Below are 59,079 nucleotides of genomic sequence, written 5' to 3' on the forward strand. Positions count from 1 at the left end.
ACATGCTAAGTCAATTTAGTCGGGAAGGCCAAAAAAGGTGCCCAAAACTCTTATATCTTTGTGTCCATGGGCAAGTCATACAACCTTTCTGGTCTCAGCTCCCTTTTCTATAAAATAGCAACTATAATGTAGACCTCACAGGACTATTGAGGAGTTTAAATGTGATCAGGTCATCAAGTTTCTGTACATTGCGATACAAACGGCAGCTGTTGTTGCTGCTAGGAAGATAGATGATGATCTGATGGAGACTGAGGGGGCAGCAAGGAAGGAAGTCAGGATGCTGACATTCCATTACGGTATCAGTTTGGACAGGAAACAGGTAGCCCTGCTGGTTTACAACTTCCAGAACTACTGTGTCTTCATTCATTCATTTTTTTTTTAAAAGGGAGAGTATGTTCTGGGCATGGAAGCCAGTGCCTCGTCATGTTAGGCAAATGTTCTACCACCTATCCTTCTGTCCCATCATTCATTCTTCTTTTTCTTTTGTTGGCAGTGCCAGGGAAGGAACCCAGGGCCTCATACATGCTAGGCAAGTGCTCCACCACTGAGCTATGCCATGCCCACTCATCCCCTACATGTCATTCTTTGCTGATGAAACACCTACTATGTACTACGTTATCTGTTCTATTCAAAACTCTGCCAAGCACATACTCAAATTATCATCATTTTACACATGTGAAAAATGAGGTTAAAGACCTAGGTAGAAAAACAGAGCCAGGTGTGATGGCGCACACCTGTGATCTGAGCACTTGGGCGGCTGAAGCAGGGGATTGCTAACAAGTTCAGGGCCAGCCTGGGCTACATAGTGAGTTCGAGGCCTACTTGAACCTCATGGGGAGACCCTTTCTCACCAAAAAAAAAAAAGAAAAAGAAAGCATAATCAGAATTTGAACTGAATGGGAGCAGTTCCAAAATCCATTTTCTTTCTGCTCTCTGCAACTTCTTCAGGCTTCCCTCCCTTCACCAGAACGTTTACTAAGAATCAGCTAAGCAGCAGGGGACAGGGAAAACACGGTCTAGTGTCTAAGATGTTTCTCATGTAGTCAGGGAGGCAGACGGCTCAATGGACCGTGACATTTCAGCACCACAAGCTCCCTGCGGGTAGACATGCAGATGAAGAAGGGGGAGCTATTGGTTGTTTTCATTTCATGTTGGTGCTGCTGGTGATGGACCCTAGGGCCTTTTATGTGCTAAGCACACACTCTCCCACAGAGCACGCTACAGCCCAGGGCCGTTGCTTTGGACTTGCCTTTCCTCCTGATTCACAGGTCCCTTTAAGTCCCAGTCTCATAAAGTGAGGAAGGAGGCTGGGGATATAGCTCAGCGGCACAAATATCTGCCTGGCAAGTGCAAGGTCCTGAGTTCCATTCCCGGTACAAAAAAAGAGAAACTAACAAAAGTGAGGAAGGCAACATACCTCACTCCTCTTGTCTGGCAGTGAAAGAGGTGTTGATGTGGGAGCCACAGAACAGCCAATAATTCTGTTCAAAAGAAATCTGTCTTCCCCGGCCCTTCTCAAGCTCAAGCCTCCCTCTTAACACACGCACAGAGTGGGAGATGGGTTAATGAGTGAAGGCTGGTAGAACCAGTTCCTCCTTGCTCCAGCAGCCCTGGGTGGGTTAACAACCTGATTTGGGGTGTAGTGGCCCCTGGCACTCATTGCCTGGGCCCCAAAGTCAAAAGATCAGGACATTTGCAACTGACATCCTGTTACATATTTAAAAGAAATCTGGAGCAAGGCAAGGTGGCGCTTGTCTGTAATCTCAGTGCTCTGAGAAGCTGAGGCAGGAGGATCGACAGTTCAAGCCCAACTTGAGCAATTTAGTGACTTAATGAGATCTTGTTTCAAAAGACAGAAAAAAGGGTTGGGGATGTAGCTCAATGTGAGAGATCTTGGGTTCAATCTCCAATTAAAAAAAACCTGGAAAGGCAGTCACCCCAACAGTTAAGAGTGATTCTCTCTAGGTGGTGAAGTTATATGTAATCTCTCTTTTATTGTTTTTATTTATTTAGTTGAAAACAGTTTTTTGGGCTGGGCCTGGTGGTGCAGGCCCATGATCCCAGCGCTCTGAACATAGCCTGCACAATTAATGACTGATCAAAACTTCTCTCAGAATAGAAGGGGTGGGAATGTAACTCAGTGTGAAGGCCCTGGGTTCACTCTCTAGTACTGAAAAATATAAATAAATAAAAGGTCATTTTTCCCTACCATGAATTTACTACTTTTATATCAGTAAAGAACAAATAAAGCAGACCTGACAAATAGACCAGCCGAATAAAGCAAGCTTATAGTCCCAGTACTCTGGGAGGCGGAGGCAGGAGGACTCTAGACTACAGCCCATTGAGGGCTATTTAGGGATTTAGTGATACTGTATTTCAAAAAAAATATTTAAAAGGGCTGGGATTGTAGCTTAGTGTACAGGCCCTGGGTTCAATTCCTGGTAATAAGGGGGAAAAAAACCCCTATTTTAACAATTATTTGTGGCCTGAGAGATGTTGGAGTAGGCCTACTAGAAGTGGCTTCAGAGCAGGGCCGGGAGAGAACAAAGCAGCACACAGGAAGGAGAGGAGGATGTGGAAGTGAAAGGTTATCCCAGACTGAAAACAGACCACCATTCCTGAGGAATCACAGAGCTCAGCTTCTTCCTATTTTTTTTTTTTTCCTGTTTTGTTTAAAACGAAGTCTTACTATGTAGTCCAGACTGGCCTTGAATTTGATACAGTCTTCCTGTCTCAGCCTTCAGAAAGCTGGGATTATAGGCCTGAGACACGCAGCTTCTTTCCTAACTCCTAATAATCATATCTCATTAATCCTGAAAAACAGATAAACTTATTATTTCACATCTGAGGAATTCAAAGTTCTACTTCACAGGAGAAGAAATCGAGAATCAAGAGCCTCTATCAGTTGACTAGGGAGAGACATACAAAGAGAAGGCGGTAAGACAAAATTGGAGCTCAGATCTGAGTGACTTCATAGCATACACACAGAGCCCACCAAAAACATGTAATCACATTCAGGAAAAGAACAACTGGTATACATATTTTAATACTAAATTTATTGAGAGCATGAAATTGATACAAGTTACCTTCGGCCTCTGCAACTGTAAGAGATGCTCAAAGAGTTGGTCATTGGCTTTCAGACACTTATTAGTACAGCGAACTGCTGCTTGGTTAACCTTGGTCATTGAGATTGCTGCACATACATTTTCAATTTCTTCTTTAAGGGCTAGTGTAGTGGGTTTTCTGCAATATGTATGACATCCTCTAAGGTCCCTTGTATGAGGGCAATACCATCTGTTGGAAAAACAGGGCTAGGGTTTATCTATATCTATATATATGTTCTACTCCAGTACTTGCTACGTAGCCCAGGACCTTTACACTGAGCTACATCTCCAAACCTTTTTTATTCTGAGACAAAGTCTCACTAAGCTGCCCAGGCTGGGCTCCAGGCTGTGATCGTCTTGCCTCAGCCTCCCAGAGTACTGAGATTACTGACTCATACTACCATGCCTGGTTTAGTCTGTATACTTTTAACCCTTGGATTTGGTTGCCATCCCAAGCCCCCTCCGTATTGCCAGTCAGTCACACTCAGGCACCCATCAGTATTAGCAGAGCTATGGAGAGAAGAAGCCGGTGAGGTGAAGATCACTGGCCCATTTTCTTCTTGAGAAAATTAAGGCCCGAGAGGTGACTCGCCCATGTTAGCGGATGTAGCAGCAGTCCTGAACTCCAAGTCTCCTTTCTCTCACCAGATAGCTCTCCTTCAGCTATATTCTGCCAACTGCTAGGGGGTTCCTTCACCAAACAAATGACTCATGATAAATTGCTAGCTGGACTTCCCCTTTCTCAAAACACAGGAAGTCTGTGTGTTTGCAATCCAGTGGGTGAACAATTTCAGGTCAGTTGCAAAGTGGGCGGGCCGTGTGGGGGATGGGGACACCTGTATTTTTCCTCCGTGTGGTCCCCGTGTCTGCCAAGTCAAGCTTCAAGTCCCACCCCACAGAGCTGAATGCACTTTTATTGAATGATTTTGTTGTGCTGGGTACTGAACCTAGGGCCTTCACACTGAGCTAGATCCCCATGCCTTTCAAAACCTTTTTATTCTGAGAAACAAGGTTTTACTAAATTGCTAGGTAGCCCAGGCTAAGCTGGAACTTGCAATCTTCCTGCCTCAGCCCCCTAGAGCTGGGATTATAGGCCTGTGGCACCCAGGAGGAAAAACTCCCCTCTCCTGTATTAATAACAACTCAATGTTATTTTATTTTTATAGCACAGTAACCTTTCTACCAGGTACTGTTATAAGTGGTTAACATGTGAACCCATTTCAGCTATATAAGAGCTGTAGGAAGATGACACTGTAGCTTTGGAACCAAGTAACACTGGATTCAAGTCACACCCATGCCACTGCCTAGCTGTGTGACCCCAGGAAAGTTACTGACATTCATTTTACAAATATTTGTGGACACCTACTATGTGCCAGACACTGTTCAGTGAAAGGAACCAGGATCCCCGTTCTCACTTGGTGCTTACAATCTACAAAGTAAAGCGGACAGGTTGTAAATGTATTGAATACACAAATAATGATAGAAAGTGATAAGGGCTATTGGAAAAATACACAGAAGAGCATGAGGAGATGATAAGGCATGCCGGCAGGGGTGGGGGAGGGTGAGATTTAGTGGTACCAAGGGCTGGGGTGTGCCTCAGTGGCAGAGCCCTTGCCTAGCACGTGCAGGGCCCGGGGTCCAATCCCAAGCATCACAAAACAAAACAAAATCAAATAGTGGCATCGGGGCAGGTCTTCCTAAGAAGCTGATGTTTATTAATGGAGGGGCAGAGTGCTGGGGAGTGTACCGAGGGCCTCATACAAGTGCTCTACCACTGACATATGTCCCAGCCTGAAAAAAACAGTATTTATACCAAATCTTAAGGAGGGAACGAAGTTAGCCATGCAGGTAACTGGGGGAACATTTTACTTATTTATGACAGGGTCTCGCTATGCAGCCTGGTCTGGCCATTTGAAGGAACCCCTTTCTAAGCAGGAGAAGCAGCCTGTGAAAAGCTCTTAGTGTGCTTGGTTATTTCAAAGGGCGCCAAGGCCAGTGTGACTGAGCTTAAAGAGCCAAGGAGAGTCCTTCCCGCCTGCAAGGCTGCCGCAGTCCTCCTTTCTCATTCCCTGTAATTGGTAAATATTTTATTTGTTTATTTTCTGCTTGTTTTCACCACTAGGCCTATGCTCCTTGAGGTCAGAGGTCACATCAGTCAGTCTTGCTTGGTGCTGATCACAAAACTTGGGCCAGAGAAGGCATTTAAACTTGAATTAATGGATTAAACCCATTCTCCCATTTACCTAGTCATATTAATGTAGAACAATGCCTCTCAAGGTCACTCATTCTGAGTTCTAGTCTAGCACATTAGGAACAAGTGTTTAAGGACGCAGACTTTCAGTCCTGGTTGTACTACTTAGTAGCTGTGTGACCTTAGGCAAATTAGGGCTGATGGTCTGCAGTTTCCAAATCTATACATTGTCATAATGATAATATCCTTCTAGTCTCGTAAGTGTAGGGAAAGCTGGGGGACCGGCAGGAAAAGTTAAAGGGCCTCAGTGAGGTTACTGTTAAAAGCAAAAACAAAACAAAGCAAAACCTCAGCTAGAGAGAGTTAAACCCCAGCTAGTGAGAGTTAAACCTCTGCCAGAGAGAGGAGCTGAGAAAAACAAACGGAGAGAGCTCCGATGAGCCTGGCTGGCCTGGCTCACTTCATGCCAAGGCACAATCCCCTCCTCCCTCCACCTCCAACTGAGCGCCAAAGAAACAAAGGGAAAGAAAACTCATTCAATATATAAAATATACACTAACACCTAAACACTCGCACACCCACATGTGTAAGTACGTATATATTTTATTATCCTCACCATATTAATGCACTCAAATGCACGTGTGTCCTTTTCACTAACAGCCTTGAATGTACCTCTGCTGTAAATCTCACAAGATAAGCACCTGGACAGCACAAACAGACCAAAGAAGTGCTTCTCCAGAAATGTACATGTAGGCAGTGGAAGGGGCAATGGCCAAATCGGGGGTCTCAGATCCCAGTTATGACGGCTCTCAGGCCAGAGAGTCCCGTCCACATAATAAAAGAGACTTACAGCAAAGACTCCCAAGTTCTGGCTTTGGACTCCCTGCCTTACTTCGTCTGTTAAAGTAGCTGTCTATCTCCTTCTCTCCCTGTTCCACTAAGATGATTTTGTTCCCCATTTTTCTCCCCTTTAAATGAAGTGATTTTGTTTCTTCTTCTAAAGTTATATCTAAGTCTTTTAGTGCTGTAGGTTTTTTCACAAACCTTAGATTAAAAATCTACCCTCATGAGACATAACATCTCTTGCTTCCCTGACCGGGAACAGTAAGACTTTGTCTCTCTAATTCTGCACTGGGACTGATTTTCCATCCCGGTGGACTGCTCGGACAACAGAGCAGCGGTGCTCGTCTGCCAGATACAACCTAAGCACTCTAAGAAGCTCTAGGTAGACAGCGCTTATGTGTATGTTTTCCGATGCAGCCCAGGTACAGGAGCCAGGGCTCTCCTTCCTTCTTCCCGTACCAGATCCCCAAAGAGAAGAGAAGGATAAGGGGTCTCATGGTAGAAGTGAGCGTGCAGAACATCCCTGGTGTGGGCTGCCTATCTGTGCCGTGTGCTGGCAGCTGGGGGCTCTACAGCCTGCCTTTCTGGGGAGACTGTTCCTGGCTGTGGCCTTCCAGCCTGCTCCCCTGGCCTTTTCGTGAGGGCACCTAGAGTAAGGTCTTTTGTTTGTAATGGAGAAAACTAACTGATGCAGATATTAACACTGAGTGCTTACTTCTTCACCTAGTACCTTACATTCTTTATCAACTCTTGTGGACTTGAGACATAGATGTTAACCGCACTGTACAGACGGGCAAACCAGCTTAGAGTGGCAGAGTGACGTGACCAAGTTCACATAGCCAGTGAGTGACAGAGGCAGGGTTCAGGCCCAGGTGTGACTTCAAATTTCTCTCCGAAAGTGCCTCCAAATGGTGACTAAAAGTCCTTTGTAGGATTTTCTCTTGCAACACTTGCTGCTGTGTGCAATGACACACCGTAGCTCAGCTCTACCTAGAGAAGGAATCATGTGATTCTGGCCTGTAAACTAGAAAGACAGATGGCTCCAAGCTGCCTGGGAGAGCACTCAAGAGCACTGACTGTACCTTGCTTGGGTCAGTACTTCAAGTCAAGAAGCCCTCCTCCTTGCTCCCCCTTAGAGTACAGACATTTTCTCGCTGAGGTCTGAGCTCAGCTGCCGCTGGGTGGCCTGATTCCTATGAAAACACAGAGATACAAAACATCTGGGTGACTGTCATTACTAGACAACAACTAACCATTCACTCATTTGACAGGATCAAAGTGGCTATCTGAGGCACACAAGGCCTGGAGACCTAGATTCTGGCTCTGACTCGCTGTGTGATCTCGGGATCTTGGGGAAGTCTCTGCCACTCTTTGAGCCTCAGTTTCCCATCTCTTCTATAAAGAGCACACTGGGCTGGGTGTGTAGCTCGGTGGTAGAGCGCTTGCCTAGCAAGCTCAGTGCTTTAGGTTTGATCCCCAGCTCTGAAAGGGACAGAGAGACAGAGACAGAGAGACAGAAAGAGAGACAGAGAGAGACAGAGAGAGAGTCAGAGAGAAAGAGAGAGAGACAGATAGAGACAGAGAAAGAGTCAGAAAGAGAGAGACAGAGAGACAGAGAGACAGAGAGAGAGAGAGAGGGAGACAGAGAGACAGAGAGAGAGAGAGAGGGAGACAGAGAGACAGAGAGACAGAGACAGAGAGAGAGACAGAGAGAGAGACAGATAGAGACACAGAGAGAGAGACAGAGAGAAAGAGAGAGACAGAGAGACAGAGAGACAGAGAGAGACAGAGAGACAGAGAGGCAGAGAGAGACAGAGAGACAGAGAGACAGAGAGACAGAGAGACAGAGAGCTGCAAATGTGTAAACACCAGGCAGTCAGCACTAGAATAAGGGCAGGGCAGGTCCCTGGTTAGGAAGACTCAGTTCTGTCCATCACATCCAGGCTGTCCTGGCCAGCTACGGGCAAGGGGCATTTCCTTTCCCATCCTGAGCTAATCTGGGCTGCCCAGACTACCCAGGCTCACTCTCAGAGTCTCGGAATTGTCCTCATACCCACAAGTTAGCGCAGCCACCGCCTACCCAACAGATGTTTCCCCATGGGGAGTTTCTCCAGTTTCTGCCAAAGAGAAGCCACCCAGCTCTGGGTGTTTCCCTGGACACCCATTAGAGGATCTTCTGGCGCTGTCTGCAGAGGTTGGTAAACCCTACGGGCGTTCTGTGTCACTGTGATCGGCAGAGCTGACACGTTTCATTTAAAAACTATTACAAAATATAACGACAGCAGCTGCCATTTGCTGGGCCTGGCACAGCACTGAATGATTTATGTGCATGATCTCATGTAATCCGTATACAGGCCAGAGGGATGGAAATGGTGGTCACTGTCATACAGATAAGGAGATAGGGCCCCAGAGAGGAAAAGGATTTGCCCAGGAGCTCATAAATGGTGGAGATAAGATTTGAACTCAGGGCCAGGGGCTTAATTATAGGGTGCTGCTTCCCCAACGATCCCATCAGAGCACGTCAAAGCTGCCAAGGATCAACCTGCTCCCAACCTCCACTTTACAGACAGACAGGTCAAGTCCCAGAGAGCAGTAACTCAGAGAAGGTTCTAGGATCACTCTTCCCAAAGCCTCCCCACAGCATTCCAGAAAACAGAGAGTGCCCTAGATAGAAGCGGTAGATAAACAAGAAATCTCAAGTCTTTAGAAATCCCCAGTGTTTCTGAGGAAGTCAAACATACATGGGGTTTACTGAAAAAGATCTCCCAGAAGTCCTCAGGGTTAAAGAGGAGAGTCCTAGCACTGCTTTGGGGATGCATCGGGGCTCTAGTTGTCACTCTTTTGGGCCTCCAAAGGAGGCCTCAACTCCAGCCACTTGCTGAGGTGACATGCAAACCCAGAATAATCTCCCTCATAATTGTCTCGCCTGGCTTGTGCCCCTCTGTCCTCATTGAAATGTCATATCACCTCCTCTGGGAAGGCCTTGATGAGCTCCCCAACTCCCCAGCTTTTCTCACAGTTCCAGGTCTCTTCCATAATAGGAATGACCCAGTTTGCCCTGCGGACTCACATCAGGGACACGTTCAACTAGTGCCAACTTTACAGCCTGTTCTCCACCCACTGACCTCCAAAGGAGCTGCTCCAGAATGTGGCATTATCCTCATAAAGGCAAGCTCATCTGGTAACATGTGCTGACACGATGGACGCTTAATACAAAAACCAACTCGAGTCCGCCCTCCAGCCTCCAGGAGCGCCAATTCCCTGTCCAACCTCAGCTCAGCCTTGGGGGTGGGGTCATTTCCTTAAAGGCAGAGCCGCTTTGGTTCTAGACTGCTCGAGGTAGCCTTTCTTTGAGTTATTTCTGGATCATTCACTGCTCTCAGACCTGAGCGTGCAAAAGAATCATTGTGCTAGATGTATCTTTCCTTTTTTCTTTTTTTTTTGTGTGCCAAAGAGCCTTGTGCATGCTAAGCACTTGCTCCACCACTGAGCTGCACGCTCAGCCCCAGTCTACCTAATTTAAGGTTTTTAAGTATAATTTTAAATGATAATGTTCTTTTCCCTTGACTGCTCCTTTAAAACTGAACCTCCTTCGGAGACATCCTTACTATAATTATGAACTTGAAAAAGTACTGAATTTCCGCAAGCCGCTCCCTCTTCCCCCTGCCACACTGGAAGCCCCATCCCCATGAGAATCTGTCGGGCTCATCTCTCTGTACCGGCACCCAGCACAAAGCCAGGGACAGAGAAAGTGCTTAGTAAATGTTTATCGAAGGAATGGATCACACGTTGTTTAGTTGTGAAAATAACAGCAAAGTGGTCTCTGCAGGTCTAGGTGGCTGCAGGTGCTCATTCCCCGAGGCCAGAAGCCACATGCTTACCTCTGTGCATCTGTTCCCTGCATAATCAAGGGCAGCAGCAGTGAGGATGGGAATGTGGATGTGCACGTACTTGCTCACACCAGAGGCAGTTTATTATCTTCCAGTTCTGGAGACCACAAGTTCAACGTGGGTCTCTTGGGGGCTAAAATCAAGGTATGCAGCTGATGATGTAGCTCAGTGTTAGAGTCCTTGCTTAGCATATTCAAGGATGTAGTGCTACTAACTAACTAAATAAGTAAACACATAAACATCACGGCATGGGTAGTAGTGAGAGAATTTCTTTCTTTGACTTTTCTTCCTCCTCCTCCTTTTTTTTGAAGGTACTGAGGGTTGAACCCAGGTCCTTTGCACTGAGCTACCTCCCTAGCCTTTTTATTTTTTAAAATTTTGAGACAGGGTCTCACTAAGTTGCTAAATTGTGATCCTTCTGCCTCAGCCTCCCAGAGTGCTGGGATCACAGGCATGCACTACCACACCTTGCTCTTTTCTACATTCTAGACATACTTGCCTTGGCTCATAATCCCCCATCTTCAAAGCCAGAGGAGTATCTTTAAAGCTCTCTTAGAAGGACCCTTGTGATTACATCAGGCTCACTTGGATAATAATCTAAGGTGATTTTCTCACTTTGAGATCCTTGGTCTGGGGGTAGAACTCAGTGATAAGGCACTTGCCTAGCATGCACAAGCTCCAGAGATCACACTCCAGTACTGCAAAAAAACCCTGAAAAAACAAACAAACAAAAAAAAACCAAACACATCTAAGATCCTTAATTTAAAGTTAGGCATATGGTATAGGCCTGTGATCCCAGCACTTGGGAAGCTGAGGCAGAAGGATCACAAGTTCAAGGCCAGCCTGGACTATATAGAGATTCTCTGTCTCAAAACACCAAAACCAAACCAAACAAATCAAATCCTAACTGTCTTGCCATCTAAGGCAAACTTTACAAGCGCTGGGGATTAGGACCATCAGGACTTCTTGAAGGGGGGCATTATTTAGCCAGCTGCATGTTACCATACCTTGCTCTGTGGAGTGAGATGCTCAATAAATGTTTGGTGAATTGCATCATAGCAAAGGGAAAAAACGAGTGCCCCAGAAGAGAGCGCATAGCTTGAGGGCCTGAGAGCTGTAAGAGTGTTGAAATCCTGGGCTTCATGTGGTATAACCCAGAGCCCTCCCGGTGTGGGGGAGGGGCTGGCTCATCCTCTTCCCCTGCTCCCTATCCCAGGACATTGCTGTTTCCCTGCCCCTGGGACACTGGTAACTCTTTGCTTTAACCTCTATCTGGGATCAAAAAATGTGTTCTTATTTCACATCTTGAAGAAACAATTTGCAAGGTTTATTGTTATCAAACAATTAGAATCTTGATTTCTAGTCATCAGCTAATTGAGAAAACTCATTGTTTTGGTTAAACTTAAACTTTGGAGTCAGAAAAGACCCGGATCCAAACTTTGGCTCTGCCACTTAGTAGCCGTAAACAGTAATTTTACCTCTCAGGAGCCTCAGATGATGGCTGTGTTGTGAAATGGGAGTGATTACAGAACCTCTGTCATAAAGCGGTTGTGACAAATAAATAAGATAATATATACTGTGGTTTTCAAAGTGTGGTCTCCAGATCAGCAGCATTAAAGTCACCTGTGGATTAGCCTCACCCCTGACACACTGAGTCAGAGACCCTGGACATGGGGCTCAGCTGTCGGTTGCAGCCTACCTTCCAGGGAATTCTGGTATAGCTCAAGTTTGAGAACCAGACATCAATGTGATGTGCTGAGCGTAAAGAGCTTGATACATAACAAGTGCTCAATAAACTGTTATCATTACCACAGCTGTTCACTGTGATAGTTTTAGCATGTTCCCTAGGATGTGGAGCGGACTATATATCTCTCTGCCTTCGTGTCCTGCAAACTCTATGATCAGGGTGGCCTGCTAATGCAATTGACTATCGGCACGGCTGCCCTGTAGAGGTAGTCTTCAGCCTGTCTCTGCATTTCCAGTAACAGGAAGCTCACTATGTGGCCAGGGAAAGCCCCCTGTGCAAGCCCTGCCTGTACTCGCTTGCCAACTGTGTGTGCTATGGAACCTTTCCCCAGGGCCTCTTCTCCAAGGTCCCTTGGCAGTGCTGAGGTCTGCATGTCGAAGTAGCTTTCCTGCATGCTGAGCCTCAAAGGAGGCTTGACTGGTTGTGAGGTGCAGGAGAAATGTTCTTCTCTAATCCAAGACTGTGTTTCTGTTTGCTGGTGTTTTGGCAGCCACTTCACCCTGCTGACTCATTCTGGTCTGAGGGCAACCAAAACCCCAGGCCTCTTTCTCAGGAACTGCTGAGGCTCCGGCTGATCAGGTAGGACAGCCCAGTCCTTGACGTGTACAGTTCACTTCTGAAAAATAATAATACTTTCCTCTTATGGAAGTCATACATACTTGATGCAGTAAGTTAGGAAAACACAAAGGAAATAAAACCATCACTGGTGATGGGCACTTTAAAATCGACTTTTTTGGTCGGCTGCAGTGGCACACGCCTGTAATCCCAGCACTTGAGAGGCTGAGCAGGAGGATCGTTGCGAGTTTGAGACCAGCCTAGGTCACTTAAGTGAGCTTGAGGCCGGCCTGCACTGCATAGCAAGACCCTGTCTCAAAAAGACAAAAATAAAAAAAGACTTTCTTTGCATGTGTGGTACTGGGGACTAAACCCAGGGCCTTCCCTCTGAGCTATATTGCCCCTTTTTATTTTTTATTTTGAGACAAAATCTCTCTAATTCACTAAATTGTCTGGGTTGGGCTCAAACTTGTGATCTTCCTGCCTCAACCTTCTAGAATGCTGAGATTACTGGTGTGTGCCACCATGTTGAATTTTAATACTTTTTAAAATAGTTAATTTTTTTTTTTGAGACAGGGTCTTTCTTTGTAACTCAGGCTGGCCTTGAACTCACTATGTAGTCCAGGTTGGCCTTGAACTCTTGGTGGCCCTCGTGCCTCAGCTTCCCGAGTGCTGGGATTATAGGCATGCATCATCATGCCTGGCTAATTTTTTATCAGTACATAATAATTACATTTCTTGAGGGGAGTTGGTCACTCAATACTTTTAGTTCACTGAGACAGAAAAGTGGGTTTACCCTGGGATCTTCTGTTTTCTTGTCTGCTTCCTTGTTCCATTTCCTTGTCAGTATAGTAGCCACTGATGACAACTCTTTCTACCCCAGGGGTAGCTGTGAGGATCAAGGGAGCTATCGCACTGGACTGCTTTGCAGGGGTTGGGAGCATGTTACTTTTACTCTCAGAGAGTTGTAACTTGGGCCAGCTTCCCACATGCCCTCAGCCAGGCGGGAGGGCCTCTTGTGACATTTCTGGGCCTGGTGTGGCCACAGCTAACAAGCCAGTCTTGGTTTACTCTATGCTGAGAGCCTGCATGGTCTCACGGCCTGTTGGGAGGGGTTTTAGAGAAGGAAATGGTTGTGGTGAGACAGAATGATGGAGCAACTTTGCAGGGATCTGGGTGGAAAACCCCTGCTCCTGGTGTGTTCTCAAATACTGCAGCCCTGCCCCACCCTGCAACGTCATTAGAAAGTTCCCGGTGGAGTGTGAGACAGAGCAATAAAATGTCCTAACTTGTGAAGCCTCAGACCTGCCATCTCTGGCCTCAGAACCTCTCTGTCACAGGGCAGTGACTGGGGTCATCCAGATTCTGGTCCTACCAGCCAAGCCTCAACTCTGCTGCTCCAAGAGACTGGCCAGGAAAACAGCCTTTGGAGTCAGTTCCTGATTTGTTGGCTGGGTGACCAGGGCAGTCCTTTTTCCTCTTCAGGAAGTGACTGACATTGCTTCTGGGTCTTCAGTGGCATGATCTTCAGACCAAGATACCACGGCCAAGCTAAGTTATTTTATAAACTCTGGGCTGTTGGATAGTAGGCCCAGTCTTATAGAGAGATGAAGAAACACCCAGAATAGTAGGAGGGATTGGTGACTGGTCATTGAGTGGCTTAGAGAACTCATCATTCTGTATTTCTACTTCCTCATTGACACCCCCCCATTTGAGTCTGGCTTCCTTCTCTGTAAAATGGGGTGGGGGTAAGCTTCAATGGTCTTGGGCCTTGTAATCTGCTTCCCAGCTGTTATTCTGGGCAAGTTACTGCATCTTAGTTTTTCCATCTGTCTAATGGGTGTTTTTATCCCTCCCTAGTCTTAAGGGTGCTGAGCTCCAAGGGGTGATGGCCACAGAAGTATTCTGAACAGGAAGGAAAGTGGAGATTCATGTTAGTACAGCACAGTACATCTTCCCTGCTCCCTGAGGAATCTGGAGTGTACTGTCCCCAGTGCCTCCTGGAAATAAACTTGGAACCATCATGCCGAGGGCCTGTGTAAACAAAGTCACTGGCTCTTTACTGCCCCAAAGGGATCAAGGCTTTCCACTTGGCTTCCACCTGAAACCTTTCACCTCTTATGCCTACTGCCTCCTGTTCTCTGAGACACAGCAAAAACCTTCCTCAAACAAGCTTGTACTTTTCCACCTCCAGACTTTTACTTGTGGGTGCAAGGTTCCAACTCTACTCGTCATCTTCCTCTCACATCCGCTCCTCCTCGTTCACCTCACAATGAGAGGATATCCCCATGGACTCAGGGGCTGAGACCTGGAGCCTGGGGTGTAGTAACCTTGGCTCCTTTTTTTCCTCACTCATTCATATGAACCCTGGGCCATGAAGATTCTGTTTTCTAAGAATCTATCCTTTGTTTCCCAGGCCTTGAGGCACATACAGGGCCACTGTAGAATGGTTACACACCTTCTCTATGCTGCGGTCGGTGTGGAAACTAGAGGCCCACAGGTAGGTAAATCTTTTCCTTACAGGTCCAGGCTGGTGGGGAGAGGATCACGTAACCATCATCCTGGATTTAACTCGTCATCCCCATGACATGTTAAATCCTCACACACAAAACCTATAGGTTTTTTGCAGTAAGATCTATAAATACAGCTGGAGGAGGACTGGACCAGCTGAGTGACCACGAGGAGGCTCTCTCTCCTTCTCTGGACCTGTTTTTCCTCTGGCATAATGGTGTTGAATTAAAGAAGGGAAGGCTGAGGGCTTTTCAGTTCCAACAGTCTTGGAAGCAATGGCTCTCCAGGGTAAGGAGCAGATGGTAAAGGAACAGAGGCACAGTTGTCCAGATGCCTGACTGAGAAGGTCCTGCTCCTGCCAAGGCCCCTGCTGGGGGAGTTCCTTTGAAGCTCTTTATCTTCATTTCTCCTCCAAGAGGGTATAACACTTAGGTGGAGTCTTGCCTAAAACAGAGAGGCTGGTGGTTAGCTCCTTGCCTAAGATAAGCCCTGCTGGGTCCATAGTCTAATCTGGCCAGTGACTGGCTGCTTCTCCCCAGCTGACTCAGCTCTGGAGTCCAGGATGGGAAAGGGTGTCCTGGCTCTCTGTCCCCACTGCAGCAGGGAAGGGCTCTTGACTACAACTTCAGCCTTGCCATTTGTAGATGTGAGGCTGTGAGAGCTAAGTTTAGCTATGTGACAGTCTGATGGTGCCAACTTGATGGGGCCTGGGGTGCACTGGAACGAAACTATTGGCTGTCCTGGGTCTCCAGCTTCTCAACTCTATCTGTAGATCTTGGGACTTGCTGGCTCCCATAATTATGCAATTATATAGAGATGCTATTTGTTCTGTTTCTCTGAGTATTACAGAAGCCTTGGACACTTTGCTTGCTCACTCGGTGCCTTTATTTTGAAGTCTAAAGAAAAGCGAAGAAAAGAAAGGAAACAGTAATTCTTAGTACAACTGCTACTTTTCTATGTTAGAATTTCCATGCTTTACTGAGCAGAACTCCAAATCTCCTTACGAGTATCTCAGGGCCTTCTTGGGTCTGGTTAGCCTTGCTAAGGTAAGATGCATTGCCCCCATCACTGACTGGACGCTGTAGTCAGGCACCATTCTGTGCCTTTATATAAGCTGTTCCCATCCCTGAAGGGTGTCTTCTCTGCTGTCTGCCTGGTGAACTCTCACACATCCCTCGGGGCCAGTCTCCAACATGTACCCCCCCGCCATGCCCCCAGGGCCTTCCTCAAAATGACCCCCGTCCCAGTGCCTGGCACACCCCTTGGCTCTGGTGTCACTCGGCTATGTTAAGACTGTGGCGCTGTGTGTCGGCCTCCTCCAAGACCGCGAGCTCCCTGAGGGCCTGGCTCCGAATCACCGTCTGTATACAAACAGTGGTGGTTCCCCTTCCTCGTGCTGGTACAGCGTTTTTCAGTTTATGAAGCACTTTCAGATCGATGGCTTCAAACTCACAACCGCTCAGGGAAGGAGGCAGAGGCAGGACTAAAGCCTCCACTCATTTCATCTCCTTAGGCAAGCCTTTCTCAGGAAAGGCAGCTCTGCTGGGGAGTAGGGGTTGGTTCTTTGGCTTCTTTGGCCTCCAGCTCAGCAGGAGTTGCGAGAGATTGCGGCCTCTGGCTTGGCAGAAGTGTAAGGGCAGACAGAGGCCACGGGGAAGGGTCAGGTCTGGGGCAGGCTGGGCTGGATCTTATTCCAGATGTGTCCCTCTCTACGAGGCCTTGGACGGCTCTCTCTGTTCCTCCATTTTTAATTTCTAGCTCCATGAAAGGCAGCTGTGTGGATCAGTGTGGAACACAGGCGATAACTAAGGGGAAAGTGCTCTGAAAATGCAAGGGACCGAAGAACTTTGTGGACATAGCAACTATGTGACCTCAGATACACTGAAATACTTGTAGTGCTCCTGGCTTCCTGTCAGACAATTTACGTTACTGTTGGAACCTCCTCCCTGGCATCCAGAGCATCCCAGCTCATCAGAACCTCATCTCCTCTCCTGGAGGCTGTAGACCCTCTTAGGGCCCAAAGATAGTCCTTCCCATTTCAGATCTTGAGGGGATGGTGCTCGGATTACAGATCTCTCTGACCTTGGGGTATCCAGATCAAAGGAGAGGGTTACAGTGCCGGCCCAGTATGGGCTCATGCTTCAATTCATTCAAAAGTAGCCCTGTTTGCCACTGGGAGCGCAGGAAGAACCCTGGTCTGAGTGTCTGCTCTGGGCTGCAGTGAGGCTGGGAAGATAGCTGCTTGGGGTCCCTAGACACAGTTAGGCTTTGGACAGAGCTGTCCCCAAGTCAAACATATCTCTGGATCTGTTCTCCTATCTTTCCAGGAAGTTTTTCTCCAGGAAAGTCCCTGGGATGTCTGTCATCCGAAGAATGGCGTGGCCCAAGCCAAAGCTGGGAAAGAGAGGTGGTTTTCTTCTATTGTCTCACCAGGGTATCTTGGAGCCCAGAGACGCGGGTTCTTGTCTTGGCTCTGACTTTCTGTGTGGACAGATGAATCACTTACCGTACACTTCTTGGGTTTCCGTTTGCCTTGGGGTGGGGAGCGTGGGGCCTACCTCGCTGAGGGTCCAGCAAGGTCACAGATGAAAATCCTTTGTCGTTGACATTTGAGCGAGAGGAGAAAAACAGCAGTGGAAGGGATCTGTGAGGCAGTGGGCCTGAGATCAGTCAGAAGAGCCCTCAGTTTTAGCCCCAGCCTCCCCTGACTGGCCAGGTGACCTTGGGCCAGTCACCGAACCAAAATATTTGTAAATAACTAATTATTGGCACAGTCATGAGCATGTGTCTCCCCTCCCAGTAGGGATCATGTCTGGCCTGCTCTCCACAGGCCAGTATACTGCTTCTGCACCCCTGGTGGGTTCTCTGCCTCTCAGCGGCCTCTGTAGGCTGCTGGAGAAACCCTGAAGACACAGCCCATGGTGGGAGGAGTTTGGGATAAACAGGTTGCTCTGAGGAACTCTGCGCTCCGAATGGGAAGGCACAGCACAGCCTTTAGCCCCAGGAAAGGGAGGAAGTGTGTGGACCGACTTGGGCCCTCTGGTCTGAGTGCTTAGGCCCTGCTTGTTCTAGCTTTGGAGCCTTCAGCTGCAGCTCAGGAGCCCGGTGTTCAATTCAGCCCCTGCCGCCTCCCGCCTGTCCCGTTAGCCCCACTTTCCCACACGAACACCCTCCTCTCTCCAATGTGTGTGCAGATCTCACCCTCTCCTCAGTACACAGCAGTCTTTTCTGCCCCCCGACTGTTGCACAGGTTGTACTCTTATGGTGACTACACACCCCTTCTCTGCCCAGAGAGTGCAGGTAGTTTAACTCCATGTTCTTCCTGCTGGGAGCCTTCCAGGCTGCTGCAGGCAGAGTCCGATGCTCCCCGCTTGGAGCTCGGCAGCTCCGAGGAAGCTCTGCTCTCTGTGCAGTGACAGACTTGCCCCACTGGGCTGATACCAACTGGAAGCTACCGCAAGGCAGAGAGCAGCTCACCCTCCCTTTGCGACCCTAGTGTTCAGCAGGGCTTGGCACCGGGAGGGATTCTAAACGACCTGGGGTCCGGGTTTCTAGGCAGGGATGACTACTTCGTGGCACCTCAGGGGTCCAGGGAGTCATAGGTCATATTCATCAAGAAGGTCAAGGACAGGGGTGATATTAGTTGACTTTCCTGGAGAGTGAGGCCCACGGAAGGGCAGGGATTTTTCTGAGGCCCCACAGTGTAAAAGCCAAGATGAGCCTGGAACACAAGGGTCCTAATATTTAGTCCCCATCTCTGGCTGTGATAGCTTGAATACTGTCCCAGCGTTAGGCCAGGGTGCCTGGAGTCCCCAGGGGCCCAGGCCTCACAGCTGCTCACTCCATTCTGGCTCAGTCCCTCTGGCCAGGCTCTCGGCCAACAGCAGCATGAGGCTCTGGCTGCCCCTGCCAAAAGTTGTGCCGTCAGCAATCTGGGGAGGCAGCCAGGCCACTTCCCCACGGGCAGCTCAGACACAAGACCCGGAGCAGCATCTGCACCGGACCGTGGGCCCTGGGAATGGTCTCCCGCGAAGACAGAGTCCTTCGACCCACCTGCTTAGAATCCCACTAAACAGGAAGCAACAGTCCGAAGTGCACAGTGCTGCACGCAGCATGGAACATGTGCTCCCCAAAAGCTGTTTCACATGCAACATTACTATTACTACGATGATGATAATGATGATCACGGGATCCCAAAGGGTGCTCGCCAGGGTGCAAAGTCAGGACCCGCCACTTACCAAGTTACGCAGGTTACTTAACTTCATTTTCTTTTTGTGGTACTGGAGGTTGAACCCAGAGAACACCGAGCTACATCCCCAAACATTTTCATTTCTACTGATCGATTGACTGTAGCACTAGGGATTGTGCTCTACTACTGAGCTACAAGTCCAACCCCCCTTTTTTTTTTTTTTTTAAAATTTTGAGACAGGGTCTTACTAAGTGGCCCAGGCTGCCCTCCACTTTGTAATTCTCCTGCCTCAGCATAAGGTGTGCCATCAGCCCTGACATCCTCATCTTCTTTATGCCTCCAGTTTTGTGTCTTTCAGGCGGGGATGACAGTAATACTTGTCTCCGAGGATTGTGGGAGAATGCCATCGTGTGATACATACCCTTCTGCACTCCTGTGGTGACCTCCTGCCCTTCACCAGTGCACAAACTTCTCGGTGACCACTGTCCACTTCACCCCCCAGTACCACGGCTCCAAGTACAGGTTTCAGAGCCAGGCAAGCTGAGTCCAATCCCAACTTCCACATGTACGGTGTGACCTCTGAATTGCAGTGTCTCATCTGTAAAATAGGAACAGTGATAATACCAACCCGTAAGACACTGAGCATTTACTGGGATAATCACAAGGGTTCAGCATGATGCCGGGCACATTGTAAAACAGGACAGGTACCCTCATGGGACATGAGGTGTAGAATTTAGGCCTTAATCCATAGCCAGCTGCCCACTAGAGATGGAGACATCTCTTTTTCTTTACCCTCCCTGCATAACCATGTATGGAATGCACACTGCCCTTATCTCTGTACTCTTCTTTCAAGGACCGAGTGGGCTATAATACCAGCGGGAACTCCAGGATGTCCCTAGGGTGAGAATGGACCTTTAATCCATATCTCACAGGGAGGAAATCCCTTAAGACATGAGGAAGCTAGGTGTGGCAGTGCACGCCTGTAACCCCAGCACTTGGGAGGCGGAGGCAGGAGTATTTCCCTAAGTTTGAGGCCAGCCTGGGCTACATAGTGAGACCCTGTCTCAAAAAAACCTCACACACACAAAAAAAGACCTGAGGGAAAAGTCTTTCAAAAATGCCACACTCAAGAAAAGTTCCAGCCCCTAGTCTACCTCAGCGATGATCGAGTCTACCTACCTGTTCATAAGATCGGGTCTCATTCTTTGGTTAACAGGCCAGTCCACTTCATCAGAGCTGTGCCTCCTTTAGTTCCTCAGACTACAGTCCCTTCCCTGTTTTCTCTTGCTGTCTTCTTTTTTTCCTCTCTTTTTAAAAAGATAGTCTTCTATGTAGGCCAGGCTGGCCTCAAACTAGTGATCCTCTTGCCTCAGTCTCCTGAGTGCTGGGATTACAGGCATGTGTTCCACCTTGCCCTGCTAGTTTTCTTGTACTTTTTTTTTTTGGTACCGGGAATTGAATTCATGACCTAGCATTTTCCAGGCAGTCGCTGTTTTCTTGTACTTTCTAACTTTGCCTAATAAATCAGGCTATGCCTCTCACCAGCACATCCTCAAATTCTTTATCTGTGATGACAGCTGACGAACGTACTGGGTGGGGGAGAGCTAAAGTCCTCATCTCCTCTTAGGGACCTACTGGAACCCTGTCTAGCAACACGTCAATTGCATGATTTCCAGCAAGAGCAAAGACCCCTTTGCTGATTGGCGACTATGGGGAAATGCTCAAAACCTCTCTGAGGTGCGTCCTTCCCCTCACTCCACCTCCTCGTCCCTACCCACTGCCCAAATCTTTCGCCCCTCAGGGCTGGCGCAGTCTTGCATCCTTCTCCAGGAAGTGTCCCTTCTTTGGTTGCAGCAACCCTCACTCGCTGCCTTTAGCTCCTGCTGTCCTTGTCTGTGCCACACAGGCCAGTGTATTCCATTGAGCTGAGCGCCTGTGGCTCACCTTCCCAGGATCCAGCATCCAGGCTGCTTTCCTCTTTCTCAGATTCTCACTTCCCAATGGGGATCCACATAGTCCCAGGAAGTAAATTCTCTCCATCTTCATCTCCCCAGTTTTAAGGGTGAGACACATGATTTGTGCTAACCCAACAAATGACTCCTGTCTCTAATGGCTCACTCATAGAGTGGACAGTGACCTGACTCAGACCACAGTGAATCTTGGGAATTTGCTAGGAATTCTGGGGTACAGATACTCTAGGTTTTCTCTCTTGTTCTGGGTGGTGTGAAGTACATATGTGCTATCTAGCACTGCTGCAGTCCTTTTGCTACCATGAGAGAAGTGAGCCTGAGGGAGGACTCAGTAGTCCTAATAAACCATGCCTGACTGCCAGGCTCCAGTAGATATTTTGGTTGCATGAGCCGACAGATGTGTAAGTTTTCTGTTGTCTGTAACATCCCGATTCAAATACCCCTTAGTTAAATGACTTTGTTTCATTTACCAATAAGTGTATTTATTCACTTAAATAATAACTAAGCCCCTGCCACATGCCAAGCCCATGCTGGGTGCTAGGGATTTAATGCACAGCACTGATGTGGTCTTACTTCTGTCAGGAAGCTTACAGTCTGGTGAGAAGACCTAGAGATTAAAACGCCTTCTCTGGGGGTGTGCACTGCGGTGTTTAACTTGCTCAGCATCCACTGCCCCCTCCTCTGAATACAAGAACTCAGGCTTTTTGGGAAGTCATCTAGAGGCCTGCCCGCTGACCGAATCCTGGCCAACTGGCACAGCCATGCTCCTGGCCAGCAATGCATTCGGCACAGACATGAAAGTTGGCCCTGAGACTGTAAACTGCAAAAGCAGATCCTGTCCTTCTGCTGGGGTCACCAGAGGAGACCTAAACCTGTGGCCGCCTTAAGCTGAAAAAGAGTGCTAAGACTAGTTAATCTCTGGGAGCTGGTGGCGATAAGCTCCTCTGACTTCTCATTCATTTAACCAGCCAGAGGGACAGAGAGACACGGCCCCTCCTGAGTGCAGTCTTAGCGAAGGACAGCCGAGTGCCTCAGCACAACACAGAGTAGCCGCACTGGGAGTAATTGCAGGGCTCCGACTTGGCTTCAAGACAGAAGCTGTGTTTGTTTTTAAATACTGGGACACAACGAACACAGAAAAACTAAGCCACACTAAAAACTTTAAACATCTGCAGCCAGGAGGGGTGGCATGTGGCTGTAATCCCAGCACTCTGTGAGGATGAGGAAGGAGGACTGCACTTTTTTTTTTGGTTTTTCTCCGGTACTGGGAACCGAACTCACGACCTTGTGCTTGCCAGGCAGGCGCTTTGCCGCTGAGCTAAATCCCCAGCCCCCAGGACTGCACTTTTGATTGAACATAGTCTGGGGAACTTAGCAAGACGGGTTCCAAAATAAAAAATAATAAAAGGATTGGGGATGTAGCTCAGTGCAAAGGCCGCAGGTTCAATCCTTAGTAATGAAAAAAAAAAAATTCTCATAATGATTCTACCACTCAGCTATGATCACAGGTATTCTTTTCATCTGTGGCTTTTTAGATGCTTTTCTATGTACCCAAACTTTTATATTTCTGTATGTATGTATGTATGTATGTATGTCTTTTTGAAACAGGGTCTCGCTATGCAGTTCAGGCTGGCCTTGAGCTCACTCTGTAGCCCAGGCTGGTCTCGAACTCGCAACGATCATCCTGCCTCAGCCTCCTGAGTGCTGGGATTACAGGCGTGCACCACCACGTCTGCCACTTTTATTTTTTAAAAACTTTTTTGAGACAGGTTCTTGCTATGTAGTTCAGGTTGGCTTTGAACCTGTGGCAATACCCCTGTCTCTCAGCCTCCTGAGTGCTAGGACTTACAGGCATGTGCCACCACACTCGGCTACACAAATCGTAAAAACCAAAAATAGTAATTGCAATGTGATTTAAAGGGTTGGATCCTGGAAAGGAAAAAAGAACATTGGTGGAAAAACTAGTAAACTGATAAAAATGTCTTATCATTCTAATAGTATACCAACATTAATCTGATAGTTGTGACAAACATATCTTTTGAGACAGGACATCAACATTAGGAGAGACTATGTGAAGTGCAAACAGAAATTCTACTTCTGGAACTTTTCTGTAGCCTTAGAATTATTCCAGGAGGGTGTAGTAGGGCATTTGTCTGCCATGTGTTCAACCTCCAGCACTGCAGAAAAGTAGCGAACACCCCAGCGGCCCTAGGGCTCAGACCCAGGAGTGCTGTTCCACTGAGCTACACTCCCAGTCCTTTTTATTTACTTATTTTAGTTTGAGACAGGGTTTTGCTCACTCGTCTAGTCTGGCCTTAACTTCTGATCCTCCAGCCTCAGCCTCTCTAGTTGCTGTGATTACAGGCACGGGCCACCATGTCTGTCTTCTGCATTGTTTACTCCCCCAGTAATTTCTCATGAAAATCTTGCCTCTTGAAATGATTATTTCATGGTAGCATACTATACTACTCCATGAATGAATCACAGTCTCCCCTGTTGCTGGAAATTTAGGTTGTTTCCAATTCTTACCGACATAGAAAAATGCTTTCTTCACCTATTTCGTCATTTCCTTAGGGTGTGTGAACAAACGAATCACCGAGCCGGAGGCTTCTAGTTGACCAACCCTAACTGAGCACCTTGGACACCACGAAAGCACCTGACGTACACCCGCTCATCCTGCCTGCTTCACCAGGAGGTACTGTTCTCATTTCCTTATATAGGGAAATTTTCAAAGGTTCTTGGAACGGGAGTCAAATTCTCACTAAAGACTTTCTGCCGACTCCAGCGTCTCCCTGGTGCCACCCGCTTTTGAGGAACCCAGATCTCCCATCGGGCACTTCTGTGCTCTGCCCCTCCCCCAACTTTTTGGCCTCGAGGAGGCCGTCAGAGGTCTGTGGCACCCAAGCGGGTACTGCCAGTCGAAGGCGTGGTTTTGGCAGTGGCTCCAGTTCCCTCATCTTCAGCTACAGAACGTCCCACTCTCCGTGGGTTTTAGGCCTTGTGGGTGCTGAGATCACCGCTAGTAAGCTGGCTGCCATGTCAGGAACACCTTCCTCCTGCTAACCTGAGCAGAATAGGCGTCTCTGGGGGAAAGAAGTGATTCCTGTCTCCAGTCAGGGCCATACCTGGCAGCTCAGGAAATGCCCATGTTTCTTAACCAGTAGTCTGTTCTGGTTCGGTACAGTACTTAAAGGGGAAAGGAAAAACACTGGGAAATAGCATCTCTATCCTGAGAGACCAGGTAGCCATGGGAAAGGAGAATTATTTATTGGGCTATTTTTCAATCTATATGAACTTGGCTACCCTTCTATATGTGTGCTATGACCCTCAATTTACAGTGAGTTGAGCTCACTGAAGCTTAGGGTTAAGTGTCCCCCTGAGAGACACAGAGGGAGCTACTGTCAGTGCCAAGATCTAATCACAGGTCTCTGTCATCCTCAGAAGCCCCTCACTCCACTGAGGACAGGACTGGACCACAGAACTGACAGCAAAATTGAGGGGTTCCTCCTCTTCAGTCCCATAGTACACGGTCACCTAATTCTAGTCAGAGCACAGACCTGGCATGGCTAGAGGGGGAAGAAGGGTGCTTGGGTGGAACTTAAAGTGGGCCATCAACTCTGTGTACGTACCCTTGTCTTCTGCTCATGAGTTCTTGACATTACCCATGAGCTGAAAAACTTCGCTTTTATTGTTCCTGTACTTTCACTATTTCCAGTAAGATGTAGGTTTCCCAGGAACTCTAGTTCCCCGGGTTAGGGCAGCCCTGGATGCAGCAGCCTCTGCTCCTTCCCCTGGGCTGTGCTTTCTGTTGGCCTGTGTCTCCCCTCCCCCACTGCACAGGGCCGCTGGCCCCATCCTGCCTCATTAGCCCTTCCTGCGCACTTGGTTCTTTTCCAGAATGGATCCAAGACAGTTTACCACACACATATGAATGCTCAAACACGAAACAGAAAACAAATGAGATCGGGGTGGGCTAAGAACTTTAGTAAGATCTGTGGCAGAGGAAAGCATAGCAGTTGAACACTAGACTTAGTTTCAAATTTCTTCATACCAAGAGCAAAAAAGAAAGTAAAAAAAAAAAAAAAAAATGTACTCCTTACCTAGAAGAATGGAGACAAACAGAGAACATTGTCTCCTAGTTCTAAACTCAGAGGAGTTTGTCCTTTTTGGGGGGTGTCTTTTTTGAGACAAGGTTTCACTATGCAGTTCAGGCTGGACTTGAACTCACTTTGTAGCCCTGGCTGGCCTTGAACTCTTGGATATCTTCCTGCCTCAGCCTCCTGAGAGCTGCAATTATAGGCATGCGCCATCACACCCAGCGTATTCAGAGGAATTTGTCCTAAAGTTTCATCCAAGGGACACCATACAATAGAATGATTTACTCCACTTCAACCTCAGCCTACAAGTGCAGGTCTGTCAGGCCCGAGGGTGATCTGCAGAGGATCTAAGCCTGGTCTTGCCCTCTGATTCTTCTTCATCTTTTTGTTCCCTGCTGCTTTCTGCTGGGGGCACTTCAACCAAGACCAGCACCTGGAAGAGGCCCCCTGTGGGAAGGGTCATCATCACACTGTCCTGGAGCACTAAATGCGCCGCTGCTGCACCCAGAGACATCAGAAGCAGTGGTCCCTCTGGAGTTGGGAGTGACTGTGCCAGTGACCACACGGAGCTCCAGTCACGGGTGACCGGGGCAGAGCCAGCACACACACTTGTGCTGCTGCCACCTGTTCTGAACCAGAGGTGGGGGACCTGACTCCTCTCATACCCCTCTGGGACGGCTTTCAGCTCTGTAAATCCTGCACCCCAACAGCTATTGACCTCAATAGCAAAGAAGCCACCGACGATAAAATAGAAAAAGGCTTTACCTGGGCCACGGGTCTCCACTCAGGCCCTTCATGGTGAGGGAACACAGCTATTTGCTTCTCCTTTCATTTGCTCCATGGGTCACAGCTTTTCTGTATCACGAGCACCTCTGAGAACCTTTCCTCTCCCCGCAGCACTGAGGCGGGGATGTGGAGCCGCAGGTGCAGGCCCACATTTCGGTTCTCAGATGTATGGAACTCAGAGTTCCCATCAATGGCTACATTTTTGTCTCTGAACTCTATCGGCATTTCCTGAGCACCTGCTGCGTCCTGGTCATCCTTACCCACAGGAGCACTTTGGTAGCCAGTGTTGTCAACACACCCGACAGGGGTCAGTCCCCTCTTAGTGATGAGGGGAGGCAAGTGGCCTAAGTCTTCCGGTGGAGGAGCTGCTGCGGAAACCTGTATTCTGACTTACTGAGGAGACTGTCAGGCTCCTCCTCTGTCAGTGACGCACTGCTGAAGGGATCCGAAGACACATACCCCGGATCCTCAGAACTGGCAGTGATGTCTTCCAAATCAGCCTGGCAGGGAGTGTCCATGAAGGGCTCTTATTCGGAAGGTTTCTTCCTGCCTGCAGAGGTGCACAAGTCACTAAATCACTTCAGCAACAAGGCCGAGGTGCTGGCATGTGAGTTCTGGCGTTGGCTCTTGTGTGTGACAGGAGGAATGTTCTTCACGAGTATTGGTTTCCTCGCCTATAAAATAGGCTCTGACTGCACAGGGTGCTCCAAGGGTGTCAGTGGTCCAAACTGTGAGGCCTCTGCCAAGCACTTGTCGGGCTCGGTCCTCCAGGGGCGCTAGTGACCCTCTCGCAGCCAGTCTTGGTCTGCAATGAGGACACCAAAGTCCAGAGAAGCAAATGAGTAACAGTTCACTCATTCTTCTGTTTATTATTTTCAGTCATACCAGGCTGCCCCTCAGGCTGGTTTGACAGACATTTCCTCTCAATTGTATGTACGATGGTCAAGGAATGGGATGAAATTTCCACGGGGCATTTAAAAAGCTCAGGGAATGAAAAGATCTGAGCAAATTCGTCACACTTACACCTGAAAATGACTCTGCCGAGATGGGGAAGTAGAGCGGAAGAGGGAGGAGCTGGCCAAGGGAGCAGGATTTAACATGCCAGTGAGGACTGCCTCTCAGTCACAAGACGCCTACGGAACAACAGCAGGGCTTCCAACCCAGCTCCCTCTGGTTCCGGAAACAGCAGTGATTTCTCAGAATCCTCACTGGCAAAGGCAGCTCTTCCAAAAACACGAATACTGCAGTTTGGACAAGTGACTTAAGCTCGCTTTTGCTGCGGACTAAATGGATTTAAACTAGGACACACAAAGAAGCAGCCACAGGTGTGGAAGCAGTTGAAAAGGTAGCCAAAGATCGGCTTAGTGATTACAAACACTGGCTGTGGACAGATGTCCATCAAGCCCAGCAGGACGCAGGTATTCTTTTTGTGACTGCCCTGATCCAACTAACATTTACCTAATGTCTATTATGTGCGAGGCCCCAGGCCAAGAGCTTTTCCTTACAAACTCCATCTAATGCCAGTAAGTCTGAGAAGGTGGCAGCATCGGCTTTATTCAGATTTCGGAGACGTGAGCAGAGCGGATGACTCCTTGGCTGGGACTTGTCCCCTGCTCCCCGAATTCCAAGCACAGTGCTAGCTTCCCTAGACTGGACAGTGCCCCGCCTCTGGGCCCAAGAGAAGCCTGCACGAGAGCTGCTGGTTGCGAGGGCGCAGGCTCATCTTCGGGACGCATTTTTGGATCTCCCTGCCACACGGCTGCTTGGATCTAGAATTCAACGTAAATTTTCTAACACAGATTCCTACCAAAAAAAAAACCAGCCACAACAGGGGATACAAATTTTTAATATATTTTATTGATTTAGGGGCCAAATAAGGCAGCATTTGGTGAGTTCAGAAAGGCACCTCATTGAAAATATATCAAAAACTCTGTCCAATGATTCCAGTCACAGGATTTGAGGGTGGGAAGCACAATGTTCTGGAGGATATGGCTTAGGACACTTGCTCATTTATCTTTATTAATTTTTTTGTGGTGCTGAGGACCAAATCCAGGGCCTTGCACATGGTAGGTAAGTGCTGAACCACTAAGCCATGTCCCCAGCCCTTACTCGTTTATTTGAAAGGGTCCCTTCACACACCCTGCATGAAACAAGTCAAGGCCGCAGGACTGTGGCGTGTGCCGGGTGGCTCTAAGAGCTCAGCTTTGAGGGCGGGTGGGCTGGGGAGTCGGAGGTAGGTCAGGGAAGGGGGTTCAGCTCGTCTCGCCGCCCCCTCACGACTCCAGTGAATGATCTACTGAGCCAGCACCCCTGAGAATTCACCCTTAACTCTTTCAGATGTGGAGATGATGTTTTGATCTGTGTGGGGAACCAAGATCCACAAACACTCCCTATTCCAAGCTATAAGACAGACAGCACCACAGTTCCATTGCCTGCATTTTTGGCCTGGTACTCCATGAGATTCTGAGATACGAGTTGAGGTCTTTAAAAACAGGACTGGCTTTAAATAAATACTGTTACCAGTCCAGAATAAATGCAAACCCAATTGCTCAGAAGTAATACTGTATCTCCTTGTTTGTACCCACACCCTCTAATCAGCTTTGTTTTTTTTTCAAAAAAATCTCCTTAGCTTATACTTTGAAACTCCCACTTATGTGTTTAAAAAAAAAACCCCAGCTCATTACAACTCTGCCGCTCTTCCAAATCCTCCTCTTGAGCCCCTCACCAGCCCCCCTCTCCATCCTTCCCAGGGTGCCCCTTCCCCTCTGCCCAGCACCTAACAGCAGGGATCACGCCGCGGGGTGATGAGCAGCGATGCAATCTCGCCTGGCCTTCTGTTACTAGGCTGAAACAGGAAACAAGAGAGAACAAAACGTGCTTTTAAAAACCAAGTAAATACCAGAGAAGGCTGGCATGCATGCCCCAGCAACCAAATGCATTAAATACCGGCTGTTTCTCTACCAGGTGAAAGCTCTCGTGCCTGCTGAGGTTAACATTTTGCAATTAAACGAAGCAAAAATGTAATCCTAACCAACCTCAGTAGAGCATATGTATCCTCCAAGATCTTCTAGTTCTCACCTGCAACCCAAATATCACATGCACATGTGAGTGTATGTGGACAGATGGCAGATACTGGGGCAAGGATAGTGCACATTTAATGACCAAATACTGAGGAGCTTTAACTTTGAGGTCAAGTGCCTGCAACTATCCCCCAAAAGGGGAGCTTATTCCAAGGTTCACAAGGCCATCCTCATCTACGGAAGGATGCCAGAGTCCGACAGGCACAGCTGCTAAGTTTTGGTTTCACTCTTTTCCCCTGCCCATTCCTACAAGTCATGTGCTTCCCAGAAACACACAAAACCAGACTTCCTTTCTGAGAAGAGTGGGGGGAGCTAGTTGAGAGCCAGGGGAACGAGGCAGACCAGGGGCAGCACTCACTCACTCGGACAAGGTGAAGAAGGAAGCAAGATGGCCACACACCCACTCAGCTTCCATATGGACAGAGGACAGGCCCTCTGGCAGTCTCACAGGCAGCGGGAAAACTCAGGTCAGATGAGGACCGGGCACTTTAAAATCCACTGCACCAAGCGAGTGGTAGGTTTATGCTGAGGCAGGCGGCGTTACTTATTAGACGTTCCACTGACTTTCTAATGGTTTTTCCAGAGCAGAAGGTTTTGTGGCCTCTTCACAGCAGCCTATTAATTCATCTGTTTGCCACAAATCAAACCAGAGACCGAAAAGCACAGCATGGACCCTAGAAAATGCTTAATAGCTGGGAAGCTAAGGTTACAAATAAAAGCCGGTTACTATCATAGATGATCTATTTTTGGGTGATCTTTTCTTGGGGAGTCTGTGGCTATCACTATCATGAAAGAAGGGGTAGAAAACTGGATCTGGAAAAAATAAAACAAAACAAAACAAAAAAACGATCTGGGAGGAAGAGGGTTTGGGTTTAAAGAGGATATAACTGACTTGAGTTTTATAACCTGGAAAGATTGGGTTTGAATAAATTTTGACCAAAATGAATCCAAGAATAGATCACCCCCAAATCACTGTTTTGTTTACACGTAGAAACAAAAGTGAACGTTAAAAATAAAAGCAACCAACCCCTCCCTGGTCTCTCTTTGGGGAAGGGGGTTTGGCTGCTCCCAGACACCCAGCCCAGCCTGGACGTTCAGAAGACAATCTGAATTCCAGAGGATCTTTACTTACTTTAATTCTTTGGCGACAATTCAAATCCCAAATGATTTCTATTTTATAGCACCATGATGCAGATTACAAAAAATATTCCAAGTCAAAAAAAAAAAAAAAAAAAATTCCAAGCTAGCTACCAGCAATTTCTGGAATCTGTAATAAAAATGTCTTTTTCTTCCATTTAGGGATGAAAAAATTAATGACCCCTGTCTACACACTGACTCATGTGGCTTTTCATTGTAAACTGAAAAAAAGTAAAATCCCCTGCCAACAATCCGCATCAGGAACTGTGACTGCCTGATTTCACGTGACCTTGAGACTTTTAATCAGCTGCTGGAGATGGGGTAAGTACTATGAGGCTTTGGAACTAGGGTGTCTAACACATACCAGGGTAGTTTATTTTGGTCAAAAATTAAAAGTGTGGCTAAAAAGGTAAACAATTGATAAAGCAGCTGGATGTGCTGGCGTATGCCTATAATCCCAGCACTCAGGAGGCTGAAACAGGAGGATTGCTGTGCGTTTGAAGCCAGCCTGGATTACATAGTGAGTTCAAACCCAGCCTGAACTACCTAGCAAGACCAAAATCTTGCCTCGAAAAACAAAAATTAAAACAAACAAACAAATATAATATTGGTAAGGCAACCTAGCCCTGAACTCAGAAAGCAGGAGAGTGGCTTGTCCATACACACACAGATGAGATGAGAGTGGCATACATACCAAAGATGCATCAAGCAAAAGCTTTTTAATCAATACAGCCGAGGATCTTCTTGCTAGCCTGAGGAAGGAAGCGTCTCTCTACCTGCCCTGCCTTTCCCACCCGTCCTCTTAACAAGGGTAAGAATAAGAAAGATTCCTTTTTGACCCTAACATTAGATAAACATAACCAAGTCTTTACATGTGGCTTTGGAGAAGGCTGCTAGGATGCTTGCAAACACGACATCAGGGGTCTGGGAGGCGTCGATGGCAGAGTGGATTCCTCGTTTCTGGTAGTAGTCCACGAGCGGGATGGTCTGAGTGTGGTAGGCCTCCAGGCGGATCTTCAAGGCTTTCTCGTTATCATCCGATCGACGGATCAAGGGATCTCCCGTGATCTGAGAAAAAGGAGAATGAAAGGCTGGAACTATTTGTAAGGTTTCATTACTTATGCGGACACAGGTCTGAGATGGAACTCCTCTGCCTAGGTTGCTGTTTGAGCCCACGGCCTATCAGAAGCAAAAACAGAAAATGTGGACCCTTGCCGATAAGGAACGTGGCTACTCTTAGAAGCACACTAGCTGCTCCGCCAGGGAGACCGTGGGACACAGCAACCATAACGCGCTTGAAAGGAAAATTGGCAACGCCTTTCTCTCACGCCTCTGCGCTCGGGATGCTCAGCTCCCACGATGAACACGTCTAAGGTCAGGAGCAAGGAAGAGGTAGGACCCTGAGACCAACAGAACATACCCAAAGCAGAGACGCACTAGCAACTGTAATCTTTTTGTTTAAAGAAAAGGTCTTGCTATGTAGCCCAGGCTGGCCTTGTACTCCGGATCCTCCTGCCTCAGCCTTCAGGCAGCTGGGATTACGGTTGGGCACCACCATGGCTGGCACAATAACCGTAATCTTAGTGGCCTAAATATTTATCACCATACTGCGGTGTCACCGACCAGGTGGCAAGTGGAATGAGAAGGAATCTGAATGGTAGGAATTATCAACTTGTGAAGTGCGACTAAGTTGATACAATGGCTTTGGAATCTGTATTTACAGAACTTGGAAAGCCTGATGAACTTGTCTCACAGGACAAAGGCAAACCCAAGAAATTCTCACTGTTGCCTCCATGCTCTAAAACACACCATCAGGACTCTCTTAAAGTACATGGCACAGTGACCACGTACAAGATCCCACAGTACAGCACAGAAGGCAGCAGGACATTCTGGAGCAGGGCTGCTGAGCAAACTTCTCTTCAGTTCTACCTCTCCGCTAATTCTGAGCTTCCCAGCAACTTTTTCCTTTTAGGAGATGCCAGACAGGGGCTGTCCTCCTCACAATCTGCACACTGGGAAAGAGCTCACACCGGCCGCTGCTCTGAGATCAAGCAGTGAGCTACCTGGGGAGACGATGTATAGCTCTGTCATAGGCCTCCTGGCTTACTTGACAGCACTATTCTCCATGGTCAGGTCAGTAATATTGGTAAAAAGGAAGATGGAAAGGACAGAGAACAGAGAAAGGAAAAAAGAACCAAGGCAGAAAGGGGGAGAATGAAAATCTCCTGCCCTCAGCTCACATACATCGTCTTTCATGGGCTCCTTCGGGGGGTTGAACTCCTCGTGGTACGATCGGCCACTCTTGGGGTGAATCAGCCTGAAAGACAGCAAAGGCATGAGTCAGGTTGCTGCAAAGTATCTCCCGCACTTCAGACTGGCAAGCAGAGGCAGACGCTGGACATAAGGACTTTTACCCAGCTACAGACGCGCCTCGCTCAGGAAAATAACTGGTCTTGCTTAGGAAAATGACTAGGCTTATGCCAACAGCAGAGGAGTTTTAAAAATGTCAATCCAATATTATAATAAGGGCCTGAAGAGCTAAGCGACCTCTACACAACTACCTAATTCAGAACTTGAGGGGAGAATGCTAATGCTGGTCCCCAATTCTATTCAGCAAACACTCCTAAGCGTCTAGTTTGATTGGGGCCTTAAGCCAAACTTGCGGGCAGGAAGCAGCAATTTGAGATCTCCGTGCACAAGCAGTGCTCACTACAGGAGACAACTGTGGGGACAGACAGCTACAGCAAGGGTGATAATCCTTTAACAAAGGTTTATGCGAAGTGCCACGAGGAAGGAAAGACAGAGAAATTAGCTCTGTTTTCTTTTCTTTTGGAGATGGGATCTTGCTATGTGACCCAGGCTGGTCTTAAACTCATTTTCTTCCTGCCTCAGCCTCCCAAGTAGCTGGAATTACAGCTGTGAGCCACTGAACCCAGCCTGACTGATGGAATTTCTTCATCTTCTGAAGAACGTAAGGCACACAGCAGCCAGGCTGCCATCTCTATGCTGCCGTCTCTACACTACCCACACCTCTATGCTCACGAATTCCCAGGCTCCCTCAGCCCCAACTGCACATAACACTGTTCTTCCCACATTCACAAATATAATTCTTAAGAGGAATGCAAGGCTTATTCCCTAGAAGGTAAATGAAAGAAAGCCTAATCTTCAAATTCTCAGAATGCGGTTGCTAAGTACCAACCAAAACAGTTCCATAACTGCTGGGCCTGGCTTAGAGGTGGAGGCAAAGGCAGGGAGTGGTTGGGACTGAAAGTAGCGCAATACTTTAGACTCTTGTTTTCTCACCCACAAAGTGGAGACGGTACTATACATCAGGACAATGACACCAGAGCGCCAATGGACCGGATGGTGAGGATACTAGAAAGCCAATACTGAACAGGTAAAAAACCAAATAACCAACTATAATGTTATAAAGAAACAAAATAAGGCTGGGTAGGGTAGCTCATGCCTGTAATCCTAGCACTCAGGGGGCTGAGGCAGGAGGATCGCCATGAGTTCAAGGCCAGCCTGGGCTACATGGTGAGACTTTGTCTCAAAAAAAACCCAAAAAACAAACAAACACACAAAGGCTCAAAATCATTAGAAGGTCACAGCAAACTCAGAAGACTGTTGTTATGTGAGGCTCTTATTACCTCGACTTAAGACCCACATTAAACTGAGTGGTACCAGCCTCCTGTCCTGCTTTCTGCAGTCAGCACAGCAGACAAAGAGGCAGGAAGCAAGTATCTGGGGCTAGCCCTGCCCTGCACGTCAGGTGAACCTGGAAAAGGACCTTTACCAGTCCGGAATGCTCTGTGAGGAAGCAGGCCCTTTTCTTCGAGGGAGGGCGTTTCACTTCCAGGCGAGGGACTGAGCTCTCCCCTTCCACCCTCTACCATAACCCTGCAGTATGTCTTCCAGAATCTCCGTTTCCTTTAGTACCCGAACAGTCAGAAGCCTCTGTCACTTCTTATGGATCACAAGCAGACCCCCGGATGGGGTCCTTATCTGCTTTTCCTCTCTTCAATTCCGCTTTTATGCCCGCACCAAGCTAATGGCCTCAGAATGCTGTTTGCCTTACTACCCAGTGGCTGGAGCACATCCCTCGACCCTTGAACTCCGTCAAGTCTATCCTCTGCAGCCTGGCAGACTTCCTGCTGAGTTCCTACTTCTCTTCCCCTCATCCTGCCCTTCGGCCCCAAGAGCACTCCTCCAAACCTGGGCAGACACGTCTTCTACTAGCCCCACCTCATTTCTGCTTTGACTCCCTTCAGGGAAAGCCCCACTGAAATTCTCTTCATCCAGGAAGGCTTAGTCAGTGTTAGTTTTTCCTAGGAAGCCTCCTTCCCTCTCCCAGGCTCTTCTTGAACTTCTTGCTTCTTATTGCACCAAATGGTCAGTACAGCCCAGACTTCATACATGACCCGTTGCCATAGACGGGCATCACTGTACTGCTCTTCCAGAGCTCTCTTGGTCTTTTGCCCCTGGGGCCAGTGTGCTACACAGGAAGCAGCTACTCCAGAAGGTCGACTCATCAAATCTAAGGTGTCTGGTGTCCTCTGATTCTGTTAATATTTGCTTTGTGCCTCAGAGACCCCCCACCTGGTGATATGTCAGCCCTACCACTTCTGGGCCTGCATCAATTTTATACCTACTCTGTGCCCAATGAGGATAGAAAGAAACAAAAGCCCTTGTACTGTGGGAACACGAATGTAGGGAACTACAGAATAGCTAGGAATACGAAACTTGAACATTTGAAAAGAAAGTAATACAAAGTAGATCTGACTGCATTTCACACAGCCTTCCAGAGTAATAGCTCCCCCACTCGCTCTGCCATACACACGTCCGCCTTGACCCTTGACGGGATGGATAACAGACACGATGCAAAAAAGCTCAACCCTATCAGGAAATCAAAATAACAGTCTAGGAAACATCTAGCTAAATTAAAAAATTAAGGGGGGCATAGTCACACTCGCCTATAATCCCAGCACTCTGGGTGGCTGAGGTAAGAGGATTACAAGTTTGAGCTCAGGCTGGGCAATTTAGCAAGATCCTGTCTCAAAATAAAAAAAAGGGTTGGGATGTAGCTCAGTGTGAAGGCCATGGGTTTAATCCCCAACACCACAAACAAACAACAAAAAGGCAAAGCAAAGCAAAACAAAACACACAAATTTACGTGCTCTATAATGGTCGTAGTATTAGTTTAACAGTGACTGACTAGATAAAGCACAAATGTGCAACAATAAGGGAATACTTAAGGAAAGAATGGTTTACCCACTATTGGGAAATGTCATACAACAATGAAAAATAATGCTCATGGATGTCTGGTTTGAGATAGTGTGCTGACCATTTTCCTGAGGCTTCATTAAGAAATGACAGTGTCATAAAAAAGCTACAACCCACAATAAAGAAAAGAACAGAGTGTCCAGTAGGCTGACAGCGTCCATCGTATTTCTGGAAGGCATGAAGCAGGTGGCAGAGCAACTGGTAAAATAGGGTAGAGGAAACTGCAGCCTAAAGCAGCAGCTGCTTTTCAGTAAAAACTGGTTCAGAAGTAGAAGCATTTCTGTGCTCGACACTGACTATTACAGAGAAACAAACACGTTACGACAAAACACAGCCCCAAGTGATAAAGTAGCTGGACTCTGAACAAAATTTTCCAAACTCTATGTAGATGGCTGTATTATTTTTAGAACTAATAAAAAGCCTACAGCAAAGTATAGAATTCTAACTGAAATCAAGTTTAGAAAAAAAGCACTAAACTAGAGATATCCATGTTAGTTGTATCAGGCCGGGGATATAGCTCAGTGGCATAAGTGCCTGCCTGGCAAGCTCAAGGTATGAGTTTGATTTTCGGTACAAAAAAAAAAAAAGTACATGACTATTAGTTATAACTTTCTTTTTTCCTTGGTATGGGAATTGAACCCAGGGCCTCGCATGTGCCAGGCAGGTGCTGTACTGCTGAGCTACATCCCCCGCCTAGGAATATAACATTTCTTAAGCATCTATTATAATCAAAGCTTTGAATTATGTATTTTAGGGTATCTAACAGGCACTTCAAGCCAAATACTTCTAGCCCATTTCTACAAACGAGGGAACAACCTTAGATAGCTTAAGAAATATGCCGAGGATCAAAGATTTCTATCTGAGACTATCTGACCTCAAATCCTTATTCTTTCTCTATCTACATCTCAGGTCACTTGTTCAGTGGATGTCAGCAAATGAGACCAATCCATTTTGAAACAGCAATTCCCTTTACATCTGGGATTATGCAAGAGCAATTCTCACAATCTGACACAGCCCAGAGGAAGCATGAAAAGATGGGACCTTCGAGGGACAAATACCTTCCAGTGATTCTCCGGATTAGCAGGGAGTCTGGGATGCGGAACTCAATCACAGAATCAAGTTTCTCTTTCCTCTTCTTCATGAGGTCATCGAGCTGTAAAAAAGTGTGTGAGCCAGAGCTTGACCGGACCCATCTCTTTCAAAGATTTAAGAGATAAAGGGCCAGAGCTCGTGTACATGCAATGGTGATACAAATACTCAACTACCCACCATTTCCGCCTGCCTCACGGTCCGAGGGAAGCCATCTAGAAGGAAGCCATTTTTGCAGGAAGGGGTCTCCAAATTCTTCTCAATGAGCTCCACTACCATTTCATCACTCACCTGGAAGTTAAGAACAGAACAACCTATGTTTAAATGTTAACTAGGTGACATTAGCCCAACTCCAAGGTCAAGTGTTTGGGCGTGTACAACTCGATCGCTAAATGCCAAGTCTTTCAGATCCCAAAGAAGGATAAAAGAGCAAATATGGCGTGGCTCCATTTGCAAGACACAGTTTCATAACTACTTTTGTACGGTAGCTGTCAGATACATATTCTCTTCCCTTGAAATTTTTCTGGGTGAGACAGGGATTCCACAGCCTGTCACTCCACCAGGACAGCTCCATGTCTTAGGTCCGAAAGGCCTCTCTCGTCCCTAGAGCCAGAGTCCTAAATATCAGACAACAGCTTATCGGCAATCAGCTGTCTTCAAGGCAAAAGAAAGGTGAGGGCACAGGGCTGAGAGACCACCTGGGGAAAACCAAGAGAGAATGGGGGTTGACCAGGACGCAGGAAGGCACAGACTACTCCTGTTTCATGATTTTGATTAGGCTAACAGAATCAAGACTGAGACGGGTACTTGGTTATGTATCTGGGCCATTCTGGACATGAAGAAACAGAGAAGCTTACTGAATTGGCAAGAGTGGGTCAGAAACAAGGAACCAAAGAACCAACCTAATATAACTCTGAGACTCTTAAAAAAGCCCAGTGATGGCCATGCATGGTGGCACACATGTACAATCCCAGCACTTGGGAGGCAGAAGGATCGCAGTGAGTTGGAGGTCAGCCTGAACTACAAAGTGAGACCCTGTCTTAAAAAAAAAAAAAAGCCTGGGGCTGGGGATTTAGCTCAGCGGCACAGCACCTGCCTGGCAAGCGCAAGGTCATGAGTTCAATTCCCGGTACCAGAAAAAAAACAAAAAACAACAACAACAACAAAAAAAGGCCCAGTGAGGACCTCTCCTAGTATTTAAGATGTCTTCCCACCCTATATTATAGTAAAAGCTGCCCACCTTGGCAGCTAATGCTTTTATCTTTCAGGACCAGCTATGAACCTCAAGGTATCAGCTTGAGACTAAGTGGCTGGAGATTCGCAGTATCATTGTCATACCCCATTTTTTCCTCCCAAGACTCAAAATATCTAATTTTTTTTGGCTTGACTCAAGGCGTCACTAACATGAAAGGAAAGCCTGAAAGAAATGAGCAGGTGAGTGGTTCCGTTCAATGTAGCTACACAATCTCAGAGCCTAACAGGAGGTAACGTGGGGATGAAAGCAAAGTTTATACCTTCCCCGACCAATATTCTCACATACAAAAAGAGAAGGGGACGAAACACAAAATAATTTCCGAAAGTGATTCCCAGAGGTCAAGTTCCAGAATAATTAAGCTCTGGCACAAATCAAAGATTTAATAGATAATATACTTGTCTAATCAAACCAATTAGTCTAAAAGCAACAGAAAATACTATTATGTCTCCCAAGTAGGATGGTTACTTTGGTACAACTGCCAAGTAATTACCTTGTTAAAGACACAGTATACTGACCCATCAAAAATAAAACACATTTTGTGACTTTCTGAGTCTTTTCTTTTTTTTTTTTCTGAGTCTTTTTTTGAATACATCCCTGATTTTTGGCCTAGGGATGGCAGCTGTATTTTTGACCCTAAAATTGGGGTACATTTTAAAAGGCATTAACATCAAAGAAACTTAAGGACACTGCATAAATTGTCAGAAATTCAGAACAAACCAAATAACTTGTTACTATAAAAGCTCATTAATCTGCTAGTTTCTAAAACACCTTTTAGCACAGGGCTGTCTCACAGAACTTTTTATGATGATGGAGATGAGATGTTCTGTATTTTTATTGGTAGAACACTTAAAACATAGCTCACGCAATGGAGACACTAAATTTTATTGTACGTCCACATTATTTTTTCCATGCGTTAGAGCTCTGCTGTGTTCCAGGGATGCAGAATATGCCAATTGCTCGAGACAGAAACAAGGAGCTTCTGGTATCAGCTACAGATCAGAAGACGTGAATTTCAAATTAATCTAAACAGGCACATGCGGACTGGTGGCTGCCATATTGGACAGTTAAGTGCAGACTCTGAGGAGTGTCAGCACCCCCTGGTGTGATCTGTCTTACCAGTTTCCCAGCGTCCATAGTTGCCTTCAGCTTTTTTCCCAGCTCTGAGCCAGAAGCTACCATGGCCCTCAGCATGTCCCCAGTGGCCAAATGGCAGACACAGAAGTTTTCAGCTAGCCTGGGTGCCTACGGAAGAAGACAAAAAGGAAGGTAGAGTTAACACTGCGGGCCCTTGAATCAGACTGCCTGGGCATGAACCTGGTCCTGACACTTGCTGGTTATGTCAACTCAGGCAAATGCCTCCTGATTTCCCTGTAATGGACAAATTTACCATAACAGGGATAATTTTTACCATAATCCTACAGTCATTTTACATCATGCAAAATGACTGTAGGATTATGGTAAAAATTATATGAGATAATACATGTACAATACTGCACTTACAAGAGAATACCCAGTACACAGAAGCCATCATAAATATTAGCTATCATTACTACTTCCACTGGCCACACTAATGACACAGACACCTCAGTTTCCTTATTATAAACAAGAAAGAAAAAAAGGAGTATTATCAACACTACAAATTTGCTGTGAAGTTTAAATAAGATCATATGTATAAAGCACACGGTACAATGCCTGGCACACAATGCGCTGAATGAGTATTTGCCAAAAGAACAGATGCATCACCTACTGCAGCCACTGGTCCTGGCAGCTGGGGGCGGGGGAAGAACTGGGTTCCTTCCCTTCCTTCTCATTAGGCTGCTGCATGATACTGGCCAAAGGCTGCATGTCTGAGATGGCTGTGAGGCTTAGATGAGATGTATAAGCGGAGCATTTAACAAATAATAAGCACCTATGTATTAATGTTAGGTGACAGTATAGCCATTCTGTTAAGAGCATGTGCTGGAGGTCAAACTGCCTGGGTTTCAGACTCCAGTCCCATCGTTACTACACATATGACTTGTGAAGTTATTTTACCTTTCCAGTTTTCAAATTTCCTCTAAATAAATGGAGATGGCGCTATACTATATCACGGGGTTGATGAAGAATCTATAGACTGTGGCATATGCGAGGCACGCATGAATCCTTAGTGAGCATTGGCTGTTACTGTAATGCTAGCCCTAGTTCCATGTTCATTTATATAGTAAAGAAATATTTGCTCATGCCTCTTCCGAGAACCCATGGGGCCAAGGACGTGGAGGAAGAGGAAACACAGATTATGTCCTCAAAGAGCTCACAGCTTGGCAGGTTACAAATCAAAAGGCATAATCAGAAGAGAAAGAGATCTTAAGACAGTTCAACATTGGTTTTATATGGCAAAAAAGAATGCACAATTCATAGGAAATTGAACTGTTTCAAAGAGCTTAATACTTAGTTTTCTGGTTCAGCTGTTTTAGAAAGGAAGTGGTTTGGGTAGCCGTTTAAACCATTTTATTGGGAGTTTTCTTAAATGCACACAATAAAAGTAAATAGCTGGGGCTCAATGGAGGAAATCCTGGTTTATGATTCATGGACTGATTCAATTCAAACAGAGAAATTACTTCTTAGCAAAATGGAACCCAGATGGGAAGGCATTAAAAACTATACTTTGGGTTGGGTGTGGTGGCATATGTTTATAATCCCAGCTACCTGGGAAGCTGAGGCAGGAGGATCACAAATTTGAGGCCAGCCCAGGCAACTTAGCAAGATCCTATCCCAAAACAAAAATATAAAAAGGGCTGGCATACAGTTTAGTGGTAGAGAGCTTGGGGTGTGAAGCTCTGGGTTCCATCCATGCTATTGCAAAAAACAAAAAACAAAAAACAAAAAAAAATCACCAAAAAAAACCCCAACATAAACTCTGCACTTTGAAAAACAATGAAGATCAAGACCTCTGGCAATGGAAAACCAGGCTGGCACTGTGGCACACCCGTACCTTCTCTGCTTGGTTGCTGGAGTTAACTTGGGTGAACAATGTGGAGATCAGGTTTGCTCATGGGAAAGGCGACCAAAACACCAAGGAGAAGAGCTGTTGGCACACAGGCTGACAGTTCTATTTTCATCACTCCCCACCTGCACGACTTACACACACCATTCACGGTGAGTGGATTCTACAGCTGTGTAAAAACACATACCAAGAGGAATATGGTATATGACAGCCCACTTCCTCCATTTCCTGCGGGCTGCATGGAAGCCCCTGGGCTACGGTGTAAAGAACACGGATGGGTTTAAACCCTGTCTAAGCTACTTAGCAGCTACATGACACTGAGTTAGTTGCTTAACTTCTGAGTTAGTTTCCTCATCAGTCAAATTTTGATAATGGCTACATCACAGGGCCCTTAACAGGATAAATGAAATAAAGTACTGAAATCAGATGCACAGTAGGCATTCAAAAAATAAGATTTTCTGTGGTCTTTTTTTGGGCATTTCTCTTTACTTGCAGACTGCTGAAGCCTGATGAAATGTTATTATAGTTCCATCACTCTTCAAACCTATGCTTCAGGGCAGCATCTAGGACTGTACATTGCTTGGGGGTTAACATGCAGATTCTGATTAGAAAGGGCAGGGGCCAACCACATGCTGAATTTTAAGCAAACGTTTAGGCCTTGACGGGTGGCTGGCTACACAATTACACTCTGCTGCCGGCTGTGAACTGTTGCTGAGCTCAAGGACTAGGTCCATCATCTCTGTGAGAATCCTGCCAAGGGGGAGGGCTTTTTTGGGGGAGTGGATGGGAAAGGCTAAAACCATCACAAGCAGCATGGCGGGGCCTGGTGTTCTCAATCTTCAGTGTTCAAATGGACCCCAACTTATAGTAGTTCAGCTTACAATTTTTAAATTGTGATGGTTTTAAAGAGATGTGTCCTTTGAATTGTGATCCTTTCCCCAGGCTAGCCAGATGGGGTACAATATTCTTTTATGATCCTGGGCAGAAGCTGGAGCTGCAGTTCCCACTCAGCTATGAAATTATGAGGGAAAACAACTAATACTGGACAGCGCTGTGTGGATGAGCTGAGTTTGGTAGGTCAGACGTATTAAATGCATTTTCTTTTCTTTTTTTTTTTGGTGGGGGTTTTTCTCCGGTACCGGGAACCGAACTCACGACCTTGCACTTGCCAGGCAGGCGCTTTGCCACTGAGCTAAATCCCCAGCCCCTGCATTTTCAATTTACGATTTAAGATGCGTTTATCGGGATGTAACCCCATAATAAGTCAAGGAATATCTTTGGTATTATAATCATCTGAGGTACTTATTGAAAATACAAATGCTAGGCCTATGCTACCCTTAAAAATTCTCAGCTAGTGATTTTCTCCCCTTGAGATGGGGGTCTCATTATGTTGCCTAGCATGGCCTCAAAGTCGTAAGTCCCCCACCTCAATCTGGGGTTACAGGTGATCACCAGTGTGCCGGGCTAAGGCAGTGCTCTGGGACTCTGTTTTGCAGGGTTGAAGATGGAGCTCAGGGCCTCATGCACATTAGGTAAATACTTCACCACTGACCGACACCCGCAGCCCTGCTTTGGGATTCTGACGCAGTTTATGAGGCCCTGTGGCAGAGGCAAGAGGCTGGATCTCACAGTGGTGTACACCTTGGGTTGGAATCCAGATTCTACCACGTATCCTCGTTTTATCTTGAACATATTCATAACCTTCTGAGACCTCGGTTTCTTTATTCATGTTACAAAAGAATTATTGTGGGGATTTAATAAGATCATGTATGTAAAAACTTTTCCTAGTGCCAGCTTTGGCTGGCACTAGGAAACAGAGAGAAACAATCAGGCCTCTAAACTCACCTGCTTTCTTAGCTCACAACCGTCTTCCTGCCTCTTGTCTTTCCGACTACCTTGAATGCCCTGCATATGCAGCTAGAAACATAGCTAAAACACTGCTGGGCACGCCACCTAACCCCAGTGCACATATTCAGCAGCTTTCCAGATGTCAACGTATTACCACTGAGCCTGGCACTCAGTGATCTCTAAAATCAACTTCCCATCTCTCCCAAACTCTTGAAATTTACTTTGACAAGGGCCCTACATGTACCCAGTGCACCGTTCCAGGCAAGTGTCTCTGACCCATGGTTCCCAAAAGCACAGTGTAAAACCTCAGCTCAAGCTCCTCTCTGCACAAGAATGCTCTCTCCCTTTCCTCTACTGGCCTCAGTTCTACCTGCTCTGTAGTCAAATCCCGAGTCCTCTTCTCTCATCTTTTTTTTTTATTTTTATTTTTTTTGGTTTTTCTCCGGTACCGGGAACCGAACTCACGACCTTGCGCTTGCCAGGCAGGCACTTTGCCGCTGAGCTAAATCCCCAGCCCCCTCTTCTCTCATCAATAAACCTTTCCAGCTACTTCTTCCTCTGGGGAATCATAGCAACATCAGTGAAAAATGAACATGTGCGATATGCCAAGCAAATTTCCATGTGCTGTTTTACAGCACTTCATACGTACAATACATAGTAAATCCATGGGCTAAGAACTCTTTTTAACCTGCATTTTATAGATGTAATTCAGAGGCTAAGTTACCCATCGCCTTAAAATAAACAACCTGCAGAACTTTAGTGGCTGTGCCTTTGGGAGTGGCCACAGGAAGATTTCAGTGTGCTGGCAACATTCTGCATCCTGATAATGGGTGTAAGCCACGCAAGTGTGTTCACGTCATAAAAACTCATCAAGCGTGGTTATGATATTTGCACCTTTTTCTATGTATATTATACTTTGATTTACAACTTCAAAAAAATCACAGGAAGTGTCTGGATTTCAGTTCTGCTTCTTCTTGGGGTTATCATCACTAACTTCACTGGGTGGATGTGAGGACGAATGTGAGACCTTCAACAAATTATAGTTCTTGTGTTGCACCTCAATTCATCGGACGCTTCTCACATGGCACCGTCTACTAGCATGTATGCATAAAAATGATGACTCTGCTCAAGAATCAGTAGACACTAGTTTAAATCCTGTCTGCTACTTACTATATCTGTGCCCTGGGGCAGGATATTGTCTCTGGGCCTTAGTTTCTCACCAGTAAAAAGTGTGGATAACAACAGGACCTACCTCCTAGGGTTGCAAAATTAAATCAAATGAAACATAAAGTTTTTAGTTGGAAGTGTGTCAAATAACTAAGCAAAGGATGACAACTGTGGCAAAGGATAGGAGAAGAATCTATTGGGGAAAGAGATAAAGCCCTGGGTTTAATACTCATTATGAGAGAGAAAGAGAGGGAGAGAGGGAGAGAAGGAGAGAGGGAGAGAGAGGTGTGAAAAGTCTTACAAAGTCCTGGGTATCTGCACTGATGTAACTGACAAATCTAACTTGTGAGTTAGCAACTGACTACCTAAGTGTATAAGGCCTCAAAGAACTGGTGCAAGCTGGACACACTAGACATGAGGAATGGCTGATAGAAAAAACAAGGAACACTTGGTTTTGGTCACATTGCAGGAATATCCAACTTCAGAAGGGAGAGAGAAAGTTATTTAAATAAAATAACAATCCAGAACATTCTATGATGTTTTAAAATATCACATGGCACAAAAGCAGGCAGCTTTCCAATAGCTACTGTAAAGTGGGGCGTTTTCAAAGAAAACATTATTTCAGTTATGCCAACATAAAACATAACATACAGGAAGTGGTAGTGGGAAGAAAACAAATATTACTAAGAAGGTGCTAGGCACAAATTCTAGGTTATGGGTTCACCTTAGATTGCAAACAGCTGCCACCGTGCGCCAGGCAGATGATAGACATGCATGATGAGTCTAAGGTAAGCCACAGGTAGCAAAGGGGACTGTGCTGGGGACAGGAGAGCACCTGAGCCATCTCAACACCACCACTAGGGGCTGGGGATTTAGCTCAGCGGCAAAGCGCCTGCCTGGCAAGCGCAAGGTCGTGAGTTCGATTCCTGGTACCGGAAGAAAAGATAAGAAAAGACAAAAAAAAAAAAAACAAAAAACCACCACCGAGTTGCGAGTGACTGCTGTCACACTGGAGTGGAGCCCACTGCCACCAGATCTGATTTCTCAAGAGAAACTGGAGGCATTTCTCTGAATCTTTAGAGAAATTTCACAACTGAAAACACTCTACGATAAATTTGCTACTTTGAAAGCTGATAAACTAAGCACTTATCTTGCCTTTTCCAGATAAACCATATTCCTGGGTAAGCAAATAGAGGAGGGGGGGGTTCTCTTTATGGAACTATTTCACTAAGAAATGAACAGGGAAATGACAGAATTGGAACACCACCATTCTGTAACCACAATGAATTACTGGACCTTGGCACTGAACAGCCATGACTACAGACACCCCAGTGACAAGTAGGTAGCAGGTGCCTCCGAATGGACAAAAACTGAACCTGAATCTCATTAAGGGTATGGGCTAAACTAAGGCCTTATAGGAAACAGAGAAAGTTGTTAAATACTTCACAGGGATATAATTGAAAATTCCAAGAATGAGGGATAAAACTCTCAGAACAAACAAACAACTTTCTTCCAAAAAACTGTAGGAGAAAAAAAGAAACCAAAAATCATCATCACTTTGAGAGATATCTGGAAATGCGAACACTTCTACTAAAAATTGTTAATATTTTAGGGGATATTATACTTATTTTTCAAAAAAGCAATTCAGTTGATGGTTCGTAGCGCTCATTATACCCTTCAGTCTTCTTTTCTGGATTCAAACCTCTTCACAATAAAGCTGGCCATGGTGGTGCACGCCTGTAATGCTAGTTACTCCGGAGGCGGAGGTAGGAGGATAACAAGTTTGAAGTCAGCCCGGGCAACTCAGTACAACCCAGTTTCAAAATAAAATTAATTAATTAATTAATGTAAGTATTTATTCATTCATTCATTCACTGAAACAGGGTCTCGCCATGTAGTTCAGGCTGGCCTTGAATTCACTATATACACCTGCTAGCCTTGAACTCACAGCGCTCCTCCTGCCTCAGCCTTCCGAGTGCTGGGATTTATAGGTGTGTGCCACCACGCCTGGCTCCCTCAAAATACAATTTTAAAAAAGGATAGGGGATGGAGCTCCATGGTACACTGCTTGCCTAGCATCAACAAGGCCCTGGGTTCAATCACCAGTACTGAGGGGCACCTCCTCATAATAAAAGTTTGGGTGTGTGGGGTGTGTCTGCAGGCTAAATGCTGCAGTAGGCTGCCACTCTACAACCTGTGACTTACATACTTTTTTCAAACCCCATAAAAACGCTCACAAAGGGGGCTAGGGATTTAGCTCAGCGGCACAGGGCCTGCCTGGCAAGGGCGAGGTCATGAGTTCAATTCCCGGTACCAGAAGAAAGCCAGAAAAAAAAAACCACTCACACAGTCACCATTGTTCCTTTATTCTCACTATGGAAAGGTCAAACGATTTGTGTAATTTTACCTTTCCTCAAGTCCTAGCTCTAATCACATCTTCCACTTCACAAAACCTTCTCTGACCAACTTCTACCATCCATGCACCCTTATCAATCAGGTTATAATTTTCTTCAAGACTTCCGAATAAACCACTGTCTACACTAAAATTATAAGAGTTGGGAGAGGGAAGATGTGCTTACTAAGATATGGAGGACAATATCCATGGAGCGCCCACTCTGCCAGGATGCTATCTAGGTATGTATGGATGCTTTATATCTATATAGAACATAATCTCCCAGGATTCTTGTGAACGTTTCATCTTTCAGGAGAGATCACTGAGGATCAGAAGTTATACAGCCTGCCAGACTAAAAAGCCCTTGTCTTAGCCTTGGGATGGGTTATCCACAATGTCCATTTCGTAACTACTGAACTTCCTACCTATTAATTTCAATACAAGCTAAAGAAAAAAAATACACATGTGAGCTACCCTGTTTACACTTAGTCACTCACACCAAAAGTGTGCGAAGTCTTAAACGTCCCTAGGCTGCACATTACCTAATAACTGAGGGTGGTGGCAAAAGGAAAGAGGTGATGTCAACATCACTGTGTGTAAAGGGTACTGGTGGAGCCAAGGAAGAATCAGCTCAGTTTATGGAGAGAAAATGGAAAATGTTCCTTCCTGACCTAGTAACAGAGGCAGAAAGCAAAGTCACAGAAATAAACCAAGCCTTTCAGACCTCCTTTCTTCTCAACACTCACATTAACCTGTGTCATCCATTCATTTCCAATACCCCCATCAAGTGCCAAGAAACAGGTGGCAAGTGCTAGGAAGGGAGACAGAGCAGTCTCCGTTCACTGAGAACCCAGACTTTCAGGGATTCCTTCTTTAAAGCCTAATGATGAACAAGAGCCCAAGCCCTAGGGCCTAGGAGGCAATGCTAACTTCCAGGTAGGAAGGGGCCACGAATAACCCAACCTAAGGGCTTCCAAATCTTAACTCAGATCATAAATCCAAACCCTGACCTGTGGCCCCATTAAGTCTCAGATCTGGAAAAGGCTCAGATACCAAGTGAGAAACTGCAGTCTGCCAGGGCAGAAGGCAATTTCAGACTCCAATCCTCTGGAGGACCAAGGTTCCTGAGGTTCCTTCCAGGCCATTTAAAATCAAGTTTACTAACTCAGGAAAGCCACCTGATTTTTCTGGGCTCCCTCCCTCCCTCCCTCCCTCCCTCCTTCCTTCCTTCCTTTCGCTTTTTGGGATAGGGTCTTGCTCTGTAATCCAGGCTGGCCTCAAACTCAGAGCGATCCTCCTGCCTCGGCCTCCGGACTGCTGGGATTACAGGTGTGTGCTACCACACCCAGCGGGCCACCTGTTGACTTAGGAAGTTAAAATTTCAAGTTCCCTCTCATCTAAAGTCATTTAAATCATCTTGAGGTGTTCAGCTCCAACTGGAAACTGAGACCCTATACACATTCCTGATCTTTAATTTGGGCAGTACTCAAAGGTTCAGACTCAGAACCTGTATGGCTCCAGAGGCGGCAAAGGAGATCTACACATCCACCTCCAGTTTTCAGATGAACAGGGACAGCCTTAGGTTTTCTCCCATCCCGACTTAAGTGACTCACATAGGTCAGACTTCACTCCTCCTGGCAGTACAATTAGGCAGCACACCCCAGCTCCCACCCTGCCCCACGTGTAGGAGAGATGCTCCTCCATCCCGTCATTAATCATTATCCAAATAGTTCTGCCCTTAGTGTCTGGAACACAACCCTGATTCTGGACAATTCACTCCCAACCCGCAGGGAAACGGGGCCATCAAGCTTCTTCCTCCATTCAGCCTGTAATCCAGAGCCCCAATTTTGTGCTCATCCCACCCCTCACACTTTTCAAGCTCTATGCCCTAATGGTCCACCTAACATTCTTGAGATCCCCTAACAAGACTCTTCAAGCCTGCATCCCTGTCTCCAAATCCAACCCAAACTCCCCCTGCCCCGCCTCCCCGCCCCCGCTTCTCTAAACACCTTACTAGGACCTGAGACCCTCGCCAGGGTCCCCTCAGACTCAGCCCACCGTCTGCTCCTGGACACGGAAAGGACTTCCGGATCTCCGTCCGCCCTGACCTTGGAGTTCCGCGGGCTCTGCCGCAGATCGCAGTCAGGACGCTCACCTGGGTACCCTTACCAGCCCCGGGGGGCCCTAGCAGCACGGCTCGGATGCCTTTAGGATACTCGGACTCCGCTGCCCGTACGGTAGGAGCCATGTCTGCCAAACTCTCTCACCGCCAGCCCTTGCACACCTCCCAGGTCCAGCGCTTCTAGATCGGCGTGCCACGCACGCTACGCAGGCCGCACTCGCTGCTCAGAGTGGCCGGTCGCCACGTCCTTCAGCTTTCTCCGCCCGCCCCTGAGCACGACGGACACTTCAATTTACCAATCGTAAAGTGATACTGAGGAAGGATACTTATGATTGGACAGAGTAGCTACGCAGTAAGGAAGGGGGGGGCCAGTATGCTGAGTGGGGCGGGGTGCTCGTGGCGCTCCTGGCTGGTGTGCAGAGTGGGCGGGAAAACGTGAAGGAAGACAAGAGCCCGCGCGGGAGGTTCCGCTTCGGCCCTTGACAGTTAATGACACCCGCAACTCCGCTTAAATCCTGTGAAATCGCCCGCGGGAGTTAAATGGTTAAAATCACTCCTAGAAAACAAATTGGCGCCAGGTGTGGTGGCACACGCCTGAATCCCAGCACTCGGGGAGGCGGGAAGATCGCTGGGCGGTGGAGACCAGCCTGAATTACATAGTGAGTTTAAGGCCTGCCTGAACCTCGTAGCAAGACCCCGCCAAAAGGAGCTGGGGATTTAGCTCAGCGGCACAACGCTTGCCTGGCAAACGCAAGGTCGTGAGTTCGATTCCCGATACTAGAAAACAAACAAACAACTCCCCCCACCCCCAAAACAAAAAGACCCTGCCAAAAACAAAAAAAGAAAACGAATTGACAATGTGTATCACGTAGCCTTTGGTCTAACAATTCCACTTCTACAAATTCAAAGGAAGGACATAATCAAGAATATGTGTATATGTAACGATCTGTGTAATGTAGAAGTCAGTTGCCATATTTATACCAGCCTCAAAGTCCGAAACCAAAAAATACATGTTGAACAGTAAGAGATTGGTTAAGTAAATTGCAACAAGTTTGTATGCTGTAGTTTGCCCACTGTATGACTTTAATGACAAGAGAAAATGTTCACCAGAAGGATACAAAGTAGCAGTTACAACAAATCCCAATTTTATTTGATGGTTACAACTGGAGACTTCTGTAGCATGGTTAAAGAGGTGTGTCTATTTCTTTAAATGCGTTTAGGTTTCAAAAAAAGTTCTGTAATTCTAGAGTATACAGATAATACCTTTATAAGAAAAATAACCTTTTTTAATTGAGGAGAAAGATTTTTTTTTTTTTTTTCTCAAGAGAGATGACCTCTTGGACAGGGAAATGATTTCTACAGCTTTTTGGTGTGTGAAACTTTCAGCCCCTTTGGACCTTTCACAAGAGAGGGATTAGGAAGACGTTATGTTTCCTCATAGGCCCATAGCAGCTATTTCGACATCCTAGTGATGAATTATTAACCCTGCCGCTGTGGTCTCTTCTACTTTACCTCACAGAAGTGAACATTCCTTTCTCATTTTCACAGCGAACAAGATGGCTGCTTGATCTTGGGCTGCAGAGTGAAGCAGGGATTGTTATGCCTGTTTTCTAGAAAGTAAGCTGAGGTCTAGAGCAATGCAGCAACCAGGCCAACATTACACAGTAGTAGAATTACAATTAAGACAGGGGATGACCAGCTGGTACCTCTGAGGGCACCAGGCTTCGCTGATAGAAGCTTCTAGTTTAGCCAAAATTCACTTCAATCCACTTGGATTACTTCATTAAAGTTTTCTGTGAACAGGGCACTAGCCAAGTGATGTAGCTATGAGCAGCCTTCCCCTTCCACCACCAATCCTTGTAATGATTCTGACCAGAAATAGACCCATTAGGGGGGAAAGCAACTAGTACTATACATAAACACACAACATGTGAGACTCATTCAACTAAAAATGTTGTAGGCTTTGGGGAATAGTAAGGAAATTAGACAGCTAAGCTATGTTCTTACAGAACTAACAAAATACCAGAGAACTGAGTGTTAAAAAGTGAAGTAGTCTTCCAGGATATAAAGTGAAGATAACATAGTGGGAGACTGGAGGATGAGAAGTCAGCTCAGCCTTCAAAGGCTGTATGGTCAGTAGAGAGACCAAGAAGCCAGAGCCAAGAAATCTCCCACAAGTCATTAAAATCAAGCCCAATGAGGCAGGGGGAATGATCTACCCTTCTCTAAAGTCCAGTGAAGAGCCTCCCCACATGATGAGGAACAAATTCCAGGTGGGTAAAGGACAAATCCATGTGTAGAGCAGTCATGTAAGTAACTTATAGTTACTTTTCAGAATAGTAAAACTCACACCCAGAGTGGAGACTTAGCATGGTAATAAGACATGCATTGCATGAAAAGGTACGATAACCCAGCACTTGGGAGGCTGAGGCAGGAGGCTGTGAGTTCAAGGCCAGTCTGGGCTACACAGTGAGTTGGAGGTCAGCCTGAGCTACTTAGTGAGACCCTGTGTGTGTGTGCAAAGGCAAGAGGGACAACTAAAATTGCACCTCTACATGTAACGATGTCAAGAGACCAGGTCCCTACCCTGTCGATGCCATAAAAGCTGTACATCTATATCCTTTGGGTCTACCTGGGATTTCTGTCCCCCACAGCTTTCCCCCTCATGCTAGGACATAAGATAAAAGCCTTGTTCTTGAGCCAAAGTGCTTCTGTCTCATTCGGAAAGAGCACAAGAATCCACATGTCAATAACGACTAGAAGACGGATACTGACATCCCAGGAGGAGGAATGTCTCATTCATTTAGTCACCCAGCTATTAATTTTTAATAATAACTGCTGCTATCCACCTATTATTGGGTATTATGTGGCAAGCAGTGCACTAAACAATTTACATGCACGATCTCATTTAACACTAACAGCTGTCTATATATAGGGTAGCTACTTTATTAGCAGCATATTTTAAAAATAGAGGCACAGAGAGGTTAAGTACTGGACCTTGCCCACAGTCACATGAGTAGCCTGTGGCTGAGCAGAGGTCTGAGCTCAGATCTGCCTGGCTGGCCCCCAGCACTGTCAGGTAGCAGACGTGGAGCTCACAGTCCGGCAGGGTTCCAACTAGAGTGTAACAGGAGGAACCAGAAGATTGGAGAGCACTTGGTTTTGGGCAGGGAACATTTCAGGCTGAGAGGATGCTTGGAGCAAACCCCTAGGAGCAGGAGAGAGCAGGGGTGCTGTGGGTTTTATTCACAGTGGATTTTGGGGAAATTGGGAAGTTCCTGAGAAGAACCCTATGGCCAGATTTATGTTATTTAAAGATCACTTACATGACAGGCTGGAGAGGAGAAAAAGAGGTGGGTGCATGAAAAGAACTATTTCCGTTAGTTTTGTGGTATGCAGAAATAATAGCCCCTCACAGATGTCCACATTCTAATGTCCAGAACCTGGGATCACATCAGTTTACATGGCAAAAATGAAGGATTCTCAAGTGGAGAGATCACCCTGGATTACCTGGGTGGGCCCCACATAGTCACAACTGAAGGGAAGGCACTCAGGCAGGGGGGCAGGCCACCACGCAGTCCAGGGGGAGGCTCACTCACGTGAGTTCTAGCGCCGCCTAAGACTAGTTGGAGAAGTTTAATTTTGATGTCTTTTATAAGTCAGTCCATTGAGTCAGTCCTGTGAATGCCAGTGAAGACACACCTTCAACATCTCTGTCAAGAGTAGAGGTGATGTTCTGATCTCTCTCTGCTTTACTTCTATAGCTGTTTCTTTATGTGTTTCTAAAGCTGGACGAGGCCACCCTGAAACCCAACAATTTCTTGACTCAAGATTTCTACTCAAGATTCATATTTTTGGCTTGGCTTAGATCTCATGTTTACCCCTTGGCAAAAGGGGAAAGGACCTTGACTGACTAACAGTTCCTTCAGGCCTATTGGGAATGGAGAAGTAGTTCCTTAAAAGTAAATGGTGACAGTTTCCAAAGTCAGAGACAAGCGTTTTCGGCAGGCAAAACCAACAGATCTTCTCTGCAGGGAGCTATTGCAAAGGTCCGTGAGAAAATGCCAAGGGCCTAAAATATGGAGGTAGCATTAACAGGACTTGACTGCAGACCAGATGGGGGTAAGAAAGTATGAGTCTTAGGGCCAGGCGACTGAGGGGTGGTGGTGGAAAGTACAGCTGCAGAGAGATCACGGTGGGAGGGCATCTAAGTCAGACTGAGGGGGAATTTTGTCTAAGTGAGATGGAATTTTAAAGATGAGGAGGATTTACCTAGAGAAGAGAAAGAAGCATATTCCAAAAGGAGCCGCGTGTGCAAAGGCCTGACGACAAAGGAGACTGTGGAAAGTGGAGGGGAACTCAGCAGAGGAGCGCTTCTCTTATGTTGTGGAAAATCCCTACTGCACGGAACTTGGTGGGAAACAGCCCTATCTCCCTTTGCAGGAGTGGAAAGGGCAGAAACTTGCCTGCTTTCTTGGCAGGAGAGTGAGCACATGCCCAGACTTGGCCAGCAGGATATGCCTGCCCAGGACTTTGGCCTTTGAAGGAGGGGGATGTAGGGGCAGGGCCTATTTTAGGGGAGGTGAGAGTCCAGCGGCCCCTGGAGGTCAATGGCCAGTAACGGCTGTCCAGCCAGGGAATGCCTGTGCCACGTCTTTGGGGTGTGTTCTCAGCCTAACTGCTTTTGGTTCCTAGTCAGGTTTGGAATTCATGAGAACCCCACGTTATTCATGAAGTTCTCTCACTGCTCAGCTTAGCCACTGAATAGACACTGGCAGCTCGAAATCAGTCATGGTGGGAGTGTTTATATTATGAACACTGGCAAATATTGGTATGGGCCCAGGAGAGGATCAGCTTGGCTGGAGTTAAAACTCAAAAGAGGGCCTGGATGTGGTGGTGTACACCTATAATCCAAGCTACCCAGGAGGCTGAGGCAAGAAGATCACAAGTTCGAGGCCAGTTTGGGCAAATTTAGCAAACACTATCCCAAAAAAGTTTTTTTTTTTTTTTCAAAAGGGCTGGGGATATAGCTTACATGACATGACCAAGGTCCTAAACTCAATTCCTAGTATTAAAAACAACCAACAAAAATGAAACGGGGGTGGGGAAGAATGATTGAGATTGAGATTGGTTCTTAGGAGGAAAAACTCCCTTCTTGCTTTTGGATGTCAAGAGAGGATGCAATGTCTGACATTCAACAACGTTTTTGAGACCATGAGGGGAGAATGAAGAATTTCAAAGAAACTGAGTCAGGGTCTGATATCTCTGAGCTGTTAAATTAAACAACCTGAGTATCATTTTCCTCCAAACTTCTCATGATTGGAGATAAACCTCTAATGGCCAAGCCATGTTTATTGGAGTATTTGGATACTTGCTGCTCAAAGTCTATGTGACACTATGTGTCACCTAACCTCCCTGGGCCTCAGTTTCTCTCTGAAAAATCAAGTGGACAATGCCTATCTTCTAGGGTCCTAGTGACTGTTGAATTAGATAACAGATGTAGAGCATTTAGCACAGCACCTTGCTTATGTGAAGCGATTTGTACACACTATTGTGTACTACTGGCTGCAAAACCACGGAGTAGATGAGTTTGTCCTGGGAGACGGGGTAGGGAGAAGAGAAGGAGAATGAAGACTAAAATCTGGGGAGCCAGTACTTGAGAGGAATGACTGGAGAGTTAAGAAGAAAACCTGAAATTTCACTCTGCCCCTCCCTCCCTTTTTCATCTGGACAACTCTCACCATGGAAAGTTTGGTTTAAATATCTGCTTCTCTGCGAAGCTTTCCTGGCAGTGGGACCACAGCTTCAGTTTTTAAGCTAGCTGCGCATATCCCACGGTTCTCCCTTCTTTTCTCTACTTGTCAAGATTTAGCGTCGTTTTCTGTTCTTGTGTTTGCCTCCTGCACTGGACCATGAATGAACTCCTCACAGCAGAGGTGCCTGGACGGCATCTCCTTGCCCCTGGCTTGGAGGTCGGCAGCTCGTGATAATAGCAGGAGCTATTATTTGATGGCAGGCACTGTGCTAAGTGCTTTACACATATTAAACTACGCAATCCTCATGACAGCTTGATGAGGTAGGTGCTAGTCTCAGTCCCATTTTATAGACGAAGAAATTTAAGTACTACAAGGTTAAGAAAACTGCCCAACATGATGGCTAATAAAGGGTAGAACTGGGCCACAAACTCAGGGGGTCTGGCTCTCTAGCCTGCCTTGTACCCACTCTGCTGTGTTCTTTCCTGTGTAGTGGGTGCCAGTAAGTGTTTGCCGGTTGAAATAATGAAAAAGGAATATTACCAAAGCCAAGGAAAGAGTTTCAGGGAGTATGCTGGTCACCTTCAGATAAATTATTCTACAGTGACAAATAAGCCCCAAATCTTAGCTTACAGAAGGGGTTACACGGCAGCTACAGGCCAGCTATGGTTCTGTTGTGCATTAGGCTAAAAAAGCAGCTTCTAGCCCTGTTTAGAAATGCTGTTCTCAGAGGAGAAGAGAGGATACATGGTGTGCTGCAGCCAGCTTACATTTGAGAACGTTTATAGTATATGTCGCTTTCCAATGCCATGCTTGAAAGTGTCACACAGTCTGAAATCAGTTATGGTGGGAAGCATTCATACCATCAAACTTGACAAATACTTTTTGCTTTGGAAGAGTTGTTTATTAAATATTTACCAGCACAGCATTGGAGAAGTACAATCATGAGACTGCCTGTTGATTCTTTAAGTTTCGGCCCAGAAATGGCACAGGCCACGGACCTGCTGCGGTTAATGTACACTCATACTTGCCAAAGCATGGCCAACTGCTGTCACTGGGGCCAGAACATACTCCTTCCATTTAGAGGGTCTCTGTCAGAGAGGCAGTGAATATCTAGGAAAAAAACCCCACGATCTGCTGTCACGGAGGAATCACAGGTGAGGAATGATAAAAACCCCATAGAACTGGCCTTGATGACTTGGTCTGCAACTTTTAATGGGCAGCTGTTTAGGTGGAAGGAAGTGGCTACACGGCTTCTATTTTATACTTGCCTTGTGGCAAAGTTCTCCATGATTTCATTTTAAAAAGTGAGTTTTTATTGAACTAAGTATTTGTTCCAGGCCCATGTCTGGTCCTCTGCAGATGGTCTCACTGAGTCATCCCAATGCTCTTGCTATGTCAGAGCCATTGTTATTTCTGTTTTATGTATGGGGGGAACTGAGGCTCAGCATGATTCATTGGCTTGCTTGAAACCACACAGCTAGTAAAATCTTCTACCACACCGATTTTTTTTTTTTTTTTTTTTTTGGTTGTGATGGTAGACTATACCACTTTTTACAAGTACTTCTTATTCTTCCCTATGGGAGGATTATATTTATCTCTATCTTGTTGAACTTAGGTGAGGGCATACGACTTACTTTGGCTAACGTGACGTGCACAAAAGTGAAATATGCCACTTCTGGGCAGTGGATTTGAGTGCCTTGGTTTCTATGTTCTCTTTTCCTTCTGTTTGCAGTTAAGAAAGCTGTGTTGAATTGGAACCTCCATCAACCTATGTCCCTAAGAAATTACATAAGCGGAGTCTCCTAGTTAATTCAGATGAGATTTAGCATGAGCAAGGATTTTATTTGCTGATGAGATTCTCACAGTTATTGCTTACTGCAGCAAAACCTTGACCATCCTAACTGATCTATCTGTCTCTGGGATCAGAATAAAGAGGCTGGACAGGAGGCATTTGCCAAGTGGACCAAGAGCTATTTGTCCTGTTGAGTGGAGACCTAGACTTTGAGTTCCAGGCGCTTTGTGGACTTTGAGTTCTGGTTTCCTATTCAGACCAACGTTGTCCCACCTGGCAAAGAGCACATGCTTTTGTACCCTTTTTGGGTTTCGCAAGCCCGCCTGGTGCCCTTTTCCAATCTCTGTAACATGCTTCCTCTCCCTTTGCCACCCAAACCAGATGTGGTTGGAGATGTGGTTGAGATGTGATTTTCTAAATAACTGACTGAGCCCAAGCCACCTGAACAAACAAAGCCTTTCTGCTACTGTTCTGAGGTCACTGTGGTCATATGCTGATTTCCACAAAAGCTGCCAGCCTTCTCCCCACCAAAAAGCTTACCATATTAATAGCAGCCATTAAAGAAAAAAATTATTTATTCAGTGACATTTGTTAAAGCGTGGTAAAGCAGACTTTACCCAGGACCACTGAGATAGGTGTAGCAACCACTGCAATGGGGCTTTGCAGTGGTAGAGAGAGATTGGGCTCAACTCCAAATACAGCTGGGGCAAGCGGGAATTTATAAAGAAGAAGCAGGTGTTGATGATGGAAAATTACCAAGAGGAAACTTCAGGGGTTAGAGGTGTTCTGGCTAACCCCACCTAACAGGATTGTTGCTAAAGTCAGGCCAGAGTGATCAGACATTGCCTGGAATGGGTGGAGGATGAGGAATTCCTAGGGATGAGCATGTAAACTGACTTAGCCACAGTCTTCCCTAAAACTGGATTTTATAAGGAAGTGTTCAGAGGGGCCGGGCAGAAGATTTAAAAGCCTGACTACAGTTTGGCCAAACAAAGAATCTTTGTCATAACAAATACACATTCAGTTGGGAAATGTTGCACATTAGATATGGACCACGATAGTGTGAGGCGAACAGGAAGTTCTACTGGAAAATGATGATGCAGACCAGAGAGCCCTGGGGTGGAAGTATTTACTAGAAAAACACTTTTTTTTTCTGTCTTTTTGAGCAGGGTCTCGCTATGCAGTTCAGGCTGGCCTTGAGCTCACTTTGTAGCCCAGGCTGGTCTTGAACTCGCAACGATCCTCCTGCCTCAGCCTCCCAAGTGATGGGATTACAGGTGTGCACCACCACACCTGGCTAGAAAAACACTTTTTGAGCACCTTTTACACCTCTGTGAGAACTCTGTGGTCTCTGTGTTATCACTTTCCTGCTGCTGGGACATCCAGAGCTTTATCTGCGCTCACGGTTTTGGTGGGTTCATTCAGTGGTAGGCTGGCTCCAAGACAGAAATGGCAGGAGGGAAGAAAGCTGTTCACTGTATGTCTGCCAAGAATCAGAGAGAGAGAGAGGGGCTGGGAACAAGAATGCTCCCTTCCAATCCGTCCCTCCAGTGACCTGTCCCTTCCAACCAGGGCCCAGCTCTGAAAGTGAGACTCTGGGGACACATTTTAGATCTAAACCGTAACGCTGTGTCAGAGAATGCGGGTGATGGTAGAGACAGGCAGGCAAGTAGCACGGAGTGCTAAGGGTAATAAATGATGTCTGTTGGTCAGTTTAGTTGTGCATTCATCTGATGTATATGTGTTGAGCTCTCCTGCTCTGCTAGGGACTGGACATTTAGTGGACTGCACAGTTAGTATAAGCAAGACAGGGACTATCCTTGTCCTCTTAATGTGTAGAGTCTAAACATCATGAGAGAAATGGGCACAAAGTGCTGAGAGAGCATTTAGCAGAGTCAGACAACCTAATCCAGGGTTGGGGCAAGGGCAGGGTTCTAATATAACTTTTTAAAGGACAGGACTGAATATTGAAAGGTGAATGAGAAGGAAGCAGCAAAGAAAGAAGAAGGGCATCTCGGGCAGAAGGAGCGATTTCAGCAAAGGCTTTGGAGGCGCAGTGGCAAGTATGAGGTGCATGGCCGAAGCGAGGACTGTAGACTACAGAGGTGCAAGAGATAAGGTGAGAGACTAGACTGATAGGGGCTGCAAGTGCTGGCTTTAAGTGCGTGGACTACCCTGAGGGCAGTAGGAGCCATTGGACGGGTTTTGAGTTGGGGGGTTTATTATTAGGAAAGAGGCTCAAGTACTATAACGGAGCCTCTAAAATGACAATGGTTTAGACAAGATAGAAGTTGACTTTTCGCCTGTGTAAAAACCCTGGTAGGCAAGTGAGTGTCAGTATGGTGCCTTCTACACCAGTGGCTCCGGCTCCTTTTGGCTGGCTGCTCTGATATCCCCAACACACAGCTTTCTTCTTGTGGTTCAAGTTAGCCACAGTACCAGCTCCTACCATCGCTTCTGCATCTGCCCCAGCAGGGAGGGGTGAAAGGGCAGGGGGGGCACCCCTCCCCCTCTAAAGGTATAACCTGGAATTGCAGGCATCACCTTCACGCTGCCTGGGCCAAAAGTGAGTCGCATGGCCACAGCTAGCAGCCAGGGTCCCAGGAAATGTAGTCCTTATTCTGGACTAACATATTGCTCAGCTGAAAGGAAAGGCTACATTACTAAAGGAAGAGTGGATGCTGGGGGATGCTGGCCTTTGTCATGTTTTGTTATGTTCTCTCTGGGGAAGGGTGGAGAATGGCTACATGGTAAGAGATCAGAGCCAAGGAAATAACCCACAGAGGAGACACTGAGGCCTGAGTAAAGGCAGCTGGATGAGTAGAACAGCGGAAGACTTAGGAGATATTTGGAAGTTGGATGGAGAGAGCATAGTAATCAGTCCGTTATACTTTAATTAACTGTAGTTATCATAGCTGAAATTATACTTGTACTCGTGAGGTTAGCTGTTTAATGCCTCCTTTCCCAAGTAGATCATAAATGCATGAGGACGGGGACTGGGTCTGTTTTGCTCATTACAGAATCCTGGGGCCAGGGCCGGGGATATGGCTCAGCCACACAAGTGCCTGCCTGCCAAGCGCAAGGTCTGGAGTTCGATCTTTGGTACCAAAAAAAAAAAAAAAAGAAAACTAGGTTCCCCATAACACTCCATATTTTAATAACATAAATTCTTCCTGAAATAATTTTTTAAGTTTAATGACAGTAATAATGATGACTCCTAGGACTAGTTTGATTGAAGAATATCAATACCTTAAAGTAAACATCAAACAATTTTTAAAAAATAATTTCTACT

General features: G+C 46.5%; 1 protein-coding gene and 2 long non-coding RNA genes across 9 annotated transcripts; 2 read left to right on the forward strand and 1 right to left on the reverse strand.

The window, feature by feature from the left end:
* The first annotated feature begins 11,428 nt into the window (after window positions 1-11,428).
* On the forward strand, window positions 11,429-36,435 carry LOC102006093. Of its 5 annotated transcripts, XR_001236059.1 has the most exons (8): window positions 13,142-14,263; window positions 14,747-14,830; window positions 23,575-23,695; window positions 30,263-30,421; window positions 31,259-32,233; window positions 32,993-33,071; window positions 33,412-33,497; window positions 36,293-36,435. It is a non-coding gene; the product is annotated as an uncharacterized LOC102006093 (long non-coding RNA). The 5 variants fall into 5 exon arrangements; XR_001236060.1 differs by lacking the exons at window positions 13,142-14,263; window positions 14,747-14,830 and adding an exon at window positions 11,429-12,354; XR_262679.2 differs by having other exon boundaries at window positions 13,144-14,830.
* Window positions 27,719-48,453, reverse strand: Ak2 (adenylate kinase 2). Of its 2 annotated transcripts, XM_005395105.2 has the most exons (7): window positions 48,273-48,451; window positions 38,844-38,969; window positions 36,653-36,763; window positions 36,442-36,536; window positions 32,345-32,417; window positions 30,973-31,168; window positions 27,719-28,728 (listed from the first exon to the last, which is right to left on the reverse strand). In XM_005395105.2, the coding sequence occupies exons 1-7, from the start codon at window positions 48,363-48,365 to the stop codon at window positions 28,724-28,726; spliced, it is 699 nt and encodes a 232-aa protein (XP_005395162.1). In that variant the 5' UTR covers window positions 48,366-48,451; the 3' UTR covers window positions 27,719-28,723. The 2 variants fall into 2 exon arrangements, with proteins under 2 accessions (XP_005395162.1, XP_005395161.1); XM_005395104.2 differs by lacking the exon at window positions 27,719-28,728 and having other exon boundaries at window positions 30,788-31,168; window positions 48,273-48,453.
* Window positions 36,770-42,966, forward strand: LOC102005333. 2 transcript variants are annotated; one of them, XR_262678.2, is made up of 4 exons: window positions 36,770-37,144; window positions 37,741-37,906; window positions 41,653-41,783; window positions 42,207-42,966. It is a non-coding gene; the product is annotated as an uncharacterized LOC102005333 (long non-coding RNA). The 2 variants fall into 2 exon arrangements; XR_001236063.1 differs by lacking the exon at window positions 36,770-37,144 and having other exon boundaries at window positions 37,573-37,906.
* Window positions 48,454-59,079: the final 10,626 nt, after the last annotated feature.

This window comes from Chinchilla lanigera, unplaced genomic scaffold (assembly GCF_000276665.1).
Source record: "Chinchilla lanigera isolate Chin_1 unplaced genomic scaffold, ChiLan1.0 scaffold00051, whole genome shotgun sequence".
In the NCBI taxonomy this organism is placed as follows: domain Eukaryota; kingdom Metazoa; phylum Chordata; class Mammalia; order Rodentia; family Chinchillidae; genus Chinchilla; species Chinchilla lanigera.

What these genes read in the sequence shown, in the direction of transcription:
- Ak2 (XM_005395104.2), bottom strand. Translation starts at nt 48,365, where the DNA reads ATGGCTCCTACCGTACGGGCAGCGGAGTCCGAGTATCCTAAAGGCATC. An exon ending in GGGCTGGTAAGGGTACCCAG is followed by an intron (nt 38,970 to 48,272) that starts GTGAGCGTCCTG and finishes CTTCTTCCGTAG; the next exon opens with GCACCCAGGCTAGCTGAAAA. An exon ending in ATCCGGAGAATCACTGGAAG is followed by an intron (nt 32,418 to 36,441) that starts GTATTTGTCCCT and finishes GCTGTCTTTCAG; the next exon opens with GCTGATTCACCCCAAGAGTG.